The following is a 72,089-nucleotide window of genomic DNA, read 5'->3' as shown; positions in this document are numbered from 1 at the left end:
TTTTGAAAATCGGTTCACAGATCACAATTGATTGTGCTATGAAACAGCTGATGTAATTGAGACGCCCTAAGAAACTCATCATATCTTTCTTGTTCTTCGGAGGTGGCAAATCTTGGATAGCCTTGACCTTTGACGGGTCTAGCTCAATTCCTCGGCGGCTGACGATGAACCCTAACAACTTTCCAGCAGGGACTCCGAAGGCACATTTTGCAGGATTCAGTTTCAGGTTGTACCTTCTAAGTCGATCAAAGAATTTCCTCAAATCTGCTATATGATCTGTGCTTCTCTTGGATTTGATGATGATGTCATCCACGTACACCTCTATCTCCTTGCGTATCATGTCGTGGAAAATGGTTGCCATGGCCCTCATAGGTGGCTCCAGCATTCTTTAGGCCAAACGACATCATTTTGTAACAATATACTCCCCATGGTGTAATAAAGGCTGTCTTTTCGGCATCCTCTTCATCCATCCAGATCTGATGATATCTCGCAAAGCAATCCACAAAGGATTGAAGTTCATGCTTGGCACTGTTGTCAATCAGTATGTGTATATTGGGCAAAGGAAAATCATCTTTGGGACTTGCTCTGTTTAAATCCCGATAGTCGACACACACTCTGACTTTCCCATCCTTCTTTGGAACCGACACAATGTTAGCCAACCAAGTCGGATATTCAACCACTCTGAGAACCTTGGCTTTGATCTGCTTGGTGACTTCCTTCTTTATTTTCAGACCCATATCTGGTTTGAACTTTCTGAGCTTCTGCTTTACAGGCGGACACATAGGGTTGGTAGGTAGTTTATGAGCCACTATGGACGTGCTCAAACCGGTCATATCATCATAGGACCATGCAAAAATATCCTCATACTCTTTTAAGAACCGAATGTATTCTTCTTTCTCTGGCAGCGATAGGTGAACGCTTACACGAGTTTCCTTGACTGTTTCAGAGTCTCCCAAATTAACGGTTTTAGTCTCATCCAAATTGGACTTAGGCTTGTTTTCAAAATTTCTCACTTATCTGATGATTTCCTCGGGTATTATATCCTCTTCTAGATCCTCTGAATCACTATCCTTATGTTGCGCTGTCTCGTTACATGTCACAGTCGTAGGTTCATCGGGATAAGTAATAATAATGCTATAGAGAAAAAAATGTAAAGAATAATAATAAATACTAAAAATAACAATGCATTAAATAAATCTTGAAAACGTCAAACAAGTACGGCTCGATGACTCGAGCAATTATTTCATAACAAAATACGTTCAGAACAAAATATTGAAAATGTCTTAGATGCTTATAAAATTGCTTTTAAAAATAATTGATACTAACTGCCAGGCTACCCAGGAACTCGACGGGCCCTTGATGGCGCAACAGTCCAATTCTTGAGAACAACTCCCTTCTCTATTGTCTGAATAATAAGGTCTTCTTCCTCCTCCTCCTCCTCAACTATCACACTGCAGTCCATGTCTTTGTCATCCAGAAATAGCTTCCTTATGCCATATAGAGCTTCATCCTCTTCAGACCCCCACATCATGTCAGCTTGATGAAATAACTGGCTCAAATGTGGTATTGGCTGCTCTAGAGGGTAATAAGGACCACGCCATAGTGGCGACCAATTTTGATACTTGTGCCAGGTGTATTCATAGCCAAGCCCAAAGGTTGTGCCGTGATGCTTTAGCAGTATCAGTTTGGCAATCCCCTAGAGATTCTTACCGAGACCCTTGCCAGGTTTATACCCTGTCCATGCCAATATGCCTTCTATCTTACTGCTCCACCATTTGTCTTTTTCAATTGAGTTGACGCGCTCGACGCAATGGTATGTTTCTCCACCCAACTTCCTTCTATTCTCGATGATCGGAACAGTTTGATTGGTGTAAATAGGATTACTTCCGTCCTCATGGATGATCACTTCCTGATGGTTCCACTCAAACTTCACGGCTTGATGTAGAGTAGAAGACACGACCCCAGCAGCATGTATCCATGGTCGCCCAAATAACAGATTGTATGTAGCAGATATATCCAATCCTTGAAACTCAACATCGTACCAGGTCGGGCCTATCTGTAGGCTAAGGTTGGTCTCCCCAATTGTGGCCCTTTGAGACCCATCAAATGCTTTCACATTCATACTCCCTGCTTGTATCTCGTGCAGACCTTTACCCAACCTTTTCAAAGTAGTTAATGGACAGATGTTGAGACTCGAACCCCCATCTATCAGGACCCTGGCAATGGATTTTTTCTCAAACTGCACTGTGATATGTAGTGCCCTGTTGTGACTTAGTCCTTCCGGAGGCAGCTCGTCTTCATGAAAAGTGATCTTGTGGCTTTCTAATACTTGCCCTACCATGTTGGCCATCTCTCCACTAGTGATGTTATTTGGTACATAAGCTTGAATCAACACCTTCATCAAGGCATTCCTATGTGCCTCAAAGTTTTGCAGCAGTGATAAAATGGATATTTGAGCAGGGGTTTTGTTCAGATGATCAACCACAGAATACTCTCTTGCCTACACCTTTCTCCAAAGATCATCTGGGCCAGTCTCAATGACAGGTGGTTTAGAGGCGACTTCTTTGCTTGTTCCTCCCAAATGCTCGGGTGCATAAACCCTACCAATTCTGGTCATGCCTTGTGCTACACCTGTTTCTTCCATTTTTGCCTTTCCTTTCCTTCTTGCTTCCACAACATAATCCCAAGGTATATCATTAGACTTAAAAGACGGCGTGGGTGCCACCATCACGGTGGAGGGTGTTGTTACCTCAACCTCAAATGGTGTTGGTGTGGCTACCTCAACTTCAATCGGTGCCTGAGTTTGTACCATGATAGGTGTGAGAGTGACTGGAGATGTTTCAGGGTTCTCCCCTTCTCGAATGAGTCCAATTGACCCCTCTGAGTCCCATTCTTCATCGGTCTCTATCTCTATTATGTTTACCCCTATGATCCGGGAGAGGATTATTACGGACATTGGGTACAGCCTCCTTTGCCTGTATGACTTTGGTGTCAATTAATATCTGAATCTTATCCTTCAAAGTACGACACTCATCAATAGTATGACCTTTCATGCCTGAGTGATAGGCACATGTCTTATTTGGATTAATCCACTGGGAGGAGTTTTCTATAGCAAGAGTGGGAATGGGAGTGACATAACCGGCAGACTTCAGTCTCTCGTACAGTTGGTCTATGGGTTCAGCAATTAGGGTGTATTGTCTGGGTGGTCTGCGATCAAAATTCAGTCTAGGTTTTTGGTAGTTTTGGCGGGCTAGTGGTCAGTGGTAGTATGCTGGTTGGGTGTTATAAGTATGGTAAGTGGCGGCAGGTTGTTGGTATCTGGGAGGTGAAGGCTGATATGTGGGTGGGGGTGTTTGGTATGTAAGGGGAGATTTTGGACCTTGGGCTGCCATCACCGCACCTATTTCTTTCTTCTTGGAGATACCTCCCGACTGTAAGGCTTTATTTGTGGCTTGGAGTTCTTCAACATTTGTCACCATTCCGATTTTGATCCCTTCTTCTATTCTTTCTCCCAATTTGATGATTTCAGAAAATTTATGATTTTCAATAACCATCAGTCTTTCGTAGTATTGCGGATCCTGAGCTCTGACGAAGAACTTATTCATCTATTCTTCTTCCAGTGCTGGCCTTACTTTTGCAACTTCAGACCTCCACCGAGTAGCATACTCGCGAAACGTTTCCATTGGCTTCTTCTTGAGATTCTGAATGTAGAAAATGTCTGGTGCATTTTCTGTGTTAAACCTAAACCAATCCATAAAATTTGATACCATGCTCACCCAATTAACCCATTTCTTTGGGTTCTGACTGATGTACTAAGACAGGGCATCTTCGGTGAGGCTCCTTAAAAACAGCTTCATGCGGATTCTTTCATCCTTGCCAACTCCCACAAGCTTGTCACAATACGTTCTCAAGTGCACCTTCAGATCACCAGTCCCGTCGAATATTTTGAGCTTATGAGGTTTGTAACCTTCTGGCAGTTCTATATCTGGTTGAATACACAAATCTTCATAATTCAAACCCTCAATGCATTTTCCCCCTTCGACACTTTATACTCTGCCAGTAAGTTTCTTGAGTTCTTCCGCCATCTTTTTGATTAACAGGTCCTTCTCGACGGATTCGGGTATGTATAGGGTTTGTTGTGGGGTATGGGTAAAGTTTCCACATATATGGGACTGCTTTGGTGGACTCCGGGAATATGGGCGTAATGGTGGTCATTGGTTGAGTTTTGCGGGTCAGGAGTAGGTTGTGGTGCATTCTGAGGGGTATGGTATGTGGTTGTCTGTGGGTATTAAGTTGGGTGGTGATGGTGTTGTTGAGGAGTAGGTACCGGTGGAGGGTTGTGGTTCTGAGGAGGTATGGCGTATTGATGTGGTGTGGAAGGATTTTGCGAATTTTGATTTTGTGTGTTTTGGGGAGGTGCTGAGTTTTGGGCGTTTGTGTTTTGTTGGTTAATGCCGGGGACGTTTAGGGTGAGGGAAAGGTTTGCCAAATTCTGGACCTGCTCAAGTTCCCCTTGTAGCTCCAATATTTTCTATTCCATATGTAGGACCAATTCATTCTATGCTGGAGTATTTTGACCGTCCGAAGTTTCAACGTTCTCTACATTGTCCTGTCTGATACCACTTAAATCGTCCATCTTTTCTTTCCCTTTGTTTCTGCCTTTAGGATCAGTTGGTGGAGGAGGAGGTGGAGGACCTCTGGATCTAGTGTGATATGTGGATGATGCCAGTATGCGCGAACCAACCTTTGGGGAATGGGAATAAACAAAAGAAAAGAAAAACAAAAAGGTAACCAAGTCAGTAAGAATGCTTGCAATATTGAACATGCTTTGCAAAATCATGTAACAGATTCGCGTCCTAATTTGGGGGACCTCATTGTGCCCGAGGTAGGCCTAAGCGACACATAGACTTGGAGAAAATTGATGCCAATAATTGTGTCATTTCATTAATGCGAAAATAAATCAAATCCTTACTAAAACGACAATAATAAGAAAAATTACTAATAACATTTGCCTTATTACAATTGAAATCTAAAACTAAGCTAAAAAGTAGTAAAGAACATCATTTCCTAATCTACTTGGCCCCGGAGGGACCTTCTCCATGCTTGGCCTTCTTGGATCCATCAATCAAGTTCCCCAGGTCGCACATGTCCAATAGTAGGTAAGCCCTTGCTAGATGCCCTCCCTCATTGCCTTTCGTATTCTGACAATCCGAGAGCCTCTTCCTCATATTCCAGTCAAGTTCCATTAACCCTTGCTCCAAATATTCCAATCTTTCTATTGATTTAGTAGCGATTTTTTTCCATTCGTTGATTGCTTCCATATCCACTTTGTACTGTTCCAAATGCCTAGCTCCAGACTCGAAAACCCCCTTGCGCAACATCCTATACTTGACTTGTGCTTCAACAGCGTCATCTATAACCCTATTTTTCAGATTAATCCCTGGCTTGACATCTCCCGCTATATCATCTACCAACCATGATGGGTGTATACGTGGCCGGCATGGTATCTGTCTGGCTCAATAGTGTCTTTCTCTACAATGACCTTTTGATTCCACATATGCTGTGCCTCAAACTTGAATAGAATGATGTTCCCTTTAAAGTCTACTTTGTACTAGACCATGTTGGAAATCCGAGGAATAACCTGTTTTCTTCCTGCTTTCCTCATAACCCTTATAGGAGCATAAGAATAGATTTCTCTTAACCCGATCAGCACTAAATAAGTGGTTTCTCTTGACCTGATGATGAACTCGCTGCTAGGGAACCATTCAAACATCCAATGTACCTTTTCGTCAGTCAAGTTGCTGAAGAAACGCACCCAGCTCACAACACTTCCAGGTTGCGCGAACCTATCTGGGATAAATGTCATTCTTTTTGGATGATGGTAGGCTATGTAGTCATTCAATGGTCGCCGTAGAAGCTCCTAACAATATTCACCTCTCTGGAAATGTTCTAATAACCAAACCTACAACAACAGATTACAGCCCTCGAAGTGCCCATACCCCTGCTTGCATCGATCTAGAGCTCGGTACATTTCGGCCAAGATCATGGGGATGATAGTGTAAGTTTGTCCCTCAATTCATTCCATTAGAGTCTTAGAGACCATGGCTAAGCGAGTGTGGATCTTCCCCTCTTTCATTGGAAATATCAGCAACCCCAAGAAACAGACAATAAACATAAAAACTCGGCGGTGTGTCCAACCCAAAGAAGTAACAGCAAGTTCATCACGGTGAAAGCAATATGACTTGCTATGCCCATAACGTTCATAAAGGAATTCAAATGGTATGTATGACTCCTTCAGACAGAGTAACTCATCATTTTTCTTGAAACCCATCATTTTCAAAAAACCGCGGGGAGTGCAATTTTCTGGTACTAATAAACCCAGACTATCCCATGGCAGCCTAGCGAAGCCTCCTATTTCCTCTAAGAGAGGGGTCATTTCTACATCACCAAAGCAAAAGACAACTCTTTTTTCATCCCAAAACATAGTAGCAGCCTCAATCAATACGTTATTTGGCCGAATGTCCAATAAGGAAGGTAAATTTCCGAGGACCCTTTTCACATGATTCTTGTCACTAGGTGAGAGGTTCTTCCACCAATCAAGTAGCAAAGGTGGGATGTTTTGAACCATGCCAAACCTGGGGACTTCGTGCCTTATTTTCTATAAAACAAATAGAGTTAGACCTTTCCCCTTCCGGCTCTGACTATTTACACATTAATGATCAACATACCGGCATATTTTCTCCAAGTAATGCATATAACGTGATGGTGTCCATTGGGATTATAGAAATTCCGTCAGGCTTTGGACAAGGCTTATCTTAGTGGATTGTAATGCAGACAACGTTCTAACCCATACTAGGTTTGACATGATGCATGCGCAGTTGATATTGGAGCGAGGTTTCTAGAAGGGTCTAGACTGGTACTCTCAAGTGGATAACTTGAGAGGGAAAGGCACGGAACCGTCGACTGCACTGCTGATCGACTAGTTTACCGCAAATAAGCCTTTCCAATTTAAAGGGTAATTTTGGAAGAGCGCGGACACTCATCAAGTGCCACTATGGTATTAGTTGGGCACGAGTGGAATATGATGTGGAGCATGCTTTATGCAGCAATAATAACATGTTGTCAAGTATTTTCATGATAAATATGTGAAAGCAATAAACGCAGTATTAAGATAAAACATAAAGGACGTAAAAAGAAAGACAAAAGAAGAAGTTAGTTCATGGAATATAGGAAATATAATAAAGTAAACAAGGGAGTAAGGGTGGGAGAGACATGATATAGCTAATAAATAGCATTTAGAGCAACTAAGGGCGAATAGGGAAAAAGATGTGGATGTTATAACAAATTTAGGCAAATAAAGGTGGAGAAGGGACGAGATGTGCAAGCTATAATGGTTTTAAACAAGTAAAGGTGAATGGAAAAGGGATGTGCATGTAATAGCAAATCTAACAAATAAAGATGGAAAAGGAATGTGCATTTTATGACAAAGAAAACTAATCCACATAAGCTAAGTTCATTATGGTAAAAGCCTAAGTGTAAATCCCCAGCAAAGTCGCCATGTTGTCGCGCCCCGTTTTTCTCGCAAAATGCAGGCTTCGACACGTGACAACTCCTTTTATAATGGGAGATAGAGTGCTAAAGGAGAAGAGTTGCCACCTAATGATTTTAAAGGTGCGTTAGGGCACCTATTATGCAGATAACTTTGTTTGACTAGTCAACGCCACCAAAGATCAGGTAAGGGCTCAAGGTACTTCAAAGAGAAGGTGTTAGGCACTCCTCGAGGTCCATAACTATGGGTCCCAGCCAAACTTAAGATTATGTGAATTATGATTAAGCTAGGTTATCAAGTAAACAAAGGGAATTCAGAAGTCAAAGAACTTTATTACAACATGATTAATACAGATCTTAGTGCGAATATAGGGATACAACTATTTAGATCTAATAACAACATATAAAGAGGAGGGGAGGGGGGTCCTAAGTTTTTTAGCCTAAATGATCACCCCGTGCAACATAAATAATACTTCGTAACTCCCTCAAGATGGGGTGTTACTCATATTATTCAGCGGGCACAAACTATCATCTCCTGCTACCCGATTACTATGTTAAAGTTGTTACCTAAAAGCGTTCTAATTCAATTATAGGTCGTACCCTATGCGTGCACTACCCGTCCCATACCTATTCGTGGTCGCATAATGGCCGCAAAATTGGGCATCAAAACTTCTACAGAAATCTGCCCCACTCTACGACCAGTCTGCGGTCCGCAAAGTGGTTCTGCGGCCGCAGAATAGGCCGCAGAAATGCATACTTATACCCAACATTTTCCATCAACTCCCCAACACACTGTTTAATCCCCAACGCAGAACCGCGACTCGCAAGCTCGCCGCAAAGAATTTCTACTAATATAACCTCTACGCCTACTTTGGCAACACGGAACCCAGGTTTCTAGAAAACATTTTACGTGCCCTTACATCTACACCTTCGCCCATACAAACCATGCTTTTCAAATAAGCGAGATAATCATATTATAAGGTCCATATTTACCATCTCCACTAAAGGATATGTATATTCTATGGTAAAACACTAGGATTTGTGTTGCTTGAGTTTCACTTGCTGATAATTTGGACACTTGGCCACAAAGTCTGTGACGTTCTTTTTCATATCGTTCCACCAATAAATTCTCCTTAAGATCATGATACATCTTTGGGAAACCTAGGTGGATAGAACACCTGGAATTATGGGCTTTTAACATGTTCCTCCCTCACTATGTTCATCTATGGTTGGAACACACAATCTATCTTGGTACATCAAATTACCATCATCTCCCCCTTGTTCAAAAGCTATCGTCTTATGCATATGTCCCCTCTTTCAGCTACAACAAGTAGGGATCATCAAACTGTTTCTCCTTCACTTCGGCTACTAAGGAAGAACAAGACATGTTCTAAACAACAACTCCAATATCTTTGGTGTCCGACTTTTTGGTGTCCGAAAGTCGAACTCCTAGCTTGGATACGTGGTAAACCTCTTTCACCACAGTTCTCTTGTCTATCTAAACCATGAGCTATACTTCCCATACTTGATTATATTTTCAAGGTACTTCCTGAAAACATTTACAACATTGTTGTGACCTAAGTCTTTGACCAATACTCCGAAGATTAGAGTCTCGTTTAATGACACTACCACTGTGATACATAACTGGGCATGATTTTATAGTTATTTATATCCCATGCTAACTATGCAGGTTTTAAATCTCCATCTGGACTTACTAATGATTTTGACATCTCCCCACTAGACCAAAGGTTGTTAAGTTCTTGTACATGCAAATCCTTCTATTTTGTTAGGATCCGAACAACTTTCCTTATCTTCTGCAATTCTTTGCACTTTACGTCAATGATGACTCATTTTCCAATCTACTCCTAAGCAATATTTCTTATTAGGAAAAATAGAATTACTTACATAAACAGAAAGCTAATGTATTCACAACTATCATACACAATCTTAATGATTTAATTCTGCTCACATTGTCAATCTTGGGGAGACCCTTTTTCGATAATTCTTAAAGGCTATTCTTCTGTAGCTTGCTCTCTTACTACCCAACTGATTTTTTTCTTCTTCCACTGCCACTGTACTTCGGGTTTAACTTAATCTCTTTGGGTTATAACACGCGTTCGGTATTTCAAATTGTTTTCCACTCACCAGTGTTAACCTGACTAAGGAAATCAAATCATACCTCTACTAGCTCTGCTGAAATTGGTAATTCATTGTATCTACTCAAAACTTACTTACTATCCTTTTACTAACCACCTGCTAGCATCATATTTTCTTGTTCTTCTCTGAATAACTAAAGTGAAGCATAAGGTAATTCCTAACTTCTCTCATCATCTGACCCTATTCTACGGTTGCATACTATCTTTCTTTTGTACTATGTACATGGATCACACTTAGGGAAATTTCATTTGTATTAAACGAAATTAGAATATCTAACCCGAATCTTTCTATACACTTCAAAATCATATCAGACTATAAACTTCCGGGGTAAAAACTTAGTCACATAAGCTAAGGGGAACTGCCATATCCTTTATCTCACAATAATGGCTGCTTCTTTTAATACTTACTAACGTGGTGCTTTCTAAATCTAATATGATTAAATCTGAACAACTTAAAATCATTCCTTGAAATTCAATATTGGCTGCACTTGATTCTTATTTCGTACATCATATTTCTTAGTTTCATGCATGAGTCATACGAAAAACACATCTTTGGCAATAGCAAACATTTCTGACTCCTAGGTTTTGCCCTTAGGCTCTTTTCTGTTCAAAACTATAGTGATCAATTCTATGCCCACTACGATTAAATTCTTAACCTGTTACACTGTGGGGTCTGACATCATCCAACCCGTGGCTCCATTTCTAAGAATTAAAATAAAATTATTCCGTGAGGTAAAACACATACGGATACACTACCATACATGAACTTGTCCTTCAGAGATACCATTATCTCATAAATCACTTCCTACACCATCCGGTGAGTCTTGAGTCTTAATCTGGACCTAAAACATGCGGAGATTTTGCTAGAATAACCTTTAGTTACATTTTCTTTTATCACCAATAGGCATCACTATGCACTTAGAAGTCACCAAAATTTGGATACACTGTAAATTGGAGATCTGGTAACTAAATAACTGATAACTGGCATACTGAATAACCGTAAACCTGCTAACTAAAAGACTATATAACTGGTAACTGAGGTAAACTGATAACCATAAAACATGATTACTACTTTCGTACTTTCTAATAAGGTTATTCTCTAATTGTACTACTATTGATTGTATCCTACTTTCAACATCCCCTCAAGTCTCATTCATTACCAACCTGTACTCCATAATTATAGCCTAATAGGCAATCATATACTCTAGGACCTTGAGCTTTTCCTGTCCATCGCTTGGTCATTCGATACGTTTGGAATTCGATAAGAAGAGAAGGTTACCTATTTCTCTAAGCTTCATGGCACGATTTAGAGTAGAAAGAAATGAGACAATCCTAAATGTCTTGGTAGTGAACAATTTATATGCATGGCCGACACACACATATAAAGGAAACTTCACTGGACACGACTTCATAGACTCCCTAGGATACTTGAACCTATGGCTCTGATACCAAGCTTTGTCACGCCCCGAACCTAGGCCTGGACGTATTACGGCATCCGGTGCCTGACTACATGTGATTGAGCGAACCAACTGGCTGACTGAATCAACATGTGATATCATAACATACTAAATGCGGAAGATAAACTAACACATGCCGATATACTAAAAGTTTAAATGATATAAATAAAGTGCGGAAACATTAATATAAGTCTGAAACATATAGGTACCAACATTGCTTAACATGAAAAGCCTGTGACTCTGTCTAACTATTACTCTAGTTTATGAAGCCTCTAATGAAGTACTGAAAATACTGACTGTCTAAAAATACTGAAGACTGTAAGGTAATGATAATGCCCCGAAAGAACTAGGGATCACCAAATAGCTGGTACGAGAATCCTAGCACTCTGAATCATCATCCTATAAATCATTACCTGTATCGTGAGATGTAGGCCCTAGGAAAAAGGGATGTCAGTACATTTGAATTGCACTGGTATGTAAAACAATTGAAAGAAAGAACTGTAAATGCTGGAACTGAAACTGAACTGATAACTGAGAACTAATATCAGAAAATTGCAATGATAACTAATAACTGATAACAGAACTGATAACTGATAACTGTTGAAACTGAAACATGAAATGATAACTGATAATTGAACTGAACAAAGGAGGTAAGGATATGAATACTCCCTCTTCTAAATGATGAACAACCTGTTTATCTGAATAAACTATGGCCTCGGGCCCAATATATATGTGCACAAGCTACGACCTCAGGCCCAAGTATACGTATACATAACTACGGCCTCAAGCCCAAACATGCATAAGGAATAAACTACGGCCTCAGGCCCAAATATGCATAAAGCATATAAACTACGGCCTCAGGCCCAAATACAGGTGTTGAACATTCAAGGATTTAAATTGTAGAGCTGAAAATCATACTGCAATATGTGATGCTGAACTACTGAATCATATCGAGTTACATGATACTGGAATACTGAATAGGACTAGATTGAGATATGTATTCTTGAACTGATTATGAAAACTGAAACTTAATTATTTATGATATGCTGAGTAATCTAGACTAAGACTCATGGGCATCAAACCCAAGTCTATATTGATTAAGCACTGATCTCATAACATTCAGAATGAAAGTCATGAACGAGTTATGAAGTTAGATAATAGAAGTTCTGCAACTATTCAAGGAACTAGGCTTAACTATATTTCTGAGGCAAGTAGTAACGTCGTAAAAGAAACATAGTGTAGGGAGAATTATTTACTTTCCCAAACATAGAGAGTTAGCCTCACATACCTGGACTCGAGCCCTTTATGCGTATCACAATGTTTGTCGCCTCTTTTTCAACGATAATCTATGCCAATATATATCAAGATGAACCAATATTAGCACTAAGTCTCATATTTTAGTCACTTAGGAATTTTATCAAACATCTTATGGGCGTAAATCCCCATAGCCCTTAGTAATTGGTCTTTTCTCCACCAAGTTCTCATTCTACTACTTATAGGTGATTCTACAATCCCAATTAGATTTAACTAACACCATTTCTCATCACCCAAATGTTTATAACAATCATAAGTCAACAATCCGAAACCATAGTATAGTTCTTATGGTTCTCTTTATCAAACCAATTTACTATTATCCTAAAAACTCATCAATTCATAGTTATAAATGATTAGGGAGTAGAACCATTACCTTTTCGAAGTTCACTCCTCTTGAATTCCAGTTCTAGTGTTTCCTTTCTCAACAATGGTGTCTCAACTGAATATCTAATGAGTGGAAGGATTTGCCTATGTTAATAAGGTGTTCGAGAATTGAGATTAACTTAGAATCATCATTAGAACTTACCTTGGATGATGGAGGGACCTTGGGGAAGTTAGGTTCTTCAGAGCTTCCCTTTCTAGAGTAGGTTTTCGTGTTTGGGGTGTCGGGGAATGAGGTAAGGGTTTTAAATAAGTGAACACGTCCCAAAAATGAGGAGGAAAATAAAAATAGCACGGGTAAACCTCGTCGGCATGAGGCATCGTCAGGGGCGCCATAATAATTGTGCAAGACGCCATCAGAAGCGCCAAAATTACAATGCCTTGCACTGTCTGGGGCGCTGAGGATGATGCCCTGGACAATGCCTTACACTATCTAGGGCGCTGAGTGTGATGACCCGATAGGTCATCTTATGTTTAAAACTTAATTTTGCACTTTGATGCCTTAAATACCTCATTTTAGCCTTCTCGATTTTCATGCAAAGTCCGGGTATTTTTTCGGAAAGCTTTTATGTTAAAAACTGATAAAAATATGAAATCTTTGCCTTAAAACCCATTTGAGTTTACTTTGGCCAATGTTTTAAGCAAACAGACTCGGATCCATGTTTTGACAGTCCCGATGGGTCCATGTCGTGATTTGGGACTTAGGCGTATGCCCAGAATCGAATTCGGAAGTCCCTAGCTCGAGTTATTGCATTTTGTTGAAATTTAAAAGCTAAAGGCTTAATAACTTTGAGATGTTTGACCAATGTTTGACTTTTTGGATATCGGGTCCGTATTTTAGTTCTGGAATCCGGTATAGGTCCAATACTATATTTATGACTTTTCTGTCAAATTTGGTGAGAAGCGGAGTTGCTTTGACGTTATTCGAACGTCCAGTTGTGAAATTAGAAGTTCATGAGTTTTCTTGAAAATTTCCTTTGATTTGATGCTAAATTCATAGTTATAGGTGTTATTTTGTCGATTGGATCGTGCGAGCAAGTTCGTATGATATTTTTAGACTTGTGTGCATAATTGGGTTAGAGTCCCGAGGGCTCGGGTGAGTTACGGATAGGCTACGGAGTGGATTAGACTTAGAAAATATTGCTGGTGTGTCTCAGTTCTGGTGCAGGCCTCTAATCTCACATTGGTGAGGTCAGGCCTCGCATTTACGATATGGAAGCAAACCTGTCAGTTTCGCATTTGCGAGCATAACCTTTGCATTTGCGAAGAGACCTAGTTGCGCAATTGCGACCATGTCTTCTATTTTGCGATGGGGACTGGGGGGGGGGGGAGCTACTTCGCATTTGCGATCGATGGGTCGGATTTGCGATTAGGCCAGTTCGCATTTGCGAACAATTCATTGCATTTGCGATGGAAGAAGAGGTGTGAAGATCTTTGCATTTGTGATTGATTCTTCGTATTTGCGGGGTTCGCATTTGCGAATCCCAGATTGCAGATGCGACATCTGCAACTGATCAAAATAGGACTTAGACGGGATTTTGGTTCTTTCTCTCAAATTTTCAAAACAAGAAACCCTAGAGGCGATTTTTCAAAGAACCTTTCTTCCCCAAATCATTGGTAAGTGATTCTAAACTAGTTTCTTTCAATCTTTCACTACATTTCCTAAGATTTCAACCAAAAATCTTGTATTTTCATGCTGGAAATTGGGGGTTTAGGTAGAATTAGGGATATTTGTAAAATTGGGATTTTCACCTTAAATTGAGATTCGATTTCAAAATAAATTACATAACCAGGCTCGGGGGTGAATGGGTACTCGGGTTTGGTCCGAATTTCGGGTTTGGACCAAGAGGGACTGGGAGTTGACTTTTGTTAACTTTTTCAATAATGACCTAAATTGAATCTTTTGCAATCGTGGGTAGTTCCTAAGGCTAAATGTGAATCGTATGGTTGGTAAATTGCTAGATTCTATTGGTTCGGAGGCTTGTTTGAAAGGAAAAAGCTGTGGTTGAGCTTTGAGTTGATCTTTGGAGCGAGGTAAGTGTCTTTCCTAACTTTGTTGAGGGAATTTTGCCTACTATTTGACATTGTTTTCTACATGCGGGGGTGATACATATATGAGGTGACGAGCATATATGCATGCGCCAGGTTTAACCATGCTCAGGGGTAAATCATGTTGTAAATTGTGTCTTGTAGAATCACGTGACCTTCTTGCTCCAAGCCTTACTTGGCTCCTAGATACTAAGAACATAGTATTAAATGTTAGAAACTTAGACTTAGCTTATTATAACTTGATCAAATTTGATGGAATTCTGAGAATACATTGGTGTATTTAATTCGGTCATCAATATGCATAATCATTAATACATTACTACGACCGATATTCTTGAGATACTAGATTCTATACTTATGTTGTAAATCATTTGTGAGATTTGTTGGAGTACTTGAATAATAAGGTTCTTGCGGGTTTATTGAACTATTGTTGGCTTGGAAAGTTGTGATTGGGATTCATTTGGAATATTCGTTAAAACACTCTCCTTGACGTTATTTATGCTTCCTGCCTTATTTGTCATTGATATACATATGCTTGGTAAGGAAAAGTGTAAAGCACGAAGGGTGATGCTGTGCCTTTGTCTATATATTATTATGTGTGAGAGAGTGTAAAGCACGAAGGGTGATGCTGTGCAATATTATTGAGAGTAAAAGCACGAAGGGTGATGCCGTGCCATATTATTGAGAGTAAAAGCACGAAGGGTGATGCCGTGCCATATTATTGAGAGTAAAAGCACGAAGGGTGATGTCGTGCCATATTATTGAGAGCAAAAGCACGAAGGGTGATGCCGTGCCATATCATTTGTGAGTTCAAGAACGAAGGGTAATGCCGTGCCATGTTATGTGAGTGTAAAGCACCAAGGGTAATGCCGTGCCATTTCATTTATATTATCATGCATTATGTTATGATATCTTTCCTTTGTGTATACGTTCATGCCGTTACATTGAGTTGTTATTGTTGTATTTATGGTTGTCATGTGACTTGTCGTTAATGCCCTGTTCGTATTCTTTACCTTATTTGTTATTGTGTCACTCATGCCTTCTACTTGCTAAACTTGCAAATACCATGCCTACTTCCTGCTGTCATAATTATATCTTTTTCGAATCTATTTTGGTTGCACTTAGTACATGCCTTCTACCGTGTTAGTCATTCATGCTTCTACTTGTTAACGCATAAAGATCATGTGTTCCCCTCTTATTCGTTATAATCGTATTTATGCCTCCACCATGCTAGTTAGTTGAAGTTACATTCCTTTTCCTGATTGTTGTCATCACCTCTATGTTTTTCGCCTAGTCCGTTACTGATGCCCTTATGTACATTATCGTTCATTATTTTTACTTACGTATTTCCTACTTTTTCATTAATGTTATCGGCATTTCTACCATCCGGTTGGTACTGTTGTATGCATATTTGGTGAGGATGAGATAAATGCACGAAGGGTGTTGCCGTGCAGTTGACTTGATATTAGAGTATATTCCTCACGTTATGAAAGTTATAAGGTGACTATTGTGGTTTATTGGTTTTGTTCTAAGGAAACGATTGGTTGAGATATTGGAAACTGTTGAATTGTGATCTCTTCTAGTACTCTGTTATTACTTTGTATAATCGTTTCGTGTTCTCTATCCTATTATATTGTAGTATAGTTCTATTGCTAGATTTTGGTACAGTTTTTTATTAGTGAGCATCTTTTTACTAAAAAGCCTCGTCACTACTTCGACGAAGTTAGACAAAATACTTACTGGGTACATGTGATCGGTTGTACTCATACTACACTTCTACACCTTGCGTGCAGACTTTCGGAGCAGAGCTGACCCTGAAGTTGTTCGTGCATTCCGGATATAGCTGCCACTTGTCATTGGTAACTTTAGATTTTTTTAATCTGCTTATGTAACTTTCAAATAGATCGTGTAATTATTTGTATCAGCTTTGAAAATTCCAAGTCTTTAAAGCTCATGATTCGTACTACCAGTTCCTAGGTTGATTTATATAAGTTCAGATAATTCTTCATTATTTTCCTACAATTTCATTTGGATTGTATTGACTGTTAGTTGGCTTACCTAGCGGGTCGAGTTAGGTACCATCACGACTAGTGATTTTTTGGTCGTGACACTGAGGTTGATGCCCTGGACAGTGCCTTGCACTGTCTATGGAACTGAATTTTTATGGCCTTACACTGTCTATGGCCGTGAGTTTTCATGGCCTTACATTGTCTAAGGCTATAAGACGGACCTCCCATAAACTTAGTCGATTCTATTGAATTTTAAACACCTCACTCTCGGTCTTGATTCTAAAATAACTATTTCCACCCATACTCATCCTGATAGGACTTCAAATGTTTAAAATGTCACATTAATACTCATTTAACGCATCCATAACTAATCCGGATTTACGGGGTGTTACAAAAGTTTGCCAAGAACTTAAGGTTTTATAGTGCCAAATTCAGGCTAACGTGTTCGAAAGGTCGTAGATAATCTTACCGCGGTATGAATTTGTGGACTGTGCAGTGCATTATGGAGTAGGTGGATGATTGGCAAACTGATGGACTAGCAGAGCGGACTATACAGACACTTGAAGATATATTGCGTGTTTGTGTTCTTGACTTCAAGGGTAGCTGGGATGATCATTTGCCACTCATAGAATTTTCCTATAACAACAATTGTCATGCCAGCATTCAAATGTAACCATTCAAAGCTCTATATGGTAGGAGATATAGATCTCCCATTGGTTGGTTTAGAGTTGGAGAAGCAGAATTGATAGGGCCAGACTTCGTGCATCAAGTTATAGAGAGGTCAAGATAATTAAGAAGCGGCTGATAAGCGCTCAGAGTCGCCAGGAGTCCTATTCAAATATGTGACGTAGGGATTTAGAGTTCAAAGAGGATGATTGGGTGTTCTTGAAAGTTTCTCCCGTAAAAGGCATAATGCGATTTAGGAAGAAAGACAAATTGAGTCCATGGTATATTGGACCCTATAAAATGCTGCGGAAGGTTGGTCAAGTGGCTTATAGGCTCGAATTACCTCCAAATTTGTCCTTAGTACACCCGACATTTCATGTGTCTATGTTGAAGAAGGTGGTTGGAGATCCGTTGCTTATCATTCCAGTGGAGGCTAATGAAGTTAGTGAGGAATTGACAATGAGGAGATTCTGGTTTATATCCTTAATAGATAAGTTCGTAAGTTTATAAATAAAGAGATTGGCTATGTCAAAGTGTTAAGGCGAAACCAAAAGGTTGATGAGGCCACATGGGAGGTAGAGGAAGATAAGAAGAGGAAATGTACCCACTTGTTTGTATAACTAAATGGTTGTGTTTAAATGAATGTTAAAGATTTACTTTCTATGAGCTATGTTCTTAACCTGTACAACTTTGTAACAACCCGACCGGTCATTTTGGGAATTAGTGTCACGTTCGGTGGCTTAAGGTCTCGAGTAGCTTTGTATTATGTATTATGACTTATGTGTAGCCGGGTTCATTTTTTGGATGATTGGGATCGATATAGAAGAATAATTCTTGTTTTAGAAGCTTAAGTGGAAAGAGTTGACTGGAGTTAGACTTTCATGTAGACAACTCCGGAATGTTTTTTGATGATTCCAATAGCTTTGTATGGTGAATTTGGACTTAAGCGTATGCCCATATTTGGATTTAGAGGTTCGTAGGTTGATTTGATGCATTTTGGAGAAAGTTGGAAAAGTTGATGGTTTGGAAGGTTGATATTGTTGATATCGGGTTCAAATTTTCATGTGTCTATGTTGAAGAAGGTGGTTAGAGATCCGTCGCTTATCGTCCCGGTGGAGGCTATTGAGGTTAATGAGAAATTTACTTATGAGGAGATTCTGGTTTCCATCCTTAATAGATAAGTTTGTAGGTTGAGAAATATAGAGATTGCCTATGTCAAAGTTTTAAGGTCAAACCAGAAAGTCGAGGAGGCCACATGGGAGGCAGAGGAAGATATAAAGAGGAAATGTTCCCAATTGTTTTTATAACTAAATGGTTGTGTTTAAAAAATGTTAAAGATTTACTTTCTATGAGCTATGTTCTAAACCTGTACAACTTTGTAACGACCGGATCGGTCATTTTGAGAATTAGTATCCCGTTTGGTGGCTTAAGGTCTCGAGTAACTTTGTATTATGTATTATGACTTGTGCGTGTGGCCGGGTTCGTTTTTCAGATGATTCAGGATCGATTTAGAAGAATGATTCTTGTTTTAGAAGCTTATGTGGCAAGAGTTGACTGGAGTTTGACTTTTGTATAGACAACTCTGGAATGGTTTTTTTATGATTCCAATAGCTTTGTATGGTGATTTTGGACTTAAGCGTATGTCCAGATTTGAATTTCGAGGTCCGTAGGTTGATTTGATGCATTTTGGCGAAAGTTGGAAAAGTTGACAGTTTGGAAGGTTGAGAGTTTTGACCGAGAATTGACTTTGTTGATATCGGGTTCGGATTGCAAATCTGTGAGTTAGAGTAGCTCCGTTATGTCATTTGGGACTTGCATGCAAAGTTTAACATCATTTCAGGTTAATTTGATATGATTCAGACCGAGTTGTAGAAGTTGAAAGTTCATAAGTTTGATTTGAGGTATGATTCGTAGTTTTCATATTGTTTTATGTGATTTGATTACTCGATCAGGTCCGTGTTATGTTATGGAACTTGTTGGTATATTTGGACGGGGTCCCGGGGGCCTTGGGTGTGTTTCAGATGGGCTATATGCCATTTCCTCCCATTTTAGATTGTTGTTTTGTCATCTGGTGTATCCTTATCCGCGTTCGCGACCATACTTTTGTGTTCTCGTAGAGTTTCCAATGGATGCCACATTTTATTCTTCGCGGTAGTGAAGAGGCGACCGCATTCGCGAAGCTTTGAAGACTTTAGTCTTCCGGTTCGCGTTGTGGCATACGCGATCGCGTACAAGGAAATCTGGAAGGTGGTCATCAGGGCTTGCTCCCCGCGTTCGTGGGAGAGAGGACGCATTCGCGATGTTGCTGTGGCCCTGGTCACCGTGTTCGCGACCTCGTTGTTGCGTTCACGTAGAAGTAATGTTGGCAATTCATCTTTTGTGCTTCGCGATCGCGATTACTTTCTATCGCTATACCCCTTTTCAACTATCTCAAATAGCGCAAGTTTTCCACAATCGTGATGAGTAAATTACTGGGTAGCAAATGCTTAATTTCTAAATCAAGGGTTTTGTCCCATTTTCATCTTTTGAGCTAGAGACCTCGGTTTTGGGCGATGTTTGTAGAGATTTTCAAGGAGTTGATCGGGATAAGTGATTTTGACGCAGATTTGATTGTTATACATGAATACATCATTGTTTTAATATTTAATTAGTGTTTTGAGTTGGGAAAATTGGGCAAATTTGTGGAAATTTCATAAGCTATATTTTGAGGATTTGGAAAGCGATTTGAGGTCGGAATTAAATAATTTTAGAATGGTTGGCTTATCTTGGTCGGGTTCCGAGGCACGAGCCCGGGGTTGACTTTTTAGTTTTCATTAAAGATCGAAGCTTTATTATCCGCAATTATTTCCTATGATTTTTATTTATGATATTGAGTTATTTTGGCTATATTTGAGCCGTTCGGATGTTTGTTTCATACGAGAAGGTCATTTGAAGTATTGATTTGTCTTCGTTGAGGTAAGTATCTTGCCTAACTTTGTGTGGGGGAACTACCCCTTATGATTTGAGTCATTTGTTCTATTTTGTGTCATGTGAAGCCGTGTACGCGAGGTGACGAATGCATACTCGGGCTTATATGTGGAAATTGACCGGTTTAGACTATTAGTCTTCTTTCATGTATTTATTTGGAATTGTTAGCACATGTTATATCTTTTATTCAACAAGTTTACTATCACATTCTTTATTTGAAGTTGTCATTACAGGTCACATCCTTTACTTGTCGAATTTGCTCTTATATGCTTTATTTAATGTTGTTACCTCTTTTATCATTATTTGACTTCTTTTATTGTTGAGGAAATACCTCATGCATTTAGACGTAGTGCTAGTTCGTGCCATCTCTTTCATTGTTCGCCTAATGCATACACTAGAATCCAAAGTTTGCCATTTCATGGAAATACCTTCACTATCGAGTTTATCCTTAAAAAATTAATTAAAGTTGAAGTTATTGATAAACATTAATCTATTTTAATTGAAGTCGTGTTTAAAGGGAGTGTTGTTCATAGTTGAGTTACTTTCTCGTTCATTTGTTTTAATTGAGATTTTATACACATTGTGTTTGAGCCGTGGGCTATTTTTGATAAATGCCCATAAGCCACAACCTTTGCAAAGGAACCAACATTATCAATATTTTCACTTGAAAAGGTTGTGGCTTATGGGCACTTTGCAAAGGTTGTGGCTTATGGGCACTTATGGTACGAGTTGATATATCGTGTTTTTATGATGTAGCATATTTGAATTGTTGTGTGAATTGGTTGTTGCTATGCAGAGTATAAGGTGGCATTTCACCGTTGTTGTTATGCGGGGTATAAGGGTGGCATCTCACTGTTGTTGAATGTACGGAGTGATACGGGTGGCTATTATATTATTGTCCGGGCGAAGCGATAAGGGTGGCTATTATGCGGAGTGATACGGGTGGCTATCGGAGTGATACAGGTGGCTAATGACATTGTCAAGATGGAGTGATACGGGTGGCTATCAGAGAGATAAGGGTGGCAATGTCAGGGATGATGTGTGATGGCCTGGGGACGTTTTGTTGGTAATATTCATGTGATGGTGTGTCTTTCCTTCTGTATTCCATTCACCTTACGTGATTTATTGTGTTGCTTCTACGAGCTACTCGATGTCTTTAATATTACTTGTTGACTTGGGCTGTAGTAGTACACTTGCACAAGCATACACCGTAGCATGCCACTTATACTAGCTCCGGAGTATGAAACTTGATATTTACTGATCATGCCCATGTGTTCTTGTATTATCTGCTTTCATGTTGATATTGAGCCTGTGACCATGCTGGGCGGATTATGATATTGAGCATGTGACCATGTCGGGCGGATTATGATTGTGAGCTTGTGTTCATGCCGGGTAGATCGTGATTGTTAGCCTTTGACCACGCCGAGCAGATTGTGATTGTGAACCTGTGATCATGCCGGGAGGATTGAGGTATTGACACATGAGTTGTCTGTGTGGTTGTGATTATAAATGTGGGCACAAGGTGCCGTGAGGATATGATTGTGGGTTGAGACTCGTGACTTGTGACTATGACATATGATTGTAGCTCCGGAGTATGAAACTTGATATTTATTGATCATGCCCATGTGTTCTTGTATTATCTACATTCATGTTGATATTGAGCCTATGACCATGCTTGGCGGATTATGATATTGAGCATGTGACCATGTCAGGCGGATTGTGATTGTAAGCTTGTGATCATGCTGGGCAGATCGTGATTGTTAGCCTGTGACCACGCCGAACAGATTGTGATTGTGAGCCTGTGATCATGCCGGAATGATTGAGGTATTGACACGTGAGTTGTCTGTGCGGTTGTGATTATAAATGTGGGCACAAGGTGCCGTGAGCATATGATTATAGGTTGAGACTCGTGACTTGTGACTATGAGATGAGGTATCTCAGATTAATTTCGTTGCAAAACTTATGGTAGAACGGCTTAATTAATTGGTTGTCATTTGTGTTCCTTATTTGTTTTCAACGGTACATTCACGTTGTTCTTATTACTTCACTGTTTATATAACATGTTGATTCTTGTTGCCATTTATTGATTCTTGCTTTCCATTATTAGCTTATACTTCTATACTGCTCAAGTTATTTATGACTAGTGGGTATCTTGACTTGTACCTCGTCACTACTCCACCGAGGATAGTCTTAATACTTACTGGGTACCGATTGTGGTGTACTGATGCTACACTTCTACACATTTTTGTGTAGAGCCAGGTATTGGAGATATCGTACTAGGGTAGAGTTAGCTTATTTATCCTGAGAATTCAAGGTAGAGCTACTTGGTCGTCGCAATCCCTTGGAGTCCTTTCCTTTCATTGTACTATCAGCTTGTCATTTGAACAGTATTGTATTTCGATCTTTGAGATCTTTCCATGTATTCAGCTAGAGTTCATAACTCTGTATTACCTAGTCTTGGGAGGTTTTATGATTATTGCCGCATAGGCTTATTTCGCTTTTTGTTTCGGTATTCATATTTGACTCTGTTTCAAACTATAATGGTTAAAACTGGCTTAATCATTGTTAGTAATCGGCTTACCTAGTCTTATAGACTAGGTGCCATCATGACGCATGCGGTGGGCTTTTGGGTCGTGACAAGTTGGTATCAGAGCTCTAAGTTCATAGGTTCTACGAGTCACGAGCTAGTTTAGTAGAGTCTTGCAGATCGGTACGGAGACGTCAGTACTTATCTTCGAGAGGCTACGAATCTATTAGGAAAATTCCACTTCTTTCATTCCTATCATGCGGATTTGTTGATTTTAAAGTTTCAGCCTTTGTATCTCTATTCTCTCATAGATGGTGAGTACACACGCTACCAAATCAGCTGAGCAGACACCCGCGCCCCTTGCTAGAGCCGTGAGAGGCCGGGGCCGAGGTAGAGCTCGGGGAGGGGAACGTGTCGCGGCTAAAACACCTACTAGAGCAGTAGTTGAGGAGCCGCCAGTAGCTCCGCTTGGGGGACAGGCACCGGAGGTGCCTATTGTTACCCTTGGACTTCAGGGGACTTTAGCGTAGTTCCTGAGCATGTTTGGTACATTGGCTCAAGCGGGATTGATCTCCGTTGCACCAGCAATATCGTAGATTGGGGAGAAGTTAAGACTCCCACCGCCCGTACTCCAGAGCAACTGGCTGACATTGGTCAGGTTCCAGGTGTGATGCCGGTACAGCCTGTTATTCCGGTTCTGCCTGAGGTCAGGACAGGGGCATCAGAGGAGGAGCAGAAAAAGCTTGAAAGGTTCAAGAGGTATAATCTACCTACTTTCAGTGGCACAGCTACCGAGGATGCACAGAGCTTTCTAGAGAAGTGTCATCGTATTCTCCGCACCATGGGTATTGTGGAGGTGAGCAGAGTTACTTTTACTATATTTCAGTTGTCGGGAGCAGCATATCCGTGGTGACAGCTTTATGAGGAGGGCAGACCCACTGATGCAGCACCATCCACTTGGGCTCAGTTTTTAGAGATTTTTTAAGAGAGTTTGTTTCCAAGACCCTCCGAGATGCGTGGCACAGAAAATTCGAGCAGCTGCGTCAGGGCACCATGATGGTGTCATAGTATGCCATTAGGTTCAGTGAGTTATCCTGTCATGCACCTACTTTGGTTCTTACAGTCAGAGAGCGAGTCTGCAGATATATCAAGGGGCCCAGTTACGGACTTAGATTAAGCATGGCTCGCGAGTTGGAGACTGATACTCCATTTTAGCAGGTTGTGTAGATTGTCAGAAGATTAGAGCGTATTCTGGGTGAGGATAGGGAGGATAAGGAGGCCAAGAGGTATCGAGGTTATGGAGGATTCAGTGGATCCGTGGTGTTGTAGTTAGTAATGGTACTCATATGGGGAAGTCATCTTTTAGTGAACCACCGGCACGGGGTTCCTACAGCGGTTACTCCAGTTATCTGGCACAGACTCAGTACGAGCAGCCACGCCCGCAGAGGGGTTATTATGAGTGTGACGATACCAAGAACATCATGAGAGATTTTCCCAGACTCAGAAAAGTAGATTTCATCAGAGCACTCAGGCTACGAGATCCACTTCAGTTGCTACTCTACCTACACAGCCAGCTAGGGGTGGAGGATAGGCAGGCAGAGGGCACCCTAGAGGGGAGGCCCGGCCCGTTAATATGCTTTCCAGAGTAGGGCTGAGGCTGCTGCACTAGTTGATGTCGTTACAGGTATGGTTTCGATTTGTTATGGAGAAGCATCATTATTATTTTGATTCGGTTCTGCTTATCGGGGTGAGACCTCCTATGTCGCTTCATATATGGGTGAGTTTCATTATTCTTGTACTCTACTTATGTGTTTACCCTTGTTAGGATATTCTATTATGGTAGCCCGTGTCTATTGTCTTGGTTTGTTCACTATTGAGAGTTATAAGACTAGAATGAACTTTATGTTATTCATTATAGTAGGTTTTGATGTGATTTCTAGGTGGGTTGGTTACGATTTATGATTTAGGTGCTTTACCGATATGGGAAGTCCGTTACATGTTGTGATTTTGTTTTGAGGAATTTAGTTAGTGGAAGGCTTAAGTTGGTATGATGTGTATTCTACTTGTGATTTAGAGTTGAGGATGGTATCCTAGCATTTTCATGTGGTTTGATATGTTTGAACCGGCCTACATGCCACAGTGAAGTTATATTAGGATGAGATCCTTGTGATTAGTTCGTATGTTTTGATTCTCCCATGTGGAATTTATTCGTAGTATGGTACTGATAAGGAGTTGTGCATGTTGGGCTTGTTTGATAGTTCTCTCATGTGTTTCACTTTGTATATTCAGTCATATTCGTGTTGTGCTTATTGGGTTTAGCTTGCGAGGTATGTGCCCAGGTGGCGTTGGGTGTGACTTGTTGATTTGGGTTAAGTGGTGATGAGATCTTCATGTTTCTTGCATCATTGTCAGCGTTGTGAAGGTTTGGAACAAGGCTCTAGTCGATATGAGACTATTTACCTGTACCGGGTTTGGTAAGGGATAGTTATAGCAGTCAGAGTTATTTTTACGGGAATATAGGCGATGTATTATGTCGGGTTGTCATACCTTGTAGGTATATGCATGAGCTGTGGCACCTGGTTTAGGTTGGTACACTGTGTTTATGTAGGAATCGGGTCTTTGGAAAATGATCGGATGGTGAAAATTTTGGTTCTAAGGCTTATCGGTGTGGGTAGAATGAAAACTCTTCAGTTGAGATGGTATTGTATGTGTATTGGGGTTATGCGGTATCACCCGCGATTATATGTATGGTGAGTTTATTCAGTGATTTGATAACTTCGGAACAGTTCTTGGCACGTTCGAGGATGGATGTTTGTTTAAGAGGGGGAGAATATAACGACCCGACCAGTCGTTTTGGGAATTAGTGTCCCGTTCAGTAGATTAAGGTTTCAAGTAGCTTCATATTGTGTATTATGACTTGTGTGTGTGGTCGGGTTCATTTTTCGGATGATTCGAGATCGATTTAGAAGAATGATTCTTGTTTTAGAAGTTTAACTGGCAAAAGTTGACCAGAGTTTGACTTTTGTGTAGACAACTCCGAAATGGTATTTTGATTGTTCCAATAGCTTCGTATGGTGATTTTGAACTTAGACATATGCCCGGATTTGGATTTGGAGGTCCATAAGTTGAATTGATGCATTTTGTCGAAAGTTGGGAAAGTTGAAGGTTTGGAAGGTTGAGAGGTTTGACCTAGAGTTGACTTTGTTGATATCGGGTTCGGATTTTGAATTCGAGAGTTGGAATAGCTCTGTTATGTCATCTGGGACTTGCATGCAAATTTTGATGTCATTCTGGGTTGATTTGAGGTGCGATTCGTAGTTTTGAGATTGTTTGATGTGATTTGAGGCCTCGGGCATATCCGCGTTATGTTATGGAACTTGTTGGTATGCTTGAACGGGCTCCCGGAGGCCTCGAGTGTGTTTCGGATGGCCTACGGGCCATTTCCTCCCATTTTAGATTGTTGTTCTGTCATCTTGTGTATCCTTATCTGCGTTCGCGACCATACTTTTGCGTTCACATAGAGTTTCTAATGGAGGCCACATTTTGTTCTTCATGGTCATGAAGAAGCGACCGCGTTCACGAAGCTTTGAGGACTTTAGTCTACGCATTCCTATTGTGGGTCATTAGGGCTTTCTATCTGCGTTCGCGGGAGAGCAGGCGCATTCACGATGTTGCTGTGGTCCTGGTCACCGCGTTCACGACCGCATTATCGCGTTCGCGTAGAGGTAATGTAGGCAGTTCATCTTTTGTGCTTCACGATAACGATGGGTTTTCCGCGAACGCGATGAGTAAATCACTGGGCAGCCGATGTATAATTTCCAAATCGAGCGTTTTGTCCAATTTTTCATCTTTTGAGCTAGAGACCTTGGTCTTGGACGATTTTTGAAGAGATTTTCAAGGAGTTGATCGGGGTAAGTGATTTTGACTCGGATTTGATTATTATGCATGAATCCATCATTGTTTTACCATCTAATTAGTGTTTTGAGTTGGAAAAATTGGACAAATTTGGGAAAACTTCATAAGCTATATTTTGGGGATTTGAAAGGCAATTTGAGGCCGGAATTGAATAATTTTAGTATGGTTGTACTCGTTATTGAATGGTTGTTAGGATTTTGTAAGTTTGGTCGGGTTCTGAGGCGCGGGCCTAGGTTGACATTTTGGGTTGACTTTTTAGTTTTCATTAAAGATCGAAGCTTTATTATCCGGAATTGTTTCCTATGATTTTGATTTATGATATTGAGTTATTTTGGCTAGATTTGAACAATTCAGAGGTTTGTTTCATAGAAGAAGTAATTTAGAAGTCAGTATGAAGCTCTCACCATATTGTGTATGCACCAGATGATAACAACACGATAGGGGTCCAAGAATTACTAAAGAAAATCAAGAAACGTGCGGAAGCTAAAAGAAAATAAAGAAACAAAAAAACAACGGAAAATTAAAGATAGATTGAATTCAAGAAACTCTTTCTTGAATTCAAGAAGTCTATTCTTGAAGTTGAATCCTAATAACAACAATTAGCTAACAAAGAACTAATCGCCTTTGGTAGAGAATTAAAAACAAGAGATAGATTGTGAAACCCGACCCTTTAGAATAACAAGAACAACAATAAGCCTAAACTTATCACCTTTCTTGAATACCTAGAAGTGATTTAAGATTTTGAAAGAGTTTAATCTTACCACCTTAAGTTGAGTCTTGAAGGTTGAAGAATAAATCCAAGAGTAGCCACACACAAGAATGCAAGAAAAATCTCACAATTTTTATTGATATTGTCTATAATAATCTAAAATCTAAAAACAAAGAAGACACCCCTTTATATAGAGAGGGGGTCACGAAATTCCTACCTAAAAACAAGGAAATAAAGTCCTAAACTACTTTGGACAACAAGTCCAAATACCTTAGGAAAAGGAAAAATACTAGGAAACAAAAACCAAGTCAATCTTGGAAAGTAACTCCAACAATCTTAGGAAAAGGAAAACATAACCTTAACTACCTAGGAAAGCAATAAATCTAGTACCAAAATATATGAAAATAAGTTAAAACCAATCTTGGATAGAATCTTGAAAGTCCCAAACCAATCATGAATAGGATCTTGGAAATCTTGAAGGCAACTTGCAAGCAACTTGGCACCAACCTGTACCCAACTTCTATCATGCCTATTGAACCTTTCTTGGTCAGCAAGTAAGTCCTTTTTATGTTATAAAAACATGGCTTCATGTAGGACTTATTGGGCTGCAAGTTTGGACACATTTTTAGGTTCCAAATAGATCCAATAGTGGCCTGATTTGGACCTTCTTCAGAGGATGTCTTTTGGGATCAAATCCACCTTTTCTTGGACATGAATTTGGACCATAAAATAATTATAACACCTAGACAACTCATATCCTTTATCCTTGAGCTCTCCATCCCAATTAACAACTTCTTTATTTGCACTTGAAGTCTAATGACTTTGTTTTGCAACTCTTTAGCTTGACATCTTGTTAAAGGCCCACTTTGAGATTCCAAAGCTTCATTCTTGTCCTTTAATAGATTTGAGCTTCCTAGGATGCTATCACTAACTTTGTGTGGAGGAACTACCCCTTAGGATTTGAGTCGTTTGTACTATTTTGTGTCATGTGAAAGCCGTGTACACAAGGTGACGAGTACGTACTTGGGCTTATATGTGGAAGTTAACCATTTAGGCTCTTAGGCTTCTTTCATGTATTTATTTTGAATTGATAGCACATGTATAACTTTTATTCGTCATGTTTACTATCACATGCTTTATTAGAAGTTGTCGTTACATGTCACATCCTTTACTTGTCGAGTTTGCTCTTATATGCTTTATTTGAAGTTGTTACCTCTTTTATCATTATGTGACTTCTTTTATTGTTGAGTTACTCTTAGTTGAAATTATTGTTACATGACATCCTTTTGTTGCCGGGTTATTCTCATGCATTTAGACATAGTGCTAGCTCGTGCCATCTCTTTCATTGTTAGCCTACTTCATACATTAGAATCCTAAGTTTGCCATTTCATGGAAATACGTTCACTATCGAGTTTATCCTTAAGAAATTAATTAAAGTTGGAGTTATTGAAAATCATTAATCTATTTTAATTGAAGTTGTGGGAGTGTTGTTCATAATTGAGTTACTTTTCTCGTTCATTTGTTGTTATTGAGATTTTTTACACATTGTGTTTGAGCCGTGGGCTATTTGTTGTGGATATATTGATATTGTTGGTTCTTTTGGAAAGGTTGTGGCCTATGAATACTTGTGGTACTAGTTGATATGTTGTGTTGTTATGATGTAGCACATGTGAATTGTTGTGTGGATTGGTTGTTGTTATGCGGAGTATAAGGGTGACATATCACCGTTGTTTTTATGCAAGGCATAAATTTTGCAACTTGAGCAACTGAAATAATCAAGTTTTGACATCGTATGAGAAATTTATGGTCATTTTATTAAGAATTGGGTTGCTAGATTTTTTAGATTAATTACGCAATTGCCACTGAATTCGTATTTAAAAATCTGCACTGTTTCCAAATATTGAAACAAACATATCTCTTTCATTATAAGGTCAAATGGAGTGATTCAAAAGCCTCACTTGACTGGAATTTCCCGAGAAATCCATTGGATGCATCAAAAATGAGTTTTGGGATCGTTTGGAACAAGAAACGAGGCAGAACAACTGGGCATTTTTGGCTATTAATGTTTTGGAGTTTTTCTCATCTTGAAAGTTTGGGATTGGGAGAATTCAAGAATGTTCTTCAAGTTTTTTCCATGGGGTAAGGTCTAAACCATAACCTAAGTATTTTCCTTTGACTCATTCCCTTGGTTTATGCTTTAATCCATGATTTTAATTGAAAACCCATTTAATTCTTTAAATCAGGACCGAGGGTTATGTCCTAAATTTTAGAAATTGAAAAATGAGTTAGAGGCGTTTATTTCTCGATTCCTTTTGGGGTTTTGTTCTCCTAATATAGGAGAACAACATACTCAAATTTGGCAAGTTTTGGAGGAATATTCGTGAGATATGGGACCCAACTAGTGTGAGTTGGACTCTTGGGTTATGAACACCTAAGAGCGATGATTTGGCTAATTGGTTGAGCTATTTGACTCCGATTAAGTCGGTTTTCATTCATGCGAGCTTGTATTGGTTCGGACTTCGCGCAGGTAAGCTTGGATTCGGAATCCAAGGCGAGCCCGATGTTGACTTCTGTTGACGTTTTGGTTGACTTTGGGCTTTTGATTAAAGATTCGTCCTTTATCGATTGGGTTTGTTTCCTTTGGCATTATTTTATGTTCTTGAGTTGATGTTGGCTAGTTTCGAGCAGTTCATAGGTTGGCACGCACGAGATGGCTGTTGCGGCCAAACGCACACGCAAGTATACGCGGTCATCAAGTAATAAAGTGACTAAAAGTTGGATGTCGAACCCACGAGGACTTATGATTAACTATTAACTAAATTAGACTATCCTAATTATCTAAACAAGAATTAAACCTAAAAATATTTGATTCTAAACTAATTAAATAAAAAATATAAATAATGAACTTTGAACAGAGAAAGAGTAGATTTTTATGATATCAATGTAATGAAAACGATCTAGGGTTATGGGCTATCTAACAATCCTATTGTATTCTTCAATTGAATTGACCGACTAATTTATCTAGCTTATTGGTTGACAGGGTTAATATTGTTCATAAGAATCTGTCGAGTTCTTACTCGCTTATTCAAGCTAACCTAACGCCTATATGTCTATGGAGTTAGAATAAACAAAAATGCATTTATAATTCCTGTAAATCAACCAAGCAAAGCAATTAGGTATATGTCTATCCTAACCACGAATCCGTTCCCCAATGCCCGAGTTCAAGAACTTGCTCTACTCAATCCTATATGCAATCTAGAATTCCCACTTTCGAGTTCAATTCTAGATTCGTAGATAGTATTCAATTGGTGATCAAGCAATTACATAATTAAGCGCAAGATTGAAAAAATAAACCAATATGATAAATCAAGAAGGCAAAATCAATACCCGAATAACAATAGTCATGAAAGAACCACAACCCTAGAACGTGAAGTTTAGCTCCACATAGACATGGTAGCCAAACAACAAATCATACAAAGAAACATAAAAATTACTAAGTTTGGTGGGAGAAAGATGGAACTTGATGAATTCCGGCCCCCACAGCTTTGTCGTGGCTTTTTCCCCCTTCCCAATATGTTAGATCACCTAAAAGAGGTATTTTTGGCTTATATATTGCGTACCAAAGTCGTGGGCCAAAGTTCTCCTATTTCTAATCCAAATCAGCTTCAGGGATTGATGCTAGGGTGGATGCGTCGCATCCACCTCGTCCTCCACTTCTCAGCTTCGCATGCTAGGGTGGATGCTTCGCATCCACCTCGTCCTCCACTTCTCAGCTTTGCCCAGGTGCGGATGCTAAGGCGGATGCTATGGGCCGACTTCACTGCTAAGGGTGTACGAAATCTGATCTTTTTCTAGATTGGATGCGACGCATCCAATCTATCTTCCTCTACCTAGAGCACCTTTTCTTCATATTTTTGCACTCCAAACACCCTAATTCACCACACACAACTCAATTAGTCATAAAACCAATAATTAAACCATGTTGGGCATTTTAAAGATCAAATAACATCAAGAAGCGGTTAAAACATGGGTAAAGTAACATCAACACATATCGAAATATGCCAAACATTACTACCCCACACTTAAACCTTTGTTCGTCCTCGAACTAACCACCCTATAGTAGACGAAACAAAATTAAGCTCTTATCATTCAAAGCACACTGCACCTATGACCATGGTTATTTGCAACAATTAGGCTCTAGACTATGCATCACATACACTTCCCTTTACTTATGCCCTTCTTTAAACATATTCGAACAAAGACAACATGCTCACAACAACCCTAACCTCAAAAACCGACTCAATGTCACTATGCACTCATGGCTTGAACACCCAACATCATAGAGAAGTCTAATAACGTTACCTATCCCTCGTGAAACCATGTGCCCTCACAACAAGAACAAGAGAGCGAGTTCAATCCACACATTCGAATCTCATGATCAAATATATTTTAATGACTCACATATATCAAAGAAAATCGCTCACTCTCACAAAGAAGTCACATGCATGAAATTGGTACCATAGGCTTGCCCTTAATGTAAATCTCTACTAATGTAAGCTCGCTCGATCTAAAATCAATTAGGACTTTTTCATGGTTGTACTGTGGGCTAAGGAACGGGTAGGATATATTTAAGGAATAGTGACTCACCCTCCTAAGCACTTTAATACATCACAAAATTACTTTAAGCGTATTTTCTTCAATACCACTTCAATTTCACAAACAATATCACCCCCAAAACAGTCCCTTTTTCTTTAAGCACTACTTTAGTTCATACCCACTAGCAAGAACAAGAAAACAATTTATTCATTTCTATTTTTCCTTCTTTTGTTTTCCAGATTTTTCTCTTCTTTTTTTTTCTTTCAATTTCCGCTAGTGGTGTATTATTTTACAAAATAAGTGCACCCTTCTTTCTTTCATTGGTTCCACTCAAAAGTCACCCCACACTTAGTCCCTTCTTACTTCTTTTAGCGCTCATCTAACAATTAAAGTGCTTTAAGAGGTAAAAGGATCAAAACAATGTCAATTAAGAATAAAAAGGGTATAGGCTTGTAATGTGGGTACCAAATAAAAGGTCTACAGGCTCAAAAGGGTTAACTAGGGATAGATTTTATTTGTGATAAGCAATAAGCTCAAAAAGATCAAAGAAATCCTAAAATCATTTTTCAAACCGAGCATCACCTAAAATTTCGCTTCAACTCACATACCGGGCAAGTTCTAGACACAAGTACAATACATGGACAACACAAAAAACCTCACCACACATGGCACATGACTCACTAAGGACGATCACATTCCGACTCTCAAGCAATGCAAGTATTCACGGAGCCACGAGATATTAAGTATTAAACACAAGGTGAACATAAGTCATGTAAACGAGACATAGGCACCACAAAACATGCTATCCAATTTAACAAGGCATCATCAATAAATTCAAATCATACAGAAGATACTACACATGCCAAAGTATAAATATGTTACTATCAAACAAGTCAAGGGCGCCTAGGTTCATCATTCTTGCTCCTTTTATTCCCTAAATTCCTAATCTACTCGGAAAGAAAAAAACTACCCGGTTCAAACTACATCCCATGGAAAAGATCGAGGCACAAAGAAAAATCACAAGGGATTATTACTACCTAAAGAAAGCTAAAAGACATATTTTGGATTTTTGTTTAGACTTTAATCCCTCAAGAAAACTGTCTAGAAGATCAATCGTCGGGAAAAGTCCAATTTTTCTACTTTTTTTTCCCACAAAAGCTACTACACTTAAGAATGAGTACTACAACTAAGCTAAAATAGCACAGAAACTCATCCAAACGATCTCCTCACCCTACACTTAAAATTTTGCAATGTCCTCAATGCACACTATAAATAATAAGAGGGTAAACGAGACTCCCTGGTAGGCCAAAGGCCGAAGCAATAGCGGCTCACGAGGTACTCAGACTTTCCCCAGGTATTGTCCTTTGTGTGGGCACCCCACACTTAGTCCTCACCATCTAGCTCGCTTTTGCACTCTTCTAATGGCTTTGCTTCCTATGCTCATAATCCTACAAAACAAAAATAAATACTACAAAATAATAAAAATAAAATAAAATAAAAAGTAAACAAAAATAAAAGAAAGCAGTAAAGCTGGGTTGCCTCCCAACAAGCGCCTGATTTAACGTAGCGGCACGACGTGAATCACTTTTTGCCTCCACCTCGAACTTATGAATTGAGCCCCTAACATGGCATCCAGTCTGCGGCTATGCTCCAGTGGTGGGGCTACAAAGATAACCAGGCCAAGTAATAAATTTTTCATTCTACACTTCTCGGCCTTTAGATGAGGAATGTAATTTTTGCTTTTTGGCACAACAAATTCAAAATTATAGGCACTCTCATCCTCACCCTTTGACCCCCTCATTGGCTCAGATGGCTCGATTACTATCTTACTATCTAAATACAATGTGGGAAAATGATTGGAATGAGGTCTAATACGCCTTAACTCATGAATTGTACTACTATTTACATCCCCATATATACACACACTCAAGTCTCCCAAATTAATGTTATCTATTCCCTCATATGACTCTAGAGCATTCTTCTCAACATTGGCATCCTCAAGAAAAACATGGTCTAATGATTGGTATTCTCGTTTTAGCTCCTCAATTTGGTCTAGAAGATTTTTTTCAGCTTCACACAACTCATCATTAAATTGTTGGCCATTACACGCATCAACCTTTTCATTCAAATTTGCATCCAAGTTATGCACAGCCAAGCCAAAATTATTAATTTTATGTGCAAGATCATCTCTCTCCTTAGACCAATCATTCACCAACGTTGTCAGAAGACAACGCCGTTCCGCATATTCCCTTAATCGAGAATATTCGTCCCAATACCAACCCTTACTCCCATATTCAAATTCAGCTTTCCAAGAGTTCAGGTCATGACAAGCCCAAAATGACGGGCCATATAAGTCTTCCGTCAACCAAGAGTCTTCATCAATAACCTTACCTCCATATATTTCATCCCCAGATGTCATGGTGAAAGAACTAGAAACACACTAAGAGAAAAATCAAATAGTTATAAAAATAAAATATTTACAAAAAGAGAAGAAAAAAAAACTTGTAAAGATAAAAGTAAAAGCCTAATGTAGAAAAATAGTTAATTTCTAAGTCCCCGGCAACGGCGCCAAAAACTTGTTGCGACCAAACACACTCACGCAAGTATACGCGGTCGTCAAGTAATAAAGTGACTAAAAGTCGGATGTCGAACCCACGAGGACTTATGATTAACTATTAACTAAATTAGACTATCCTAATTATCTAAACAAGAATTAAACCTAAAAATATTTGATTCTAAACTAATAAAATAAAATATTATAAATAATGAACTTTGAACAGAGAAAGAGCAGATTTTTATGATATCAATGTAATGAAAACGATCTAGGGTTATGGGCTATCTAACAATCCTATTGTATTCTTCAATTGAATTGACCGACTAATTTATCTAGCTTATTGGTTGACAGGGTTAATATTATTCATAAGAATCTGTCGAGTTCTTACTCGCTTATTCAAGCTAACCTAACGCCTATATGTCTATGGAGTTAGAATAAACAAAAATGCATTTATAATTCCTGTAAATCAACCAAGCAAAGCAATTAGGTATATGTCTATCCTAACCACGAATCCGTTCCCCAATGCCCGAGTTCAAGAACTTGCTCTACTCAATCCTATATGCAATCTAGAATTCCCACTTTCGAGTTCAATTCTAGATTCGTAGATAGTATTCAATTGGTGATCAAGCAATTACATAATTAAGCGCAAGATTGAAAAAATAAACCAATATGATAAATCAAGAAGGCAAAATCAATACCCGAATAACAATAGTCATGAAAGAACCACAACCCTAGAACGTGAAGTTTAGCTCCACATAGACATGGTAGCCAAACAACAAATCATACAAAGAAACATAAAAATTACTAAGTTTGGTGGGAGAAAGATGGAACTTGATGAATTCCGGCCTCCACAGCTTTGTCGTGGCTTTTTCCCCCTTCCCAATATGTTAGATCACCTAAAAGAGGCATTTTTGGCTTATATATTGCGTACCAAAGTCGTGGGCCAAAGTTCTCCTATTTCTAATCCAAATCAGCTTCAGGGATTGATGCTAGGGTGGATGCGTCGCATCCACCTCGTCCTCCACTTCTCAGCTTCGCATGCTAGGGTGGATGCTTCGCATCCACCTCGTCCTCCACTTCTCAGCTTTGCCCAGGTGCGGATGCTAAGGCGGATGCTATGGGCCGACTTCACTGCTAAGGGTGTACGAAATCTGATCTTTTTCTAGATTGGATGCGACGCATCCAATCTATCTTCCTCTACCTAGAGCACCTTTTCTTCATATTTTTGCACTCCAAACACCCTAATCCACCACACACAACTCAATTAGTCATAAAACCAATAATTAAACCATGTTGGGCATTTTAAAGATCAAATAACATCAAGAAGCGGTTAAAACATGGGTAAAGTAACATCAACACATATCGAAATATGCCAAACATCAATGGCATTTATAGAGTATTGTTTGGCTTGCTCGGTATTGGATTTCGCTTGTTCAAGGTAAGTAACACTTCTAAACATAGTGCTGAGGGTATGAATCCCTAAACATACATGTTATGTGTTTGGTGTTGAGGTGACACACATGCTAGGTGACAGGCGTGTGGGCGTGCACCATGTGAATTATGACTCGGTTGATTCTATGAACTGTGTTGTTACCTAATCTTATTTCTATCCATGAAGTTTCTACGTGTTAGAGAAATTGAGTTGTGAACCATGTTAGAAATCATGTTTAGGCTATATGCTTATTCTGTTGGGACCCACTGAGGTCATCTTTGCTGTTGAGTTATTTGCTTAAATTGCAGTTACATACTCAGTCATATTCATTCATTCACACATCATATCTCAGTCTCTATTATCCTTTGTTGTCACATCATGTTATCGTTATTTGGGCTGATTGGCATGAGATTTGTGAGCCCGAGAGGCTGGAGAGATTGATGACTGAGTTGGGGCCTGAGAGCTGTGTTGTGAGAGATATTATGGATCGGGCTGCACGCCGCCGCAGGCCATATTGGCTTTATACATATTATTATTATTATATGGATAGGGTTGCACTCCGCAGCATGACTTAGAGGCTTTATTATTATTGATAGGATAGGGCTGCACGCCGCATCAGGCCATATTGGCTTCATATATATTATTATTATTATATGGATAGGGTTGTACGTCGCAGCAGGCCTTATAGGCTTTATTATTATTGATGGGATCGGGCTGTACACTGCATCAAGTTTTATTGATTCATGATGGGATCGGATTGCACGCTGCAGTAGGCTATGTTGGCTTATATTAGTGCTTGGGAAGGATCCGCCCCTACGGAGTCTAACATACCAGCAATGAGCACAGGTACCGTACCGTACAGTGCTGAGTGACTGAGTACATGAGTTCATCACTGTGATGCATTGCATTTGACATGCATACTTGATATACATGCATAAAGATGTATTTCCTCATGCTACACGGTTTTGTAACATTCATGATTTCACATGTACATTGACATATAGCCATAGAGATGTACTTTCCTCATGCTATCCGAGAATGAAATATCTTATCTATTGTTGAAAGATTTTGGGAAAAATCACAGTTTTCCGATTTACTCATATTTTGGTGATTTCGGTGAAAGATTTAGGTTTTACTGTTATACCTAAAAAAATATGCCTATTTTTTTGTAACTGTGAACGAGCTGAGCATCATATCTTTGAGTTAATACTTATGCTGCTTTTATTATATTATTACAAATTGTTCTTGGCTATTGGTATTGTCACGCCCCGGCCTCGGGGAGCGCGACCGACGCTCAACAGAGTTACCCCAGTCTAGCAAGCCTGCACAGTGTCGTCTACCCAACACACCCATGAATAAAGAGAAGAATATGTTTCATTAATAAGACAGTAAGGGGTTATGTGAATAACACCAGTTTATTTTCATTAGTTACGTTGTTAGCAAGTCTCCAAAATAGTACATTGTACAATCATAGTTAAAGTTGAACAGATAATACGCTTACAACATTTTTAGGTTAACCTTCCCAAAAATAGATACAACCCACACTATGTCTACGGAGCCTCTAACATAAACAAAAGAGTGCTATGACAGTGCCTGCAACAAGGCCCCGACTGTACCTCATAACACTATGTTCAAAGGATAAGAGATACGGGACCCCAAAATTAAGTGGGGCTCACCAAGTCAGCTGAGGAGAGGGTGTGCTGCTATCACTGATCAATGCTTCCTGCTATGGAACCACCTGCATCCATTAAAGATGCAGCGCCCCCGGCATAAGGGAGGTTAGTACATATGGAATAGTACTAGTATGTAAAACTAAACACCCTCTCAATAAAATGAGTAATAGTAAACAGAGAATAAAACATGAAATCAATAAGATACTCAAACAGTATCAAGGTGTTAAGTTAGGGTAAAGGTAAATTTCAAGTAGGTTTTGGCAGTTTAAGTTGGGAGATCTTTAGCACCGATATACCACCGTGTTTTAGCAAGGAGTCCGATCTCAGCCCGACCGGCTATGCCGTCTCACCCCGAGACATACACTCACAATACCACCATGTGCGTGGCATGGCGTCCGACCTCAGCCCAATCGTCTAGGCCGTCTCACCACAATGTCATGTGGGTCGACATCACATCACATTTCGCTAGCAATAATCTCATCCCATTTAAGGACCAATCTCATCCTATATAAGGGAAAACAGTCTCATCACATTAACACGACGATTTACCTCTCAATCACTCCTACACCGGCGCGTGTAGTTTCGGGTTTAGGTTGTTTCAACCTACCCTTCCTCGGTGGCTAAACGATACTCCCAAGGCATTTATTATTAAAGGTATTTACCGCTCAATTCATATTCTTCTACATGTCATTCATTTTATTGGCACCATTGGCCATAATGCAATATCATTCTTGGCACGTTGGCCGCACTTCATAATTCATGCTCACTATTCCACTTTCAAACATTAACACGGATTGTCAACAACAAACATTTCTATCCAAGACTTTAAGCACACATTTGAACAATTTAGGGTCTTAGGCACATGTTATTTCTTACACAATTTGATATGATCACTTTTATTTGGCTTGACTTAAAGTCACAACATTTTAATACATACTCATACTTTGAACACGCTACCAAAGAATAACATAACATGATAAGAATGTTCCGAAACACATTAAGCACTTATTCATATAAATACATCTTTCGACACCGACTTATGCATAAAAGTCAATTCATAATGGACAACTCGGGACTTACAAGAACATCGTGGGAATTCAATTCTAAGAGAGAAGTTTAGCCAACATACTTTGCCTCGAGCTTTTTAAATTACTACAATGTTCCGAAAATCTTAGCCACTTTGATCTATTTAGAGATATAGCAAAATTGAACACAAATTAGGAAGGAGTTCATAGTTCCAGCTCACTTGAGCATTTTATCAAACACTAGGTGAGCATTAAGGTTTCAAGGTCCTCCTATGGTGGATTCTTTCACCCCCACCACCCAAAGTTTACCCAAAAGAGCTCAATAATCTTCCCACTACCCAAATGCACTAAGGTATCGGCCACAGGGGAAAAACGAAGCCGAGATTATATGTCTAAAGGAACTTTATCGTTCGAAAACGAAAAAGCAGAAGGCACCTCTCAGCCCTACAACGACGCTCTGCTAATTTCTATCCTATTAAATAAAGTTCAGGTTAAGCGTATTTTGGTGGATCCAGGTAGCTCTATGAATATCATTCGATCAAAGGTTGTGGAGCAGCTCGGTTTGCAGAATCAAGTCGTGCCCACAGCTCGGGTCTTAAACGGCTTCAATATGGCCAGCAAAATGATCTGCCAATGAATGTGGCTGGAACCATCAAAAACACAAAGTTCCACATAATAGAAGGCGACATGAGATATAATGCCCTACTCGGAAGGCCTTGGATACACAACATGAGGGCAGTACCTTCGACTTTCCACCAAGTAATAAAATTCCCAACGTCTGACGGCGAGAAAACAGTGTACGGGGAGCAGCATGCGGTGAAGGAAATATTTGTAGTCGATGAGGTAACACCGATATCAACATTATCAGCCTCAGAAAGATCGAGCATTAGAAATGTACGAGAGGCCAAATAGGAATCACAACCGCCAGTCTCGACCAAATCGGTGAAGCAGGAAACAGAAGATGACGAGGAAGATTTCCTGACCCCCCGAACTTTTATCATCCCCGAGGATTCTGACGCTACCAAATCGACGGTCGAAGAGCTAGAACAGGTTATATTGATCGAACATCTGCCAGAAAGAAAGGTATACCTGGGAACGGGATTGACCCCCGAACTCAGGAAAAAACTTATTCAATTTCTTATTGATAAAATATATTGCTTTGCTTGGTCCCGTGTAGACATGACAGGAATCCCACCGTCGATAACAATGCATCGGCTGAGCTTGGACCCTAGGTTCAGACCAGTGAAGTAAAAAAGAAGACCTCAGTCTGAGTTAAAGCACGCGTTCGTGAAGGATGAGGTAAGTAAACCCCTCAAAATAGGGTCGATTCGGGAAGTAAAATATCCCGAATGGTTAGCTAATGTATTTGTAGTCCCTCAAAGAGGGAAAAAACTTAGAATGTGTGTAGACTATAAAGATCTAAACAAAGCATGCCTCAAAGATTCTTTTCCACTACCTAACATCGATCGGATGATTGATGCCACAACCGGTCACGAGATCCTTACTTTTCTCGATGCCAATTCCGGGTACAATCAAATTCGAATAAACCCGGAGGACTAAGAAAAAACTTCGTTTATCACCAAGTATGGAACATATTTTTATAATGTAATGCCCTTCGGGCTAAAAAACACAGGAGCTACTTATCAACGCCTAGTGAATAAAATGTTCGAAAAACAAATAGGTCAGTCGATGGAAGTTTATATTGATGACATGCTAGTCAAGTCCCGGCCCGCATAGGACCATTTAACTAATTTGCAGGAGACGTTAGAGATTTAAAGGAAGTACAACATGAAGCTCAATCCCGAGAAATGTGCTTTCGGGGTCGGCTCGGGAAATTTCCTTGGATTCATGGTATCAAATCGGTGAATTGAGATCAACCCCGATAAAATCAAGGCCATGGAAGACATCACCATCATGGATAGTGTGAAAGCGGTGCAAAAGCTAACCGGATGGATAGCTGCCCTAGGCTAATTCGTTTCGCGGTCATCAGATCGAAGCCACAAATTTTTCTCTCTACTCAAAAAGAAGAATGACTTCGCTTGGACCCCGGAATGCCAACAAGCTTTAGAACAATTGAAGCAATACCTGTCGAGCCCGCCACTACTTCACACTCCGAAGACAGATGAAAGACTTTACTTATACTTGGCCGTATCGAAAATTGCAGTAAGTGGCGTCCTAGTTCGAGAAGAGCAAGGTACACAATTTCCTGTTTATTACATAAGTCGGACCTTAGGAGAAGCAGAGACTAGATATCCACACTTAGAGAAATTAGCACTCGCCCTGATAAGCGCTTCTAGGAAATTAAGACCATACTTTCAATGTCATCCCATATGCGTGTTGACAACCTACCCACTTCGTAATATTTTACACAAGCCCGAACTATCGGGCTGATTAGCCAAATGGGCCATCGAGCTCAGCGGGTACGATATCAAATATCAACCCCGTACGACCATCAAGTCTCAAATTTTAGTAGACTTTGTGGATGATTTCACGCCAGCCCTCGTACCCGAAGTTGAAAAAGAACTCTTGTTAAAATCGGGTTCATCATTGGGGGTTTGGACCCTCTTCACAGATGGTTCTTCGAATGTGAAGGGGTCCGGGCTTGGCATCGTGTTGAAACCCCCCACGGGTGGCATCATTAGACAGTCTATCAAAACTTCTAGGTTAACTAACAATGAGGACGAGTACGAGGCCATTATTGCATGTCTCGAGCTGGCAAAAAGCCTAGGAGCAGAAATGATTGAGGCTAAATGTGACTCTTTACTAGTAGTAAACCAAGCAAACAAAACCTTCAAGGTTCGAGAAGGCAGAATGCAGAGGTATCTGGACAAGTTACAGGTAACTTTGCACCATTTTAAGGAATGGACTTTGCAGCATGTGCCTCGAGAACAAAACGGTAAGGCCGATGCACTCATAAATTCAGGGTCATCGATCGAGGAAGATGAGATCGATTTGGGGACTGTCGTTCAACTCTTGAGGTCTGTAATTGAGGAGGGGAACACCGAGATAAACTCCACAAGCTTAACCTGGGATTGGATAAATAAGTATATTGAATATTTGGGAAACGAAAAACTCCCATCGAACCCTTAAGAGTCAAGGGCCCTACGAACCAAAGCTGCTTGATTCACGTTGGCTGAAGATGGAACATTGTACAGAAGGACGTTCGATGGATCATTGGCAGTATGCTTGGGACCAAGAGACACCGATTATGTTTATGAGAGGTCCATGAAGGCACTTGCAGGAACCACTCCGGCGCCGAATCATTGATTCACAAAATCATCAGAGCAGGATATTACTGGGATAGCATGGAAAGGGATACTAAAGAGTTTGTTTGAAGATGTGATAAATGTCAAAGGTTTGCACCGATGATCCATCAACCCGGGGAACAACTTCATTCAGTCCTATCCCCATGGCCATTCATGAAATGTGGGATGGATATCGTCGGCCCCCTACCATCGGCCCCGGGTAAAGCTAAATTTATTTTATTCATGACTGACTATTTCTCTAAATGGGTTGAAGCACAGGCGTTTGAGAAAGTAAGAGAAAAAGAGGTTATAGATTTCATCTGGGATCACATCGTGTGTCGATTCGGGATACCCACAGAAATAACATGCGATAATGGCAAGCAATTTATCGGCAATAAAGTAACAAAATTTCTCGAAGATCATAAAATAAAAAGGATATTATCAACCCCGTATCACCTCAGTGGGAACGGACAAGCTGAATCAACAAACAATACTATCATCCAAAACTTGAAGAAAAGGTTGAACAAAGCCAAAGGGAAATGGAGAGAAATTCTGCCCGAAGTCCTATGGGCATATCGAACAACATCGAAGTCCAGTACAGGAGCAACTCCGTTTTCTTTAGTGTATGGGTCCGAAGCCTTAATTCCAGTCGAAGTCAGAGAACCCAGCGCAAGGTTTCGACATGCATTGGTGGAATCAAACCATGAGGCAATGAACACTAGCCTTGAATTATTAGATGAAAAACGAGAAGTGGCACTCGTTCGAATGGCTGCATAAAAACAACGAATCGAAAGATACTAGGATCGGGAACTTAGTCCTAAGGAAGGTCACCATCAATACTCGAGATCCTAATGAAGGGAAGCTCGGCCCAAATTAGGAAGGACCCTATCATGTTCTCGGCATAGTCAGAAAAGTATCTTATAAACTCGGAATGATGGAAGGCAAGCCATTATCGAACAACTGGAACATATCACTCCTCAAACGATATTATTGTTAAGGTATGATTCTCTTTTTCCTTTCGCCCATATATACATATTTGAAGCTAACCCATCGCAGGAGTTCAATCAAAGACGTCGAGACCTCAGGTTTTAAAGTACGCATTGCACTCTTTTCCCCCTTAGATCGGCTTTTATCCCAAATGGGTTTTCCTAGCGAGGTTTTTAACTAGGCAACAACCATGTGCTACCTGAGGGCAATTCAACACTATCCGAGGCTTCTTCATAATCAACCTCGAATGCTGGGGGGGGGGCATTAGCCCTCAAATATATCAAGTTCTGAGGCAAGAAAGATATTTCGTAACAACAGGGTTCCAATAGGAAAAGTTGTAAGAGCCAAATGGTCAAAACGAACCATGCTCATGTAGTTGACCCGAGCCCTGACGCAAAACATGAACACATGTACAATGACTTGCAAAGAAAAGTTCTCTTTTATACCGATATCTTATATCCAAGCAAAAATCCTCTATTTCGAGATTTATTATGCAAACAGGATCGAGTTCGAATCATTCACTAGACCATTACGCCTACGGGCTACTTTTATTTCGAGTTCGAGCAAGCACTCACTCGATCATTATTCCTACAGGCTACATTACTTCAAGTTCGAATTATTCACTCAAACATTAAGCCTACGGGCTACTTTTATTTCGAGTTCGAGCAAGCACTCACTCGATCATTACGCCTACGGGCTACATTACTTCGAGTTCGAATCATTCACTCGACCATTACGCCTACGGGCAACTTTTATTTCGAGTTCGAGCAAGCACTCACTCGACCATTACACCTACGGGCTGCATTACTTCGAGTTCAAATCATTCACTCGAACATTAAGCCTACATGCTACTTTTATTTTGAGTTCGAGCAACCACTCACTCGATCATTACGCCTATGGGATACATTACTTCGAGTTCGAATATTTCACTCAACTATTACTCCTACGAGCTACTTTTATTTCTAGTTCGAGCAAGTACTCACTCGACCATTACGCCTACGTGATACATCACTTCGAGTTCGAATCATTCACTCGACCATTATGCCTGCGGGCTACTTTTATTTCGAGTTCGAGCAAGCACTCACTCGACCATTATGCCTACGGGCTACATTACTTCGAGTTGGAACCATTCAGTCAAACATTAAGCCTACGAGCTATTTTTACTTTGAGTTCGAATCATTCACTCAAACATTAAGCCTACGGGCTATTTTTATTTCGAGTTTAAGCAAGCACTCACTCTATCATTACGCCTACGGGCTACATTACTTCAAGTTCGGATCATTCACTCGACTACTAAGCTTAAGGGCTACATCACTTCAAGTTTGAGTAAGCGCTCACTCGGTTACAAAGGGTACGAAGTCCAAATTTGATCAAGTTGCCTAAATCCTTGTGAAAATATTCATATGGCATAAATAAAATCTTCAGAAGACAGGAAACAGAACGGAAGCAAGTCGGCAAAAAAGGGATATTTTTATATACAAGATTGTTTACACAATTTATTATAACATAAAAATTGAGGACTAAGCTTCTTGGTTATCCCCAGGAGTGGTCTCTTCTCTATCGTTATCATTGTCATCGTCATTGGAAACCAAGGCTTCAGCTTCGGCTTCGAGTTATTTGGCCCTTTTAATCTCTTCAGCGAGGTCGAAACCTCTAGCATAGATCTCGTCGAGGGTCTCCCTCCGAGATCGGCGCTTAGCAAGTTCAACGACCCAATGTGCTTGAGTTTAGGCGGTCTCGGCTGCCTCTCTTGCTTGGACCTGGGCAGCTTCAGCATCGGCCTGATAGACGGCCACGAGTGCATCCGCGTCGGCCTTTGCCTTTTAGGCGTCAGATTCGGCCTTTGCAAGTTCAGAGGCCAACCGAGCCTCGAGCTCCTCTATTCTTCTCGCTTGGACCGAGTCTTTCTCCTTCAATTTTTGGAGATGGTTTTCGGCCGATGACAATTGGGCTCGAGCAGTTTCTTTCTATGCAGCAAAGCGGTCCATTCCTTCTTTCCACTATAAAGACTCCGCTTTTATCACATCGACTTCTTCACGGAGTTTTCCGATCATCTCAATTTTCTGCTGCAGCTGTGAGACCAAACAATTAGCCATCGTTCCGGTATCAAGCTTATAGGCTTTTAAAAGTATTATTACCTGCTCGGACAGATCGATCTGATCTTGGTGAGCCTTGGCCAACTCAGCTCGGAGGTCTTTTATTTCTTCCCCCATTTGGCCTAACAGAAGTTTTAGGGAGTTCCTCTCCTCGTAACCCATTAAAGCTCGGCCTCGTATCGACGCAACTCGGTTCGGGACCGAGAACATGATTCTCGATGAACTGCCGCTACCCGCAAAGAAAGAAGGAACAAAGTTAGAAAAGAAAAGCAAACTTTAAGGTAACGCCATATAATTTAAGGCTTACCTAATTCAAAGCATGCTGCACCCCATGAAAAAATTCGATCCGTCACTCATACCGGTAGTGTCCTCGACACCGATAAATAGGTCACGAAAAGGATCCTCTCCATCATGAGGCCTATCTTATTTGAGGGCCCCCAAAGCTTGGGCCTCCCGAACACCCCTTCGGAAAAAAGCAAAAAAGGTGAGCGAGTCTTCGATTGCTACTGCCCCAAGTGAATCACCTGGGGCATTCTCTTCGGTTCGAAAAGATTCGAGAAGAGTCCATTCAGACGTATCCCCCCTCCCTTAGCTTTGATAGGAAGCGTCTTCGATCTCCAACAACTTGGGGACTCTGCCCGAATCTTTCTCTGATATATCCTCAGTTCGAGGCGGAGTCTTATGAACCACCATCGATCCAGCTGCCTGTGGAACGACGGTGGTATTCTTTATTCGAGCCGCCAGCGTAGACCCATCATTTTCTTCTTCTTCTTCTTCTTCTTCTTCTTCTTCTTCTTCTTCTTCTTCGTCCCTCAGACACAAAACCGATTCTACGGTCAAAGGAACGATATTCTTGTTCGGCTTACGAGCCGTCCTTTTCTTCGGTTTCTGATCTTCGAGGACGGGGGCTCTTTTCCTCTTGTTATCTTTCACCAGCTTTGGGACAGAGGCCGAAGCCTCTTCCTTGACGGATGAGGGCCTCAAAACCGCATCTTTGCCCACACCTACACACGGAAAATTTTATTAAAGTCTGTGAAAAGCATTTTATTCAAATTATCAAAAGATACAAAAAAGGTGCTTACCATGATTTTTGGCCTCCCATCAGCCCTTCAACAAGTCGCGCCATGAGCGCTCGGTGTAGGAGGAGGTCGAAACCAAATCACGTACCTAGTTCTTGAGATCGGGCACTGCGTCGGGCATCCAGGGAACCGTTGTATCACAAAAGGAGAATATTGGTGAAGGAAATGAAAGGATAAAATAGCAGGAGATAACAGCAGAATTGCACTTACGCTTCATGTTCCACTCCTCGGGAAAAGGCATCTTTTCGATCTGAATCATGTCCGATGTCCTTACTTGAATGAATCTATCCGTCCAGCCTCGATCCTTATCTTCATCTATACTCGAGAATAGAGCCTTGGTAGCTCGACCTTGGACTTTTATTAACCCTCCTCAAAAAGTGCGAGGACGGTATAATCGGACAAGCTGATCGAGGGTGAAAGGCATCCCCTAGATTTTACTCACAAAATATCGGATCAAAATAATGACCCGCCAAAAGGAAGGATGTATCTGGCCTAAGGTTATTAGGTATTTGCGACAAAAATCTATGATAACGGGGTCGAGGGGACCTAATGTTAAAGGGTTAGTATACACGCTTAAAAACCCTCTCACGTGAGTAGTAATATCCTCTTCGGGAGACGGCACTACCACTTCTTTGTTCTCCTAGTTACAATCTTTTTTTATCCGCTCTATGTGCTCCCGGGTTATCGAACAAATATATCTCGATACGGGCTCACATCGGGCAGGGACCGGCGAATCTTTATCGAGTTTGAAATCGGAGGTAAGAACACACGCCGCCGGAACGCACTCCTCAGGCCGTGGATCCAATGGTGTTTTATCGGGAAGAAGAAGCTTTGTCTTTTTGGGGGACGATTTTTGATGTCTTCACCATTTTGGATTCAAAAAAGGTAACAAAGATTTGGTGGTTTAGAAGAAGAATCTTGCAAAGAAGAATCATAGATTTGCGAATAACTCAGAGAGAACGAAAAAGAACTTAGGGAATTTGGAAGATTGAAGATATAAAAGTGGTAAATGATAAAAGGAAGGGCTATTTATAGATTAAAGAAATGGCGGTTCAGTATCAGCAGTGGCCGACCACCGTCTGACAAGCATTAAATGCCTTGAAAAACTAAATTGACGGGACAACTATCACGTACGTCATGGTCGAACCCAATGTAAATGTCAGCTTATAATCTGATCGAGCCGTTGAAAAAATATATCGTTTCTCACCACATCCTTCCCGAGAAATGAGGGGACTATCTGTATATGGTCGAAATAGATTTCGGCCTTCGTACAATCGGTCGAGGTCAAAATGTAATAGAACGGAGTAAGACTTCAAAATGGGTTCCGAAGAAGGTACAAATAACCTTTGAGCCCGAGGGACCGATCAATTTCGAGCTCGATATCAGTATCAAGCTCGAATCCAAATCGAACTATGATGCAAAGTAAATTTATCGAGCTTATGATTCAGAGACCGACCAACCCTGACCCCGAACCAATGCAAGGATCCAAGTCAGAATCGAGCTCAAGTCAAGATTGAGAGCTCGAGTCAAGACCGAAAACTCGAGTCAATATCGAGCTTACAGACAGGAGCCGTTGCAATCCCACTATAGGAGAGAATCCTAGCAGGAATTATGGAAAAGCTGATTTATCATGGGTCTCCCACTATGTATTTTTAATTATATCTAAAGTAAGGTCCCTCTACTATAAAGGGGATGGTTATTATTTCTGTAAAGGGGAGTTTTTCTTTACATTGTAATTCAAGCACCATATTCTCATATAGAGAGGAGTTGTTCTTCTAAGCTTCATAAATTGGTTCAACCTGTTCAATCCTAAAAATCATCTTCTTTACAACCGTGTTTACTTTGTACTCTTTGCAATCCATATTTGATATTTTTATTTACTCGTACGGTTTGTATTAAGCTATACCACATATCCTTAGAACTACGTACAAATTTATCTCTATCCATTTTTCGGGTAAAAAAGTAGCCAACCCTTGCTGAAATGTCTTCCAAATGTTAGTTGTGAACTGTGCCCCCCGATCAGAAATGATGGAAACTGGAATGCGATGCAGCCTGACAATTTCCTTGATGTACAACTGAGCATAATGTTCCGCTGTGTCTGTAGCCTTAACCGGTAAGAAGAGAGCTGAGTTTGTGAATCGGTCCACAATCACCCAAATCGAGTCGAACTTGCGAGGAGTGCGAGGTAGTCCTACCACAAAGTCCATATTGATCATCTCCCATTTCCACATCGAAATTTCTATGTTCTGTGCCAACCCACCGGGCCTTTGGTGTTCGGCATTCACTTACTGACAATTTGGACATGTTGCCACAAAGTCCGCTACATTCCTCTTCATATCATTCCACCAGTATACTTCCTTAAGATCATGTTACATCTTTGTAGAGCCCAGGTGCAGGGAATACCTAGACGTCTGAGCCTCGGTCATGATTATTTCCCGGAGACCATCCACATTTGGAACACATAATCTCCCTTGGTACCTTATTGTGCCATCATCCATGCCAAGAGAAAAGGCAATGGCCTTATGTTTATGAATCCCCTCCTTCAATTGTATCAACAATGGATCGTTGTATTGCTTCTCCTTGATTTCCATCACAAGCGATGATACAACCCTATTTTGCACAATCACCCCTCCTTCACTAGAGTCCGCAAGACGAACTCCCAAACTAGCCACCCGATGAACCTCCTTTGCCAACGACCTTTGATATGCCTCCAAGTGAGCCAGACTACCCATAGATTTTCGGTTAAGAGCATCCGCTACAACATTAGCCTTCCCCGGATAATATAGAATATCGATATCGTAATCCTTGAGTAACTCAAGCCATCTTCTCTACCTCAGATTCAATTCCTTCTGTATGAAAATATATTGAAGGCTCTTATGGCCCGTGAATATATCCACATGGACCCCATACAAATAATGACGCCAAATCTTCCACACAAAGACCACTGCTGCATGCTCTAAGTCATGTGTTGGATAGTTCTTCGCATGATTCTTAAGTTTTCTAGAAGCATAAGCTATCACCTTGCCATGTTGCATTAATACACACCCAAGTTCGATTCTTGAAGCATCACAATATACCACAAACCCATCCATACCCTCTGGTAGGGTCAACATCGGTGTCGTATTAAATCTTGATTTCAACTCCTGTAAGATTCTTTTACAAGCATCTGACTATTGGAACTTAACTGACTTTTGCGTCAATTTAGTCAACGAAGAGGCAAGAGTGGAGAACTCCTCCACAAACTTCATGTAACACTCAATTAGGCGTAAGAAACTGTGAATCTCTGTTGGGGTAGTTGGTCAAGGCCAATTCTTTATAGCTGCAATCTTCTGAGGATCCACCTCTATTCCTTCTCTAGAGATGACATGACCCAAGAAAGTGATAGATTCAAGCTAAAATTCACATTTCGAAAACTTTGCATACAACTTGTGCTGATATAGGTTCTGTAGAACCACCCTGAGATGACCGGCATGGTCCTCTTGACTTCGCAAATATACAAGGATATCGTCAATAAACTGTAACGACTCGGCCAGTCATTTTGAGAATTTAATTCCCGTTCGGCGGAATAAGGCTCGGAGCAGCTTCGTATTATGTGTAATGACTTGCGTGCATAGTTGAATTAGGTTACCAGATGATTCGGAGTGATTTGGGACACTTAGTCCCTAAAACGAAAGCTTAAGTCTTAGGATTTTTGATCGTAGTCGGAACTGTGTGAAGATGACTCCGGAATGGAGTTCTGTCGGTTCCGTTAGCTCCGTTGGGTGATTTTGTGCTTAGGAGCATGTCTGAACTGTGAATATGATGTCTGTAGCTGATTTAAGGTTGAAATGGCGAAAAGTCGAATTTTTGGAGATTTGGACCGGAAGTGGACTTTTTGATTTCGGGTACAGAATGCAATTCCGATTGGAACATCTCCTTTATGTTATTTGAGACTTGCCTGAAAAATTTGACGTCGTTCTGGGTTGGTTTGATAGGTTTCGCTGTGAGTTTTACAAGTTGGAATATTTAAAAGTTCATAAGTTATATTCTCGGTGTGATTCATAGTTTTCACGTTGTTTCATGTAATTTGAGACCTCGAGCGATTCCATGTTAGGTTATGGAACTTGTTGGTATGTTTGGACGGGGTCCCGGGGGCCTCGGGTGTGTTTCGGATGGGCTACGGGCCATTTTCTTCTATTTTTCAACTGCTGTTTTCTGTCATCTGATTTCCTTAATCGCGTTCGCAGCCCTTCTTCCGCATTCGCAAAGAGTAATTTTGGAGGAGGAATTCATTTTTCTTCGCGTTCGCATGATCACACTTGAGATCGCGAAAGTCTACTTTCTCCTTCTTCGTGTTTGCATATGTTCCCACACGTTCGCATAGCTATGCCATTCCACTCTTCGCATTCGTGTACTACTTTACGCGTTCGCGAAGAGCAGTCGTTGGGCCATCGGATTTTTCCTCTCCGCGTTCGCGAACGTGTTGTTGCGTTCTCGAAGCACAACTGGGCAGTTTTCATTTTTATTCTTCATGATTGCGAATGCTCTTCTGCATTCGCGATGCACAAACACCTGGGCAAAATAAATAGTACTCTATTCCGAGGGTTTTGCCATTTTCACCATTTTGGAGTTCTAGAGCTCGGTTTTGAGCGATTCTTTGTTGGTCTTTCAAGCAAATCGATTGTGTAAGTGTTATTCACCTAGAATTTAATATATTCCATGATTTTATGTTTATTTTTATCATTTAATTAGTGTTTTGAGTTGAGGAAAATGATGGTTTTTGAAGAAAATTTTCAAAATGAAAAATCATGATTTGAGGGACGAATTGGTGTCAGAATTTGATAATTTTTGAATGGTTGAACTCATATCGGAATGCGTATCCTATTTTTGTGAAATATATCAGGTTCCGCGGTGCAGGCTCGGGGGTCGACTTTTGGAGCAATTTTTAGCTTTTGATAAAGATTGAGGCTTTATGGTCTGGAATAGTTTCTTATGAGTTTTATTTGTACATTGAAGTTATTTTGGTTAGATTTGAGCCGTTCGTGGGTCATTTCACCCGAGAAGTTCATTTTTTTGAGTATCGGTCTGTTTTCTTTGAGGTAAGTATCTTGCCTAACTTCGTGTGGGGGAGCTACCCTTTAGGATTTGAGTCTTCTATGTTATTTGTAGTTCGTGTACGCGAGGTGACGAGTGCATGCTCGTACTTATTTGTGGAAAGTTGGCCTTTTAGGGTTCTTAGGTCCTTATATACACTGATTATGCAGTTGTTATGTTATGAATACGTCTATTAGTTACTAGTTTCATCTCTACCTGCTTTAACTAGAATTAATTACTTCATGATCCGCCCTTGATGCTTATTTGAGTCATCTGTGCCTTAACTGAAATTGTTATCTCTTCTATTGCCGTGTTATTTTCCCCCTAACTACTTATCTTTATTTGAAGTTATAATTATCTCTTTTATAATTATTCATCCTTAATTGAGGCTATGATTATCTTTCTGCTGCCTATCCCTAAATGAAATTGTTGTATCTCTTTCTTCATTGCCCAACCTTAAAAGAAGTTAGATATCCTATATTTTAGTTAACTTGTCCTTATTTGGAATTATTCGTCTTGTGATAGCTCCCTCGTTGTCGAACTATACATTGTGGACCGTTGTCACATAGTATTTCCTTTCTTGTTGAGTTGTTCTTATTATGACTAGCATTCTCTATTGTTGCTACTCCTTGTGAATTAGATTCCTCCGTTTCTTGAGTTCTGGAATTTCTGAGTAGACTTATTTGTCGTACCATTATATTATTGTCATTATTTCTATTGTATTTATTATGGTGATGCATGAGGTTTCTGTCGTGCGGTTGTGGTTATTATGATGCACGAGGTTTTTGCCGTGCGGTTGTTGTTATGGGGTTGCACGAGGTTTCTGCCGTGCTATTGTTACTATTGATATTTGCACATGCGGCATGACAAGGCAGGATATATACGTATATGTGGGTTGCGCATGTGGCGAGACAAGGTGGGAACATTGTTATGCACGTGTGGCGAGACTAGGCGGGCACTTACTTTATTATGGCACACGTGGCGAGACAAAGTGGGCTGTGTCAGGGATTGATTTATGATGATTTGTGATAGCTTGGGGGCATTCTTGTTGTTGATATTTGTATAGTGGTACACTTACCTGTGCGAGTTTTATCTTGTGAAAGCTATGAGAAAATATTCTACGTGCTGTCCATTCCTTTTCCTTATGCTTATTTGCCGGTATGGACTGTGTTAGGACACTTGACAAGCATACAGGTAGTTAAGTGCTCTTATCGGATAAGAGGTGTTCTTGATATTATTGTGCATAGATGCTCACCCTTGTTTACTTGCCTTCTATGTGAGAATGGCTCTATTGGCTCGTGAGTCGTCAGTATAGTTATGAAGTGTAATGAGGGCACATGATGCCAAGTGATAGGGTTCAAGTATTGAGACCCGTGAGTTGTGATTTGTCCAAGGTTCGGTACCTCGTGTAGTTTGATGACTAAAACCTGATGTAAAAGCGGTTGTAGTTGCTGAGGTATTACTTTTCCTTGTTGTATTTGTGGTTCCGGATTTAGGTTGTGTTCCATTAACTTTTTTGTGTCATTTTTATGATTTTTTGCTGATACTTGTTGTTTCCTTTCTTATTTACATTACTGTATTGTGAGCCATATTGCATAGTCTTTATGTAGATATGATATTTTTGTTGTTCATATACTTATACTTGTTCAAATTATTAGACTCGTGGGTGTCTTGACTGTTCCTCATCACTACTTCACCGAGATTAGTCTTGATACTTACTAGGCATCGCTGTGGTGTGCTCATTCTACACTTCTGCATATTTTTGTGCTAATCCGGGTATTTGTTCGTTAGTAGCTGTGCGGGTCGTTGCTGTGGATACTCAAGGTAAACCTGTTACTGCGTTCGCAGGCTTCAGAGTCACCTTCATGTTTTCGTTTTGCACTGTTTATTCTTATTTCTGGACAGTTGTATTTAGAAGTTTTCTAGCAAACACTCTGTAGAGCTTATAACTTGTACTACCGGTTTTGGGAATTATAAATTTTTAAGAGATTTCTATTTCAGATTGTTAGATATTATTTAAATAATGTTTTTGTTTCAATTAATGTTAGGATTACCTAGTCCCTAAGACTTGGTGCAATCACGATACCCAAACGGAAGGGAAATTGGGTCGTGACAAGTTGGTATCAGAGCTAGTTCATAGGTGCTACAAGTCATAAGCGATTTTAGTAGAGTCTTACGGATCGGTGCGGAGACGTCTATACTTATCTTCGAGAGGCTACAGAACTATTAGGGAAATTTCACTTCATTCATATCGTGCGAGTTCATTGGTCTTGAATTTTGAACTTTTATAATTCCATTCTCTCACAGATGCAGTTGCTGAGGACGTTATCCCCAGAGCAGATGTCTCTAGGGGCAGAGGTAGAGGCCGAAGAGGAGCACATGTCGTAGCTAGAACACCTACCAGAGCAGCAGTTGAGGAGCCACCAGTAGTTCCAGTTGGGGGGCAGGTACCGGAGGTACCTTCTATTACCCCCGGATTTTAGGGGATCTTAGCACAGTTCCTTAGCATGTTTGGTACATTGGCTCAAGCGGGGTTGATTCCGGTTGCACCAGCTACGTCACAGACTGGGGGAGGAACCCAGACTCCCGCCGCCTACACCCCAGAGCAACGAGTTCATGTTGGTCAGGTTCCAAGTGTCATGTCGACACAGCTTGTGGTTCCAATTCAGCCCGTGGTTAGGGCAGCAACATCTGAGGAAGAGCAACTTAGACTTGCAAGGTTCAAGAAATATGACCCTCTTACTTTCAGTGGTTTGGCTTTAGAGGGTGCACAGGGCTTTCTGGAGGAGTGCCATTGCATTCTCCACAATATGGGTATTGTTGAGACGAGTGGGGTTGCTTTTACTACGTTCCAGCTTAAGGGAGCGGCTTATCAGTGGTGGCGGGCATATAAGTTGGGCAGCCCGGCCGATGCAGTTCCACTTACGTGGGTGCAATTTTCATAGATGTTCTTGAGAGAGTTTATACCTCAGTCCCTTCGAGATACATGGTGCACTGAGTTTGAGCAGATGCGCCAGGGCACTATGTCAGTGTCAGAGTATGTCATGAGATTCAATGATTTGGCCAGGCATGCACCTGCTTTGGTCGCCACAATTAGAGAGCATTTCCGAAGATTCATTAAGGGACTGAGGCATGATATTCGGTTAAGCATGGCTCGGGATTTTGAGTCATATATTTCGTTTTAGTAGGTGGTAGGGATCGCTCGCCGTATAGAGGGCATGTGGGATCAGGAGAGAGTAGACAGGGAGGCGAGGAGGCCTTATGGACCGTAGAGATCTACTGGTCCTTATTTTGGAGGCAGGGTATGACATGGTAGAGGTTTTGTGGGTCAGCCAGTTCAGTTTGCACTTCAGGCTTCGCACAATGTTTTAGGTGCTCATTGGTCTCAGAGTACCCGTACCGCATAGTTCCCATAGCCACGTCAGCAGAGAGGTTGCTTCGAGTGTGGAGATACTAGCCACAGGGTGAGAGATTGTCCAAGACTCCGAACAGGTGTGTCACAACGGAGTATTTAGGCAAGTAGAGGGCACCCAAGAGGGGAAGGCCCGGCCCATTGATGTATTTCATATAGTAGGCTTGAGGCCATGTGCCAGATGATGTCATACAGGTATGCTTTTGATTTGTTACAGAGGGGCACCATTCGTATTTTGATTCGGTTCTGCTTATCGAGGCGAGCCCCTTATTTGTTGTCCCAACTATGGGTGAGTTCATGACTTAGTATCATGTTTATGTGTTTGCCCCTGTTGGGAGATTCTATGAGTGATAGCCATGTCAATCATTGTTTTAATTCATTTTTGAAAGTTACGAGACTAGAAGTGAATTCATGTTGTCCATTATGGCAGGTTTGATGTGATTCGTCAGTAATTTGGTTTCGATTTGTGATTTGATACTCTACCGGGGTGAGAGTTAAGTAAGTGTTGTGATTTTATTGGCAGAATTGAGTTAGTGAAAGATTTCCATTGGTATGATGTGTATTTGACTTGTGATTCAGAGTTGAGGGTGAGACCCTCGCGATTCCATGTGATTTGATATGTTTGAGCCAGGCTGCGTGCCGCGGTGGAAGGTTATACCAGGATGAGAGGATGAGATCCTTATGATTTGTTCATGTACTTTGATTTTTCCTTTTGAATTGATTCGTAGTATGGTACTGTTAGAGAGTTGTGACTGTCAGACTTGTTTTATATTTCCCTTATGTGTTTCTCTTTACATATTCAGTCATTTTCATTCTGTGCTTCTTGAGTTTTAGCTTGCGGGGTGTGTGCCCGGTGGTGTTAGTTGTGACTTATTGATTTGGGTGTATAGTTAAGAGGTCTTCATGTTTCATGCATCATTGTCAGTGTTGTGGAGGATTGAAAGAGGGTTCTAAAAAATATGAGGCTAATTGCAGGTGCTGGTTTTGATTAGGGGCAGCTATTGTGATCAGAAATATTATTATGGGCCTATATGTGGTATGTCTTGTTGTGTGGTCGTACCGTGTGGGTGTAGGCATGAGTTGTTATAGCTGGTTGAGACTGATACCGGTTATGGATTTAGAATCGCGTCTTTTTAAGATAAATGGGAGGTGAGAATTTTGACTCTAAGGCTTATCGGTGTTGGTAGAAAGGGTGAATTACAGTTGAGACGGTGTCGCCAGGCTTATGTGAGTTGGGGTGACGTGGGGTCACCCGCGGGTGTATGTTGGATATGTGATTTCAGTGATTTGAGGACTTCGAGGCGATTCTTGGCACGTTCGAGGATGAACGTTTGTTTAAAAGGGGAAGGATGTAAAGACCCGGTCGGTCATTTTGAGAATTTAAGTCCCGTTCAGCGGCATAAGGCCCTGAGCAACTTCGTATTATGTGTATTGACTTCTGTGCGTGGTTGAATTCAGTTACCGGATGAATCGGAGTGATTTGGGACACTTGGTCCCTAAAACGGAAGCTTAAGTCTTAGGATTTTTTACCGTAATCGGAACTATGTGAAGACGACTCTGAAATGGAGTTTCGTCGGTTCCGTTAGCTCCGTTGGGTGATTATGGACTTAGGAGCGTGTTCGGACTGTGAATCTGAGGTCTCTAGCTGATTTAGGCTTGAAATGGCGAAAAGTCGAATTTTTGGAGATTTGGACCGGAAGTGGACTTTTTGATATCGGGGTCGGAATGCGATTCCAAGATTTGGAACAACTCCGTTATGTTTTTTGGATTTTGCCTACAAAATTTGATGTCATTCCATGTTGGTTCAATAGATTTCGGCGCGAGTTTTAGAAGTTGGAAGATTTGAAAGTTCATAAGTTTGATTCTTAGTGTGATTCGTAGTTTCAACGTTTTTCATGTGATTTGAGACCTTGAGCAAGTCCGTGTTAGGTTATGGGACTTTTTGGTATGTTTGGACGGGGTCCCCGGGACCTCGGGTGTGTTTCGGATGGGCTACGGGCCATTTTCTTCTATTTTTAACTGTTGTTTTATGTCATTTGGTATCCTTTATCGTGTTCGCGTCCCTTCCTTCGCGTTTGCGAAGAGTAATTTTGGAGGAGGAATTCATTGTTCTTCGTATTCGCATGATCAGGTTCGCGATCGCGAAAGTCTGCTTTCTCCTTCTTCGCGTTCGCATCTGTTCCCACGCGTTCGCGTAGCTATGCCATTCCACTCTTCGCGTTCGCATACTACTTCACACGTTCGCAAAGAGCAGTCGTTGGGCCATCAGATTTTTCCTCTCCGCATTCGCGAACGTGTTGTCACGTTCACGAAGCACAACTGGGAAGCTTTCATTCTTCTTCTCGAACGCGAATGCTCTTCCGCATTCGCGATGCACAAACACCTGGGCAGAATAAATAGTTCTAGAGCTCGGTTTTGAGCGATTTTCAAGCAAATCGATTGGGTAAGTATTCTTCACCTAGAATTTAATATATTCCATGATTTTATCTTTATTTTTATCATTTAATTTGTATTTTGAGTTGAGGAAAATGGTGGTTTTTGAAGAAATTTTTCAAAATGAAAAATCATGATTTGAGGAAAGAATTGGTATCGTAATTTGATAATTTTAGTATGGTTGAACTCATATCGGAATGGGTGTTCGGGTTTTGTGAAATTTGTCAGGTTCTGAGGTGCAGGCCCGGGGGTCGACTTTTGGATCAATTTTTAGATTTTGATAAAGATTGAGGCTTTATAGTCCTGAATAGTTTCTTATGAGTTTTATTTGTGTTTTGAAGTTAGTTTGGTTAGATTTGAGCCGTCCGGAGGTCATTTCACCCGAGAAGTTCATTTTTTTGAGTATCTGTCCGTCTTCTTTGAGGTAAGTATCTTGCTTAACTTCGTGTGGGGGAGCTATCCCTTAGGATTTGAGTCTTCTATGATATTTGTAGTCCCTGTACGCGAGGTGACGAGTATGTGCTCGGACTTATTTGTGTAAAGTTGGCCTTTTAGGGTTCTTAGGTCCTTGTATACACTGATTGTGCAGTTGTTATGTTATGAATACATTTTTTAATTACTAGTTTCACCTCTACCTGCTTTAACTATAATTAATTGCTTCATGATCCGCCCTTGATGCTTATTTGAGTCATCTGTGCCTTAACTGAAATTGTTATCTCTTCTATTGCCATGTTATTTTTCCCCTAACTACTTATCTTTATTTGAAATTATAGTTATCTCTTTTATAATTGTTCATCCTTAATTGAGGCTATGATTATCTCTGATGCCTATCCCTAATTGAAATTGTTGTATCTTTTTCTTAATTTCCCAACCTTAAAAAAAGTTAGATATCCTATATTTTAGTTTATTTGTCCTTATTTGGAATTATTCATCTTGTGATAGCTCCCTCGTTGTCGAACTGTACATTGTGGACCGTTGTTACATAATATTTCCTTTCTTGTTGAGTTGTTCTTATTATGACTAGCATTCTCTATTGTCGCTACTCCTTGTGAATTAGATTCCTCTGTTTCTTGAGTTCTGGAATTTCTGAGTTGACTTATTTGTCGTACAATTGTATTATTGTCATTGTTGCTGTTTTATTTATTATGGTGATGCACGAGGTATCTGCCGTGCGGTTGTGGGTATTGTGATGCACGAGGTTTCTACAGTGCGGTTGTCGTTATGGGGTTGCACGAGGTTTCTGTCGTGCTATTATTACTATTGATATTTGCACATGCGGCGTGACAAGGCAGGATATATACATATATGTGAGTTACGCATGTGGCGAGACAAGGTGGGAATATTGTTATGCACGTGTGGCGAGACAAGACGGGTACTTACTTTATTATTACACACGTGGAGAGACAAGGTGGGCTGTGTCAGGGATTGATTTATGATGACTTGTGATGGCCTGGAGGCATTCTTGTTGTTGATATTTATGTAGTGGTACACTTACCTGTGCGAGTTTTATCTTGTGAAAGCTATGAGAAAATATTCTACGTGCTGTCCGTTCCATTTCCTTAAGCTAATTTGCTGGTATGGACTATGTTAGGACACTTGCACAAGCATACTCATAGTTAAGCACTCTTATCGAATAAGATGTGTTCTTGATATTGTTGAGCATAGATGCTCACCCTTGTTTACTTTCCTTCTATGTGAGAATGGCTCTATTGGCTCTTGAGTCGCCAGTGCAGTTATGAAGTGTAATGAGGGCACAGGATGCCAAGTGATATGGTTCAGGTATTAAGACCCATGAGTTATGATTTGTCCGAGGTTTGGTACCTCGTGGAGTTTGATGACTAAAACCTGATGTAAAAGCGGTTGTAGTTGCTGAGTTATTACTTGTCCTTGCTGTATTTGTGGTTCCGAATTTAGGTTGTGTTCCATTCACTTTTTTGTGTCATTTTTATGATTTTCCGTTGATACTTGTTGTTTCCTTTCTTATTGCCATTACTGTATTGTGAGCCATATTACATAGTCTGTATGTAGATATGATATTTTTGTTGTTCATATACTTATACTTGTTCAGTTTATTAGATCAGTGGGTGTCTTAACTGTTCCTCGTCACTACTCCATCGATGTTAGTCTTGATACTTACTGGGCACCGCTATGGTGTGCTCATTCTACACTTCTACATATTTTTGTGTAGATCCAGGTATTTGTTCGTTAGTAGCAGTGCGAGTTGTTGCTGTGGAGACTCAAGGTAAACCTGTTGCTGCGTTCGCAGGCTGCGGAGTCACCTTCAAGTTTTCATTTTGCACTGTTTATTCTTATTTCTGGACAGTTGTATTTAGAAGTTTTCTAGCAAACACTCTGTAGAGCTTATGACTTGTACTACCAGTTTCGGGAATTGTAAATTTTATTTTTAAGAGATTTCTATTTCAAATTGTTAGATGTTATTTAAATAATGTTTTTGTTTCAATTTAATATTAGGATTACCTAGTCCCTAAGACTTGGTGCCATCACGATACCCTAACAGAGGGGAAACTGGGTCGTGACATATACACTATCGCGAATGAGTCAAGAAAAGGCTTGAAAACTCGGTTCAAAAGATCCATGAAAGCTGCGGGGGCATTTGTTAGCCCAAAAGACATTACTAGGAACTCAAAGTGCCCATACCGGGTCCTGAAAGTTGTTTTCATAATATCCTGCTCCGTGATCTTCAACTGGTGATACCCGGATCTTAAATCGATCTTGGAGAAGTACTTAGCACCCTGTAATTGATCAAACAAGTCATCTATCCTAGGCAGTGGGTACTTATTTTCGATTGTAACCTTGTTGAGCTGCCGATAGTCAATACACATTCTTAGTGACCCATCCTTCTTTCTTACAAATAGAACCGGTGTGCCCCAAGGTGACACACTCTGCCAGATAAAGCCCTTCTCTAACAAATCTTTCAATTGTTCCTTTAGATCTTTCAATTTTGCCGGTGCCATTATGTATGGTGGAATAGATATAGGGTGTGTGCCTGGCATCACATCAATCCCAAAATCAATCTCCCTGTCTGGCGGGATCCCAGGGAGCTCATCTAGAAAGACCTCCGGAAATTCATTCACAACCGGCACAGACTCAAGTATAGGTGCCTCACATCGGTGTCCGTAACCCAGACCAAATGGAAGATACACTCTTTGTTAATAATCTTCGTAGCCTTAAGGTAAGAAATAAACCTACCTTGAGGCACCACATAATACCCCTTCCATTCAATCACTGACTCATTTGGAAATTCAAACCTAACGGTTCTGTTTCAACAGTCAAGATTGGCAAAACATGAATAAAGCCAATTCATTCCCATTATTACATCAAAATCAACCAATCCCAATTCGATGAGATCGGCCATGGTGTCCCGACCACATACCGTGACAACATAATCCCTATAAACCCGCGCGGCCACAATAGACTCACCAACTGGAGTAGATACAGAGAATGTCTCATGGAGCTGTTCCGGTTCTATCCCAAATTCCATAGCAACATAGGGAGTAACATAGGACAAAGTGGAACCGTGATCAATAAAAGCATACACATCATGAGATTGGACATCCAATATATCTGTGACAACATCTGGTGAAGCCTCTGAACTCTGGCGACCCCTCATAGCATAGAAACGGCTGGGTCCTCCCGAACTATGTGCGCCACCCCTAGCTACACCACGCCCTGCGGTTGTTGGGGTGCCTCAAGCTGGAGGATGTGCTGCGGATGTAGTAGCTACAGAACTGGATGGCTGTGTTGTACCCCTGCCCATGCTCTGGTGAGACGAATGGCAATCCTTCTAAATGTGACCCATCATTCCACACTCATAGCACATGGGCTGGTCCATGCAGCAGGCCCCAAACTGCATCTTCCCGTACCTAGGGGGTAAGGCCCCGTAAATTTCCAGTAAGTAATTTAAGGTTCTGTGGTACCTATTTAGGCTAATGTATTATATTTTCGGACTTTTGGGTTGAACAGTGCGTTGGGGAGTTGAATCATTTCGACCTCACGTCGCCCAGCTCGTAGTGCGCTAGACCGTGCTATATTCCTCGTGCATCCTGGTCTGTAGTGCGATAGACTGTGCTATATCCCTCGCGAAGCCTTGTTTGTAGCTCGCTGCAAAGCTTGCCTAGCCTGGTCTGTAGCCGGTCCGGATTTCGGAGGATCCATTCTTCTATCTTTATAAAATGACCCTATCGCGATAAATAGACGTAAAGGACCATTTTTGAAGGGAATATATGATATTGTTTAGAGAGAGGAAGTGCCCTAGAGTGAAAGGAGAAATCCTTAAGCTAATTTTTCATCAAAAAATCTTGCTCCAGCCTTGAAATTCAACAAGAAAGCTGACAAGGTCTTCATATAAAAGGTAAGGTTCCATACCCTACTTTTCAATTTCGAATTTGGGTAGAAGATGGTTGATTAGGAGTATGATTCTTGGGTGTGAGAGTATTATTTATACATGCATGTACCAATAAGGTTTGGGGAAGATTTTTGAGCTCAAATGGGTAAAGATTGGGTTGTGGAGTGTAGGAAATCTTGTGGATGAACCTTGTAATCAAATTTGCACATCTAGTGTTTGATAAAATGCTCAAATGAGCTGAAATCATGAATATCTTCCTAATTTGTGTTCAATTTTTATATATCTCAAAATAGATTGGGATTGCTAGGATTTTGGGAACATTGTAGTAATTTAAGGAAAGCTCAAAGCGAGGTATATTGGCTAAACTACTCTCTTAGAATTGGATTCCATGATACTCCCGTAAGTTTTAAGTATGGTTGGCTCAAGTTCCTTATTCCCATGTTCCGAGTTGTTCCCAATAAATTCGATTGTCCCTAAGCAAAGTGTCGAGAAATATTTATTCAAAATGTGATCCGAATGTTCCTATCATATTATGTTATCCTTCGGGAATATGTTCAAGAATGATATGTGTATTAAAATGTTATGGCTTTGAGTCGTGTTTCAAATGAGAGTCCATTATGCTTAACTTGGAAAAACTACTCCATGCGTCTAAAACTCCTATTGCTCATATGTGTACCTAAAGTCTTGATTTGACATGCCTTGTTGTTGATAATCTATAAAGATGCTGGAAAGTGAAAGAAGTGGGTTGAAGATGTAATGTGTGGCCACCGTGCTAATAATGAAAAGTATACTTGTGGCCAATGGTGCCAATGAAATGAAGTGATGCGAGAAAGGTTATGAAATCAGCCTTGATTCAACTATTCCAAATTGGCTTCGAAAATAGATTTTCCTAAAAGCTTATGTCCTCAAGTCATACCCCAATGTAGCTGCTTTAACTGATGCTATGCTTTGTAAGTATTTCCAATGTGTTTTAAGCCTTTACATATTTGTGAGTTGAAATTATGCACTGCCCTTTTGGGCAAAGTATTTTAAAAATAAATGGTGTATTGCTCGTTTATGATTTCAATGTGTATCTGTTGCTGGTCAGTTTGCCCCATTCTTTGGGAAAAAACCTATTGTGTTTAAAGTTTTCATTACTAATGAACTTGAAGTTATGATTTTTGGAATATTCGATTTGTTGATATTTATGATGATGATCCATGAAAGTAAAGAAATGAAAGTGTGGAATATGAAATACGGCCAATGTGCCATGGACGAAGAATCATAAGTATGGCCAAAAAAGCCAAGGAAATAACGATGTTGTGAATGGTTGAAAATACTAATGAAGATATATATAGTGTGAAAGATAATGAGGTGAGTATAAAATATATTAGAACTTTTGTGTTACTTGTGTGCAAAAAAAAAGGTTTTTGGGAGTATCGTTAGTCACCGAGGAAGGGTAGGTAAGAATAACCTAACTCAGAAACTACACGTGCCGGTGTAGGGTGCATTGTGATTATTCCCCTTATTTGGGATGAGATTGTTGTGATGAGAATATTCCACTTTATTGGTATGAGGTGATTATCGGGATGAGCTGATTGCTAGAAAATGGTAATGTCGATCCGTACGACATTGTGGTGAGACGGCCTAGCCGGTCGGGTCGTGATCGGATACCGTGCCGCACATATGGTGGTGATTGTGCTTGAGATTGTGATTGAGATAATGATTGAGATTTTGATAGTGTTTGTGACTGTGGTTGATGTATTCGGGGAAGACGGCCTAGCCGATCGGGTCGTGATCGGAATCTGTGCAAAATATTTATATTATTTCCGCATTTTTAAAATTGTTATGTTTTAACCATATATTTGGATATTGTTGATTGTGACTTGCTGTTACTAGGGTTTTCCCTTTTTTATATTGGTATTCTATTTTGAAAGTGGACAGTTAGCTTTACATACTAGTACTATTCCATATGTACTAACGTCCCCTTTGCTGGGGGCGTTACATCTTCAATGGATGCGGGTGGTTTATCAGCGGGCAGCTTTGGTCCTCGTTAGCAGTAACTCTCTATTCAGCAGATTTTGGTGAGCTCCACTCTATTCCGGGCCTAATGTCATTTGATGTTGTACATTGTGTTTTGAGGTATAGCTGGGGCCTTGTTGCCGGCACTTCCATACTACTCCTCTGTTGTACTTAGAGGCTACGTAGATAGGTTGTGGGTGGTGTTTGATGTTGTGAATTGAACTAGAAGTGTTGGTATTTGGCAAACATGCTTTTTTCATTATATCTATAAACTCGCAATATTTTGGAAATCGTAAATGAATTTCTTTTGAGAAATGGGAAAAGAATGGGGAACATTTCACTCTCCTCATGTATATCTCTTGATATTGATTTTATATTGTTCATAGTTAAGATTGGATAGAAGCCATTAAGTAGGCTTGTTCGACCGGGTTATCTCGGTTGAGTGCCAATCGCGCTCCCCAAGGTCGGGGCGTGACATAGGGCATGGGGGCCTCCGCTGCTGTTGAAATCTCCCACCAGACCGACCCTGCTGCTAGGATCCCATATTGCCCTGGCTGGGCCTTAAACGGCTTCCCTATTGCTGACTGGGCACCGATGGCAGTGCACTGACTGAAGACTGATCAAAGGACTAGGATGGCCCTGATGACCCTCCCCTGAACGCTGACCTACCACTAACACCACCACCATAAGAACCACCAAAGTTGCCCGCGGACTGGGCCTTGCTGCTGCTTTCATGCTCCATTCTATTCTTCTATTTGCGGGTCTATGTGGCTTGAGAAAATGCCACCATCTTACCATAGTTCATATCCGAATTCAAGGTAGTTGTAGTGACCTCATTAATAACAAAGGGGCTAAGGCCCTACATAAATCGGCGCACACTAGCCTCCATTGCGGACAACCTGTACATAGCATATTTGGACAGGTGTGTGAATCTCATATGATAATCCCACTCACTCATGCTACCTTGTTTGAAGTTCTCAAACTCGGCAGCACGGGCTACCTTATCTCGGCAGGCAGGAAATGATCAGTGAAAGCATCAACAAACTCACTCCACCTCGCCGGAGGGCTTCCTTCCTCACGGGAGTCCTCCCACATTTCAAACCAAGAATGGGACACCTCTTTCATGCGGTAGGAGGCCAACTCCACTCCCTATATCTCGGGAGCATGCATAACTCAGAGGAACTTGTGCATCTCGTCAATAAAATCCTAGGGGTCCTCCTCAAGATTAGTACCTGTGAACATTGGAGGTTCCAACTAGAGAAATCTGTTCACTTTAGAACTAGCGGAATCCCCTGGCAGACTAGATGAAGTGGGTGAAACATTTGATCTCTGGGCCAGGGAAGCCACTATATGAGCCAACATCTATATGGATCTCCTAAGATCCCCATCAGATACATCGGGACCGGAAGCTGGGGCTGGAGGTAGAACTGGAATATTAGTTGGAGGGACCGTTGCACCCTCAGTAGGTGTAGGAACTGGTGCAGTCTGAGCAGGAATAGTAGATTCAGGAGGTGTAGTAATTGGGGGAATATCCTCACCCCTCGGGTGCTCACCCGCATCATCAAATATCGAATCAAATTCCACTCCTAGGGTGACACTGGCTCCTTGGCCAGTTCTTGCCTTCTTTCTAGGCATCATGTACTGAAAGTTAGAGCAAAGCACGAGTTAAAGGAGGAACAATCTTACAATAAGCTTTATTGCACGATTGAGAAAATCAAAGAAGAGTATTATTCCTAAATGCCCAAGTAGCCTCCTAATTATAGATGTTGTCGACAACACACAGATAAGAAGGACTCTACCAGACACTGGCTTTGAGACATCCTAGGACACTTCAAAACCTTAGGCTCTGATACCAAGTTTGTCATGCCCGACCTCGGGGAACGTGACCCGTCTCAATAGAGTTACCCCGGTCGGGCAAGCCTGCACAGTGTTGTCTACCCAACTCACCCATGAATAAAGAGAAGAATACATTTCATAAATTAGACAGTAAGAGATCATGTGAATAACACTAGTTCATTTCCATTAGTTACTTTATTAGCAAGTCTCCAAAACAGTACATTCTACAATCATAGTTAAAGTGGAACAGATGATACGCTTACAACATTTTTAGTTTAACCTTCCCAAAAATAGATAAAACGCACACTATGTCTACGGAGCCTCTAACAGAAACAAAAGAGTGCTATGACAGTGCCGGCGACAAGGCCCCGACTATACCTCAAAATGCTATGTACAAAGGATAAGAGATACGAGTCCCTAAAATGAAGTGGGGCTCACCAAGTCAGCTGAGGAGAGGGTGTGCTGCTATCACTGATCAATGCTATCTGCTATTGAACCACCTGCGTCCAATAAAGATTCAGTACCCCCGGCAAAAGGGACGTTAGTACATATGGAATAGTACTAGTATGTAAACCTAAACACCCTCTCAATAAAACGAGTAACAGTAAGCGGAGAATAAAACATGAAACCAATAAGAGACTCAAACAATATCAAGGTGTTAAGTTAGGGGAAAGGTAAATTTCAAGTAGGTTTCGGCAGTTTAAGTTGGGACATCTTTAGCACCGATACACCACTGTGTTTTAGCACGAAGTCCGATCTCAGCTTGACCGGCTAAGCCGTCTCACACTGAGACATACACTCATAATACAAGCATGTGCGCGGCATGGCATCTGATCTCAGCCTGATCGGCTAGGCCGTATTACCACAATGCCGTGTGGGTCGACATTTTATTGGCACCATTGGCCATAATGCAATATCATTCTTGGAACGTTGGCCGTACTTCATAATTCATTCTCACTATTCCACTTTCAAACATTAACATGGACTGTCAACAACAAACATTTCTATCCAAGACTTTAAGGACACGCATGAGCAATTTAGGGTCTTAGACGCATGTGATTTCTTACACAATTTGATATGTTCACTTTCATTTTGGCTTTACTTGAAGTCACAATATTTTAATACATACTCATACTTTCAACACACTCTCGAAGAATAACATAACATGATAAGAATGTTTCGGAACACATTTTGCACATATTCATATAAATACATCTTTTGACACCGACTTATTCATAAAAGTCAATTCATAATGGACAACTCAGGACTCGCAAGAACATAGTGGATTCAATTCTAAGAGTGAAGTTTAGCCAACTTACCTTGCCTCGAGCTTTTTAAATTACTACAATGTTCTGGAAATCTTAGCAACTTCGATCTATTTAGAGATATAGCAAAATTGAACACAAATTATGAAGGAGTTCATAGTTCCAGCTTACTTGAGCATTTTATCAAACACTAGGTGAGTATTAAGGTTTCAAATTCCTCCTATGGTGGATTCTTTCACCCCACTACCCAAAGTTTACCCACAAGAGCTCAACAATCTTCCTACTACCCTTGATGGTACATGCATGTAAAATAAACAACTCCCATACCCAAGAATTGCTTGGCTTATTACCGATTTTTAAATTGAGGGTTATGGAGTAGAACCTTACCTCTAGGAGGAAGACCTAGTGAATTCTTCTTGCAAATTCTTCAGCTTTGAGAAAGAATTGATGAATGATGAGCTTAGGAACTTTCCCTCTCACACTATTGCACTCCCTCTCTCTAGAAATATATGTTTTTCCCTATTAAAATGATCCCCAAGGCAGTTTTTAAAGAATGGGGTCGAGTTCAAAAATTAGAAAAACTGAAGCCCCGATGCAGGTCTGCGATCGCGTATGCGACCGCATAATGCTTCTGCGGTACGCAAAATGGACCGCATAATGGCCCTTCGGAATTGGGCACCCCTGCCTCACTCTGCGACCGGTCTGCAGTCCGCAGACCTATTCTACCATCGCATAATGTGCCACAGACGTTCCTCCAGAATGTTTTTGTGTTGGATCTGCGAGGATTTACACGGCCAGCAAAATGATTATACCGCCGCATAATGATCCAAAAATTTTACCCAAATTTTTGCCTCGGTTTGCGGTAGATATTTGGTTTGTAGATCAGTTCTGCGACCACATAATGGACCGCAAAAAATGCCCTGTATTTCCAAAATTTTTCTTCAACTCCCCAACGCACTGTTCAACCCAATCGCCAACACATAAGCTTACTTCGACACCATGAAACCCCGGGTCTTAAGTAAAATATTACGGGGCCTTACAGTTGTTGGATTCTGACTATTTTCCAAGCTCGTCACTGCTTTCAACCTGAGGTTAGGTTTGCTACTTATTGAGTACATGAGGTCGGTTGTACTCATACTACACTTCTGCACCTTGCATGCATATCTTGGTGTTGATGCTCTGTGTATAGCGGGAGCTGGCATTGAAGATGTACCTGTGTTTTGGTTATAGCTGCCTCTTATTCTTGGTGGCTTTCGATTTATAAATCTGTTTATATACATTTAGAACATATGATGTATTTATCTCATACCATCTTTGTAAACTCTAAGTCTTAGAAGCTCATGATTTATACTGCCAGTCCTTGGGGATTATATAAAATTCAGTTATTTCATTTTTTACTCTTATCATTATCATTATATTGTGGTTTATTGTTAATTGGCTTACCTAGCGGGTTGGGTTAGGTGCCATCATGACTAGTTGAATTTTGGGCCGTGACAACGTCGGGTAGATTGTGATTGTGAGTCTGTGACCACGCCGAACGGATTGAGATTTCGAGCCTGTGATCATACCGGGGTGATTGAGGTATTGACACGTGAGTTGTCCATGCGGTTGTGATTAGAAATGTGGGAACAAGGCGCCGTGAGCATATGATAGTGGGTGAAACTCGTGACTTATGATTATGAGATGAGGTATCTCGAAGTAATTTCAATGCGTAACTTGTGTTATGTCACGACCCCAATGTCCCTCCACAGGATGTCGTGATGGAACCTAGTCTCTAAGACTAGGTAAACCTAACATGCATGCGGAATATAACTTAAACAACAAATAAACTCTCAAAAACCTGGGCATCTTCCTCAATTCCACCCTAGCAGCTGGTATCTCCAGAATAACTCTACCCCGAGAAACCACAATAAGCTGGGCACATATATCATCACCTCCATTTAGTGTTCAAAGAGCAGAAAATCACAGGACTTGCAGCTCACTGCTGTCAATGCCTACAACTCCCCAAAGATGAACACTGACCAACCCAAGCACCCTTTATTTATATCTTGTTTGTTGCTTTTTGCAGGTACAAGAGACAAGTTAAAATCATTGATGCATTTGCAAATTGTGGTATTAACATCTCAGATGCTCAAACATTTCTAGCAGGATCCTTTAGAGAATCCTCAGGTTTTTCAACCCACCTATATAGCTTGTTACACCAACATACATCTCTCAGAAGGACACTACTACACACACCATGACCTCAATAGCTAATCACCAACATCCAGCACCTTATTATTCAACTCATCAGTAGAAATTTTTTGCTCAAATGGATACTTTCAGACACCAGCACCAACCTGCTTCCTCTGTAGGCACTCAGCAGGACACACCTAGGGGCCCAAAGATAGTTATCCTGCACTTCCCTATCAGCTCACAGAAGCAAAAGTTTATAGAATGCAGCAGCTTACTCAGGAAGGATGCTGTGTATAAAAGTCATTACTCCAGGTCACCAGTTAAACCTGCCTGCTTCAAAGTATTCTGGATGAAAGAAGCAAGCATAAGCTTATTCTCTTATGTCGAAAACATCATACAACAACAACAGTTCTTGTAAGGCAACGAAATATTTCACCCAAAATTTGGGGTTTTGTGATGCCGAGATAGACTTATGTGTTGATAATTATAGAGGTTCTTCGTGGCGAGCTTGTGTTGGGGAGATGAAGAAAATTTTTTGAAGTGCAGGGCGTTTATGCAAACCATTTTGCGGTCGCATAACTGATCTGTAGACCGCATATCTGCTGCAGACTGAAGAACAAATTTGGGCCAACTTTCGGACCATTATGCGGTCCATAATGCGGCCGCATAATCATTTCGCTGGCCGCACAACCCGTCGTAGATCCAGCATGAAAATTTCCGGAGGAGAGTTCTGCGGCACATTCTGCGATTGCAGAATTGGTCTGCGGACCGCAGACTGGACGCAAAGTGAGGCAGAAGTGCCCAGCTCAGGAGGGCCATTATGCGGTCCACAGAAGCGTTATGCGGTCGCATATGCGACCACATATCTATGTTGGGGCTTCATTTTTCTAATTTTTTTTACCCGACCTTATTTTGATTAAAAGCCCTTGGGGCTCGTTTTGAAGGCCAAAACCTATCATTTTAGAGAGAAGAGGGGAGTGTTCTATAGAGAGAGAAGTGAGCCCCAAGTGCTTTGTTCATCTACATGTTTTCCAAGCTTTGAAATTCAACAAGAAATCTCCCACGATTTTTATCCAAGAGGTAAGGTTCTAACCCTAGCCTTCAATTTTGAGTTTAGGTAGAAGATGGATAATTGGGAGTATGATTCTTGGGTATGAGAGTTGTTATTTATGCATACATCTAGCTATGAGGATGGTGGGGAGGTAATTGAACTAGTATGAGCAAACTCTTGGTATTGAATTAGTTATGGAGTGAAGGAAATCTTGTGGAAGAACCTTGTAATCAAATTCGCACACCGAGTGTTTGATAAAATGCTCAAATGAGCTGAAACAATGAATATCTTCCTAAATTGTGTACAATTTTGCTATGCCTCTAAATAGATCAAAGTTGCTAGGATTTTCGGAACTGTGTAATGAATTAAGGAAAGCTCAAAGCAAGGTATGAAGGCTAAACTCTTCTTCTAGTATCGGAATTCCCGAATCCTTATAAAATTCTATCATGTGTAGTCGAACCTGAAATGCTGACCTATGTGGGGTATTCAAACTAGTTAAATTGATTCTCGGTTGGCATAACATGTTAGAACCCTCGTGGGTTAATGATTTTCCATTTTTGACTTAATTATGCTATACCCCTTTTGGTAAGAAGATCTTGTATGAAATCAATGTGATTAAACACTTATTTCTCACATGATTAAACCTTATGAACTTACACTTGCTAAGGCCAAAGGTGAGAAATGGTTGATTTAAAAGGGAACTTTTTTGTACAAACTATTATTGTTTTGGGAATATGAAATGTGGCATTCTGTATACACCTTCAACCGCATACATTGGGGTGAGGTGGCGGGGCCCCTTTGTGTAGAGTTGTGGTATTGTGAATACACCTCCACCCGCATACATTGGGGTGAGGCGGCATGGCCTCTTTGTGTAGAGTTAGTGGCATTGTGAATACACCTCCACCCTCATACATTGGGCTGAGGCGGCAGAGCCACTTTGTGTATAGTTTCTAGTATTGTGATTGCACCTCCACCCGTATACGTTGGGGTGAGGCGGTAGGGTCGCTTTGTGTAATGGTAGTTGTAGAGGATCCCCGATTTATGAATTTATAAATGTGGTTGAAAGCTCTTAATAAATTTGCTATTTCTTTAACGGCTAACAAAGCCTTTTATTATTACCATGATTCATCATATTCGTGTTGTATTTCCAAGTCCTTGCATAGGTGTTTGGTTTTCGTAGTAATACTATTCTACATGTACTAACATCCATTTTGCCGGCGGCGCTGCATCTTTAATGGATGCAGGTGGTTCCATAGCAGGTGGTATTGATCAGTGATAGCAGCACACCCTCTCCTCAGCTGACTTGGTGAGCCTCACTTCATTTCGGGGTCTAGTATCTCTTGTTCCATGTACATAGTGTTTTGAGGTATAGCCGGGGCCTTGGTTTTGGTCTTTTATTTCTGTTAGAGGCTCCGTAGACATAGTGTGGGTTGTATCCTGTTTTGGAAAGGTTGAAGTAAACTTGTTGTAATTGTATCATCTGACCCACTTTAACTACGAATGTATAATGTACTGTTTTGGGGACTTGTTAATGACGTAATGTAAGTGAACTGGTGTTATTCACATGACCTCTTAATATTTAATTAATGATATAAATGTATCTTCTCTTTATTCATGGGTGAGTTGGGTAGAAGGAATTGTACAGGCTTGCTCGACCGGGGTATCTCGGTTGAGTGCCGATCACGCTCCCCGAGGTCAGGACGTGACAAACTTGGTATCAGAGCCTAATGTTTTAAAGTGTCCTAGGATGTCTCGGAGTCGTGTCTAGTAGAGTCCTTCTTATCGGTGTGTTGTGGGCCACATCTATAATAAGGAGGCTTCTTGGGCACTTAGGAATAATACACTTCTTTGATGTTCTCGATCGTGCGATAAAGCTGATTGTAAGATTGTTCCTCCTTTAAATCATGCTTTACTTTAACGTTCAGTACATGGCGCCTAGGAAGAAGGCAAGAACTTTCCAAGGAGCCAATGTCACCCTAGGAGTGGCAGTTGATTCGATATTTGATGATGCGGGTGAGCACCCGAGGGGTGAGGAAATTCCCCCAATTACTACATCGCGTGAATCTTCTATTCCTGCTCATACTGCACCAGT

The sequence above is a fragment of the Nicotiana tabacum genome, chromosome 24 (assembly GCF_000715075.1).
Source record: "Nicotiana tabacum cultivar K326 chromosome 24, ASM71507v2, whole genome shotgun sequence".
Classification (NCBI taxonomy): Eukaryota; Viridiplantae; Streptophyta; class Magnoliopsida; order Solanales; family Solanaceae; genus Nicotiana; species Nicotiana tabacum.
The sequence above is the reverse complement of the archived record's forward strand: the minus strand, read 5'-3'. Positions refer to the sequence as shown.